The 72089-nt window shown below is 33.4% G+C and overlaps 4 protein-coding genes, 2 long non-coding RNA genes and 2 other non-coding genes across 12 annotated transcripts; 4 read left to right on the forward strand and 4 right to left on the reverse strand.

Moving 5' to 3' along the window:
• Positions 1-12673: 12673 nt before the first annotated feature.
• Positions 12674-14598, forward strand: LOC108474669 (1,4-dihydroxy-2-naphthoyl-CoA thioesterase 1). The gene is made up of 3 exons (XM_017776662.2): positions 12674-13055; positions 13140-13331; positions 14231-14598. Exons 1-3 carry the CDS (start codon positions 12915-12917, stop codon positions 14387-14389), a joined length of 492 nt encoding a protein of 163 aa, XP_017632151.1. The 5' UTR covers positions 12674-12914; the 3' UTR covers positions 14390-14598.
• On the reverse strand, positions 13749-15033 carry LOC128290411 (uncharacterized). The gene is made up of 2 exons (XR_008280242.1): positions 14837-15033; positions 13749-14008 (listed from the first exon to the last, which is right to left on the reverse strand). It is a non-coding gene; the product is annotated as an uncharacterized LOC128290411 (long non-coding RNA).
• Positions 15034-15142: 109 nt separating this feature from the next.
• LOC108474886 (aspartic proteinase-like) lies at positions 15143-18956 on the reverse strand. 4 transcript variants are annotated; one of them, XM_017776925.2, is made up of 14 exons: positions 18572-18956; positions 18146-18387; positions 18003-18063; positions 17800-17894; positions 17615-17727; positions 17298-17466; positions 17161-17200; positions 16927-16991; positions 16689-16802; positions 16541-16605; positions 16286-16442; positions 16031-16150; positions 15697-15785; positions 15143-15575 (listed from the first exon to the last, which is right to left on the reverse strand). In XM_017776925.2, exons 1-14 carry the CDS (start codon positions 18639-18641, stop codon positions 15488-15490), a joined length of 1488 nt encoding a protein of 495 aa, XP_017632414.1. In that variant the 5' UTR covers positions 18642-18956; the 3' UTR covers positions 15143-15487. The 4 variants fall into 4 exon arrangements, with proteins under 4 accessions (XP_017632414.1, XP_017632413.1, XP_052881861.1 ...); XM_017776924.2 differs by having other exon boundaries at positions 18146-18476; XM_053025901.1 differs by having other exon boundaries at positions 18146-18499.
• Positions 18957-20822: 1866 nt separating this feature from the next.
• Positions 20823-25008, reverse strand: LOC108475469 (aspartic proteinase oryzasin-1-like). 2 transcript variants are annotated; one of them, XM_053025903.1, is made up of 14 exons: positions 24917-25008; positions 23493-23869; positions 23339-23399; positions 23168-23262; positions 22960-23072; positions 22695-22863; positions 22546-22585; positions 22400-22461; positions 22199-22312; positions 22042-22106; positions 21780-21933; positions 21561-21680; positions 21330-21424; positions 20823-21181 (listed from the first exon to the last, which is right to left on the reverse strand). In XM_053025903.1, exons 2-14 carry the CDS (start codon positions 23853-23855, stop codon positions 21097-21099), a joined length of 1536 nt encoding a protein of 511 aa, XP_052881863.1. In that variant the 5' UTR covers positions 23856-23869; positions 24917-25008; the 3' UTR covers positions 20823-21096. The 2 variants fall into 2 exon arrangements, with proteins under 2 accessions (XP_052881863.1, XP_017632926.2); XM_017777437.2 differs by having other exon boundaries at positions 24696-24972.
• A 1608-nt stretch (positions 25009-26616) lies between these two features.
• LOC128290644 (uncharacterized) lies at positions 26617-27567 on the forward strand. The gene is made up of 2 exons (XR_008280427.1): positions 26617-26922; positions 27230-27567. It is a non-coding gene; the product is annotated as an uncharacterized LOC128290644 (long non-coding RNA).
• A 26521-nt stretch (positions 27568-54088) lies between these two features.
• LOC108474454 (anthocyanidin 3-O-glucosyltransferase 2-like) lies at positions 54089-56143 on the forward strand. The gene has a single exon (XM_017776384.2). It carries the CDS (start codon positions 54328-54330, stop codon positions 55738-55740), a length of 1413 nt encoding a protein of 470 aa, XP_017631873.1. The 5' UTR covers positions 54089-54327; the 3' UTR covers positions 55741-56143.
• A 3364-nt stretch (positions 56144-59507) lies between these two features.
• TRNAV-UAC (transfer RNA valine (anticodon UAC)) lies at positions 59508-59580 on the reverse strand. Its single transcript has one exon. It is a non-coding gene; the product is annotated as a tRNA-Val (tRNA).
• A 3203-nt stretch (positions 59581-62783) lies between these two features.
• On the forward strand, positions 62784-62857 carry TRNAV-UAC (transfer RNA valine (anticodon UAC)). The gene has a single exon. It is a non-coding gene; the product is annotated as a tRNA-Val (tRNA).
• The last annotated feature ends 9232 nt before the right edge of the window (positions 62858-72089 follow it).

Genomic DNA, 72089 nt, shown 5'->3' on the forward strand with positions numbered 1-72089 from the left:
TATCCAAATAATTAATTTTGTAAGTGGCCAAACCAAGTACGTTTCGAGCCCTAAAACATTGAGGTGTTAGAAAAGATGCTAGTTTGACAGTACGATTACGTGATTGATATTATGATGCATGATTGTGTTATTTGGTATGAGATTGGTTGTATGTATAGCATGATTTGCTGAAATATGAGTTTATGCATGATATAATTGCATGGAAAATTTGCTATGTTATATTGGAAAGGTTGCTATACATGCACATTGGAAATTCGTAAAAGTATGTGAAATTGTGTAATGTTGAATGATACCATTTTAATGGTAATTTGAAAGTTGGAACATTGATTCCATTCACTAAAAGTATTCGATTATTGAGGGAAATTTGAACATGTCAATTAAATGTGAAAAGTATTAAATTATGATCATGTATGATATTATATGACATATTGCATGTGCATTAGGATGAGATATTTTGTGGTTAAAGGAGGAGTTCCATGGAGTACCGGCGACATATTAAGTCCACATTTATTCTAGTCAGTGTACTGTATTTGGAGTACCGAGAGGATTGGCGATTATATTGCATTATTTGTTATTCAATAGTTTTACTGCATTATTGTCATTCGGTGGGTTTACCACATCGAGATATGCTCGTATTCATTGGAGTTTGATAGACGGGTTATGGGGAACTCATGGTGTGTAGCGGATGATATGGGTTGGAAACCTTTTTCATTGCATCATGCTCACGACATACTTGAATGTTATTGATTTATGCTACATATTGTGTTGTGTTGTATTGAATGATATCAAAATTACTGATTGTTACTCGAATGAATGATGATCATGCTCATACACCGTTTGACATCGATTTGATAATGACTATGTAATGATATGAAATTCCAATTATGATTTTGTTTTCTTCTATTAGTGGTAATATGTTTCACTACATTCAATATTTGTGTCTATTTAAACAACTGTTTGACTCACACTGAGCTTTCATAAGCTCACTCCCATAGTGTTTAACTTTTCAAGTAAACCTTGAAACTAGGACCAGACCCAGCATACGAAGAATCACCTTGGACCTCAAACTATTTTTAACAAGCATTAATCAATCTCTATTGGTTTTGGTTTTTAATTTTTAATTATTTCTGGTTTTGGCTTGGTAACTTTTCATTTGGGGATTTTTGCATACATGGATTACTCAAACATAATAACCAAAAAATCCATGATATCAGGCTTAAGTAAAATTTGACATTGTTCCCTAATTTCCCTTGCATTGCAAAGAAACCATTTTTGAAAAGAAAAATCGATAAGGTGACTAGATTTCTAGAATGACATGAATAATAGTTTTTCAGTTGTATTAGTTAGCGCTAAGTTTTTACAAAGTAAAACGATGAACAAATGTTTTTTTCTAAAACAACACTATCAATAATAAGGTGAATCCTAAGTATACACAACCTAATAAATGAATGTTTTAAACTAATTCAAAGTACAACTACGGTTTTCTTTAAACTGAGCTTATTTAAAATCTTCAAAAGTAAGGTAAGGTAGCTTAGCCATTTCGGTGGCTAATGTAGCCTTCTCAATCTAGCCATAATGTCTAAGTCAGGTCTGGAAGGTTACATGCATGTTAAAGTAAACCAGAAGTTCACTGATACAAATGCATTTACTACTTGGCCTGACCAATTAGACCATCCTGGATCATATATGATGCAAAAATTAATTGAGAATTCATATGAATATTCATTAAAGAACTAGAAGATTCTTTAATTTAAAGAATTCTCATTTGTTACTTGTTCTCAATGAAAATTGATTATTAGAAACTCACTAGCTAAAGTTGATATTTAATGTCTTGCATTTCTAAAATGAATATGGGCCCATTCATCCATCATGAGGATGGTTTTGATATTATATGATTTTGGTAGATGCATCTACAAAATAATCACATATGTGTTATCAACTTGCAACCTGTTGTTTGCAAGATTCCTTTTTTAAATAATTAAATTCAAATTATGCAATTAAGACAATTCATCTTGCTAATATTGATAAATTTATATCTCAGTCTTTTATTGATTGAGTTTGAAAACTTTTATAAAAACTTGTTATTTATGAGCATAATGGTTTAGAGAAATTATTGAATGAACGCATTTGATTAATACCTAAACTATTACTTATGAGAACTAAACTTTCTATTTCAACATTGAATTATTTTGATTTACGTGTTGTACACATCAAGCCAATAAGTTATAAATACCCCCCATTACAATTGGTTTTTGGTCAAGAGCTAAATATTTCTCATCTTTGAATTTTTGTATGTGCGTATATGTTCCAATTGTTCCACCACAAAAAAGATGAGTGAATACTCAAAGAAAGTTGAGAATATATATTAATTATGAGTCTCCTTATATTATTATATGTTTTAAATGTATTGGAGATTCAATTATGACCTGATTTGTGATTACTATTTTGATTCAATAGTTTTCGACATTGAAGGGGGAGAACTTGCAATAAGTTAGGGGAAGAGTAATTTGAACCATAAGTTCAATAAGGATAACTCATTACAAGTTCTAAATATAAAAATTCTCGTAAAAGAAAATAATAAATCTAGATAGTCATATAGTGAAAGCGGGTGCTCCAAAAGTGACGCAAGACATAACTAAAACTCCATAAGAGATTTAAGTACCTGAAGTTGAAGATTAAAATAGTGAAAATAAATAAATCTAGATAAGTTATGTCAATACGAGAAAATATCGAACCGATAATAAAAGTGGTCGACAATGGTTTTGCATGTAATATTATTGTTGGAATAATGAAATAAAAGGAGAATCTTGAATAAATCTACTAAGAAATATAGATATGAAATATATTGGTTAAAACAGAAAGACGCAACTCAAATTCGTGGAGTTTTTAGACCAATAGTCCAAATATCTAAAGGTATAAAGCCAATGAGGGTACAAATGAAGTAGTTTTGCAAAAACTGAATAAAATATGAAGTTTTTCGCTAAGTCTTGGTATTGATTATGAAAAGATATAATATTCTTTTGTGGTGGATGTAATCACCTTTAGATATATTATTAAATCGAAAGTTCATAACGGATTTAACTTGCGTCTAATAGTTGTTGTTACAACATTTTATGAATCACTATATAGTAAAGTTTATATTAAAATCCTTGAAGGATTTAGAATGCTAGAAGCATATTTAAATTCTCGAGAAATTATTCATTTATATGAGTTGAAATAATTTGAACATATTTGGTAAACTTGAATTAGTCAGTAGTAGTTGAAAAAGGATTATAAAATGATCCAAAATATCTATTTTGTATTTTTATAGAGGGATCATGATTAAATTTTGTTATGACTATTGTTGAAACTCCTAAAGAGATCAAAATATATTTCCCCTAAATTTTTCCCTCAGTCATGACTTTCAAAAGAATGGTGCTATAAATGCTTAGTAAATACATTCAAATAGTCATTTGAAAAACTAGTATTCAAGATTGAATACATAGAATATGAGAAAGTATATGATGTTTTCATGAGGGGAAGTAAAAACAAGTTGTAATTTTTTCCTTTAACCAAGGTTTTGTCCCATTAGGTTGGGCAACTTGTAATAGAAGATTGTGTACTCTTTTTCCTTCGTTAGGTTTTTATCGCACGGGATTTTTCCTAATAAGATTTTGACGAGACACATTATCTACCAATGGACATCCAAGGGGGAGTGTTATGAATTTCTTATTAAGTGGATGTTCATCAAGATCTAAATAAATTTTTATATATTTTAAATTATAATAGTCATTAGAAGTAGATCTCTACTTCATTTATACTTCTTATGCCTATAAATAGAGACTTTGGAAAAGCTTTGTAAACATCCTGATTGATCAATAAAATATACTCTATTTTGCTCTCCGATTTTCTTTGTTCTTTACTCTCTATCTATTTATTTTATAACAAATTTTAAGTTATTATTATTTTAAAATATATAATATATAAATTTATAAATATATAAATATATAAAATTAAAAAATACAAAATAACTAAAAATTATAAATTTCTAAAAGTTACGTAAATAATAAAAGAACTAAATAGCACTAGACAACCATTTGTCCAGACTCATTTTGATGTAAAAGATTTTAATATTTTTATTAAGTTATATATTTTAATTTTAAATTTTTAATATATTTTAATTTTAAAATAATAATACAAATAACTCGTTGTTTTATAAAAAAGCATATAAACTTACTAAAAGTACTCAGAATTAAGCTAGACAAATGATATCTAGATCTAGACAACAATTTGTCCAAATTCATTTTGATGTGAAAAAAAACTTTTTTATTAATTTATATATTCTTCAAGTTTTTTTTTAAATTTATATCCGCCACATGATATCTTGAGATCTACCATGTGTCATCATAGATTGGCTATCAATACCATATTAGCATAAATTAACGGTGTTAGTGCAGAGATATCAACCTGGGTGATTGAATACAAGTTTAGGTATCAAGTAGATAAAAAAACATTCAAATACCAACTAGGTACCAACTTGATACTTTTAGACAAGTTCTTGAAGCAAACCATGTATTAACCCATTATATTTATAATGCTTTAAATGTTTAAAATAGTTAACTTATATTTCAAATATTTTAATTGAAAAACGTACTTTGTAATTTTTATAAACTTTAAAAAATATATTTCATATTTCATGAATATTCCCCGTAATTTATGTTTTGTGCGAATTTAGTATTTTTACTTTAATTAATTTTAATTCTTTTATATTTCAAAATGCATTTTTAATTCAAATTTAATTGTTTCATTTGATCTTTTATTATTTGAAATATATATATATATATATATATATATATATTTTACATATTACAAAGGGTAAACTACACCCATGGTCACTTTTGTTTACCTTAGATTACATTTTAGTCACTTATGTTTGAAATGTTACGTTTTAGTCACTTACGTTAACATTTTAGTCACTAAGCAATTAATTGTCGTTAATGGTACTGATGTGGCGCGTTAAATCATCATTTCAAATAAAAATTTTAGGTTAAATTATACAATTGGTCCCTATATTTTTTTTATTTTCAACAATTTAATTTTTTCTTTCATTTTATTTTAACTTTCCTTTCTTTTTTCCATTCTCTTCTACTTCTCCCTCTATTTTCCTATCTTCTCCATTTCTTTTAACATATCAGAAAGTTGAATTGACTGTGAAGAAAGAAGCATGGTATGAGTTTTGGTTATAGGCAATGATGGCTTTCGACTTCATGCTTCTTTCTTCACTGTCAATTCAACTTCTTGATATATTAAAAGAAATTGAAAAGGTAGGAAAACAGAGGGAGAAGCAGAAGAGAATGGAAAATAAAGGGAAAAAAAATAAAAGTCTAAAAACATAAAAGAAAAAAATTTAAATTGCTCAAAATAAAAAAAATATGGGGATTGATTGTATAATTTAATTTAAAAATTTTATTTGAAATGATGATTTAACGTGCCACGTCAACTTACCGTTACACTGTTAACAACAATTAACGGCTTAGTAGCTAAAATATTACAACACGATAATGTAAGTAACTAAAACATAATATTTTAAATATAAATAACTAAAATGTAACTTATAGTAAACAAAAGTGACCGTATAGTTTACCCTATTATAAATTAGAGGAATGGATGATAACAAAGTTTGAGTTATGAGATGCGGACAAGCAGCTTACTTTTTGTGGGGTACAGTTCACGTATCACTAGTAAGGGCAATTCATTGTCACACATATAATAAGTAGATAATTCCTGTAATTTTAATCTATGATATAATTATAAGGTAAACACTCTTGGTCAATGAACTAAACTTCAGGCTTCAAAACTTCAATTACACATGAATTATAAAAATGATATAACATATACACTTCAACACATTGTTTTTTCATGTAATTTCAGGAAAAATCCAAAAGCTGTCAAATAAAAATATTAAAATTACAAAATCAACTTCAATATCTAGCCCATATCGCAATTGTTCTGCCCTACATTTTTAAAATTTAGTATTTCAAATGCATCATTTCAAAATGCTAATAAATATTATGATTATTTTGTTTAGTTCAATAAATTTTAATAAAAATTAAGGTTATTAAAATTTTGTGAGTTAGAAAATTATAAAAGAAAAATAAGGATATTAAAAATATGCAATATAAAAACATGCAATTTGTATTCATATCATTAGTTTGTAAAAGGAAAAAAAATAACAATATAAAATATATTTTAGTGTTGAGTATGCTTCATATTTCAGTTAAATTTGAGAGATAATCTTCCAATTAAATTTTGTTTATTTCTTTCAGTCGAACTGTGACTGGTCTAGATTATTTTATTATTATTTGACCTATGAATTTAGCCTATAAATAGGCTCTCTTACAACCTTAAAAAATACACCTATTATAAGATTAGAACTTATAGCACTTTTGGAGAATTTTGTATTTACGTTTTGTGGGTTCTTTGTTTTCGGGTTTTGGGCTTTAGTTTTTATCTCCATTTTTTGTACTCTTTATTCGTTTTCCATTATTGTAAATTATCTTTGCCCATGGTTTTTTATCCTCTTTGGAAGGGTTTTTCTACGTTAAATTTGTGTGTTCAATTTCTCAATTTCTTCCGCTATTTTTTACTTGTTCGTTGCTTAATCGAGTCGATCCCCAACAAGTAGTATCAGTGCTAGTTCAATTTTTGTAGACCAGCCTGTTCAGAGATAGCAACAACAATGTTTGACATTGAGAAGTTCGATGGTGTCACAAATTCATTTTGTGGCAATTTCGGATGATGACAATTCTAGTTCAGACTGGCCTGAAAAAGGTTGTTATTGAGAAAAAGCCTAAGAATCTAGATAAGACAAATGGGAAGAGCTTGATGAAAAGACCATGTCTGCAATCTAGTAGTGCCTCGCAAATAGGGTATTGCAGGAGGTTTTGATGGATAAAACCTCATCCACCTTGTGGAAAAGGTTAGAAAATTTTTATGCGACTAAATCTCTAGCTAACCGTTTAATGTTGAAACAATGTATATTTACATTTTGCATGAACGAATGTGAGGTTCTTAAAGATCGCATTAGTCAATTTATTACTCTTTTGAATGATTTAAAGAATGTTGATGTTAAGATTGACGATGAAGATCAAAATATGCTATTATTGTGCTCTTGACCCTTTTCATACAAGTCTTTCAAGGAGACCCTGATTTATGACAAAGACAAACTTTCATTCGAAGATGTAAAGGGTCATTTGTTGAGTAAAGAAAAACTCGACAATGAGTTTGGTTCAGATATCAAGGTAGATAAGCAAGCTTCTATTTTGGTAGCATCAAAGAAGTGAGACAAAAGGTGTTGCTATTGTAAGAAGTTAGGTCATGTCAAAGCAAATTGTTATAAACTGTGAAATAAAAGGGTTGTTGAGAGTAACGAGGAAGATATATTTGGTGCTAATTTGACTGAAGAAAGTGGTGATGATTTCTTGTTAGTATCAACAAGTGATAGCCAATCCTAGATTCAGGATGTTCTTTCCGTATATATCCCAATAGAGAATGGTTTTCCACATACAATTTGGTTGAAGGTGAGTTGTGTGCATGGGAAACTATTCATCCAGTAAGATAATCGGTATTGGTACTATAATACCCCTAACTCATATTTGTCGCCGGAATAAGGTTACGGAGCATTACCGAACCAACAAAATAGTAAGCCATTCAATTCACACATCAATACTAACATAATCTAATTACAATCAAATACATTCATAATGTCCCTTAATTGAGTCCTCGAGGCCGTAAAAATACTAAAGAAATAGTCTAGGACTAAATCGAAAACATTTGGAAATTTTAAGAAAAATTTGAAAATTTTGGACTGCAGGGTTCACACGGCTGTGTGGCCAGGCTGTGTGACTCACACAGCTTAGACACACACCCGTGTATCAGGCCGTGTGATAGGCCATGTAACTGCCTTACTTGCGTGCTTTGAACATACAGGGGACACACTACTGTGTCGCATGGCCATGTGTCACACACTGATGAGACACACGCTCGTGTCTCAAGCCATGTAGCCCCAAAATGAACCTTAAAACACAAGTTTACCATTTCAAGTTTGTTTGGACCTTTGGAAACTCAAATACCAACCAAAATATCAGTTCAAAACGACATTAATCGAGTCGAAAACACACCAAAACCAACCTAATAAGTGCCTAACCAATGTACCCTCATTGGTAGCACAAGTATATATAACTTTACAACAAAATAAACATCGATTCAATTCATCAATTCACTCACACAATACCTAATCAAAATACCTATCAAAGGTACCACAATCACAACATTTCAATTATAACTATACATTATACATACTAGCATAAAACTAAACCTCATTCTTATGTAATATGTAAGTTGGTTATTTGCACAAAATATCATTCATAATATTTACATAGCCAAACATTAACCAAAACCACACAAGAGTCTATACATGCCATATAATCTGAATTAAACATTCCAAAAACTACCGAGATGAGCTGGATAGTGTGACTTTGAGTGTTGATTCGATCGTCCAACCTTCCAAGAATCTATAATGACATTAAACAACACAAGTAAGTTTAATGAAGCTTAGTAAGTTTGATGTATTAAACGATAAATAAATATCATTCATAATATTTACATAGCCAAACATTAACCAAAACCACACAAGAGTCTATACATGCCATATAATCTGAATTAAACATTCCAAAACTACCGAGATGAAATTTGGATAGTGTGACTTTGAGTGTTGATTCGATCGTCCAACCTTCCAAGAATCTATAATGACATTAAACAACACAAGTAAGTTTAATGAAGCTTAGTAAGTTTGATGTATTAAACGATAAATCTTACCGAACTAATTATAATATTTCTAACAATAATAATCATCCATGATAACTTATTGTCATACACAATTTCAATTGATAAATTCATCGATGTTCAGATCAATATAGAATAAGTAACATATCTTTTAAATTCATTAAATAAATTTCCTTATCGAGATTTCTATTCAAAGAATGACTTATGGGTAAGAGTATGTCAACAGAAGCTTATAAGAGCTGGTCCACCTGAAACACGCCAACAGAAGCACATAAGAGCTTAACAGAAGCTCGAAAGAGTTGATCCACTCGAACCACGCCAAAAAGAAAGTATAATGCAAGAGTTCGCAACAAATGCTGAACCCCGATTTACTTGGGTAATATACCAATATCTCCTCCAATACCATCTCCACTCCAAACCCCCATAATATATCAAAACACAATTGTACTCTATCTTGCATTCAATTTCAAAACGAACATCAAATTCAATATTATGATTCAAACAATGATTCATTACCAACAATGGTACATATGTATATTATCATGTAATATCAATCACCTATTTATATAAAAGTTAATTTATAACCATATGAACTTACCTTGACTGAATTGTAGAAACTGCAGAATTTCAAGGACTATTCCGCTATTTTTCATTTTCCACGAGTATCTACGGGATCTTGACCTAAAATGTAAATTACTCATTTATTAGTATATATTTCATTTCCAATACATTTTACAATTAATATCCTTTTATTTTTTGAATTTACACAATTACCCCAAACATTTACAATTTTTGTAATTTAGTCTTTTAACTCGAAATTCATCAAATTAACCATTTTTCACAAGTCAATATTTTATCCAAATATACTAGGCCCTCAAAAAGTCTCTAATAAACATTAAATTCACTATTAAACCCTAAAATTTTGACATTTGCACAATTTAATCCTAAAATCAAAGTCTAACAAAAATCACTTTACAAATTCATCAAATAGCATAATCAAAACTCCAAATACATAGTATTCATCAAAAAAAATTAATATTCATCAATGAAAACTTCTAAAATTTTTAACAAAATAAAAAACAAAGGTATGGGCAAGTTGGACCTAGTTACAGCGATCTTATAAACATAAAAACTACAAAAAAAAAAAATGATTCAATTTACTTACCATGCAAAGACAAAAGATGAACAAAGCTTCCTAGCTCATCAATTGTGAGGTTAGACCAAGAAGAAGATAAAAAATAAAGCTTTTGTTTCAATTTGTTTCTTTAATTTTGAATAATTTACAAAATTGTCTTTAAACATATTTTCTTTTAATTTTTCTTTAATTATTAATACTCATTACAGTCCACTATCTAAAATAGGGATTAATTCCCCTATTGGTCCTCCCATATTTACTACTTAGGCCATTCAATCACCTAAATGCTATAATTAGCATATTTTGTACTTTTACAATTTAGTCATTTCTCCTTAATAATCTATCTAAACGTTAAAATTTCTCATTCAAATTTTAATACGGATTTAATAACTCTATAAATATTCTAAAAACGGTAATTACGAGTCGACACAATGAAAATTTGTGGTTTCGAAACCATTGTTCCGTCACCACTGAAAACCAAGTTGTTACAAGTACTATTAAAATTAGGATGCATGATGGCATGATTATGACACTCTCAAATATCAGGTATGTACCTGGTTGATGAAAGAATCTCATCTCATTGAGTATTTTAAGCTTGAAAGGTTACAAAATCAACATCAAGTCGAGCGGCATTAAGGTGTCTCGTGAGGCTCTTATTTTGTTGAAAAGTAAAAGGACCGACAATCTTTATATTCTAAAAGGCACTACAGTAACTGATGAAACCAGACGTCCTTTATTTGTTACAGAGTTAAAGTCAAATCGTTTGGAGCGGAGACATAGGAGGGGTAAATGTATGACTTTTCGTTGAAATAAGGTTCTTTTTTGGATGCAGGTTTTGAAAAGTTAGGGCACTGTGTTTGTGAAAATCAGACCAGAGTTAGTTTTGATTTGGTAGTGCACAAGTCGAAGGCTAGAAGTCTTCCAGCTTCTAAGTACAGATTCGACTCAGTTAATTCCCTACATAGTTCAAGATAAGCTCGTAACAGGCTTTGGCAGAGATGGCGTTGTGGAAATACTAGTCAATGTGGAGATTTGTTGAGTATGCCTCATATTTCAGTCAAATTTGAGAGATAATCTCCCAGTTAAACTCTGTCTTTTTTGTTTTAGTCGAACTCTAATTAGTATAGATTATTTTATTATTATTTGACCTACAAATTTAGCCTATAAATAGGCTCTTTTACAACTTTAAAAAATACACCCATTAAAAGATTAGAACTCATAACACTTTTGGAGAATTTTGTATTTACGTTTTGAAGGTTCTTTGATTTTGGGTTTTGGGGTTTAATTTTTCCCTCCATCTTTTGTACTCTTCATTCTTTTGCCATTATAGTAAAATTATCTTTGTCCATTATTTTTTATCCTCTTTGGAGGAGTTTTTCAACGTTAAATTTGTGTATTCAATTTCTCAATTTCTTCCGTTATTTTTTATTTGTTCGTTACTTAATAGAGTCAATCCCCAATAATTAGAATTAAATAAAATTATAATTTGAAGTTTAAAGTTTTTTATATAGTGAGACAGTATGAACTAAATGAAAGAAGATTATGAAGAATTTTGGAAGATTACATCTCTAAATAGAATTTTAACAAGAAATTTAAGGTTGAGTTTGATTTTAGAGAACATATGCTATTTTTGTATTATTTTCTTGGAAAATGAAAAACACTTAAGAAAACATGTTTTAAAACTCCTTATAAAGTATCTTATCAATTATATTTTTCCTTCTAAATCTCTTCTTTGTTTCTTTTATAAAGGTTTAAGGGTTAAATAAGTTTTTGTATTTTCTAAAAAAATTAATTAAGTTTTTAACAAAAAATACATTCAATTTTAAACATTAAAACGAGTTATAAATTTTTTAAATTAAATAATCGCATAAATCTCCATAAAAAATTAATCAATCAGCAATATGTATCAACACCTACTAAAAAAAATATGAATTTAAGAGAAAATAGTTTGGGATGAATGCTCATGTTGTTAAAATATAAAAATAAGTAAAGAAGAAAGTAGGGGTGGTGGTAGGTGGTAGGTGGTGTGTGACAAATTACATATGTTATCCACTGCTGCTACCTAATCTTGGAATTTCACCTACTAAATGATTCGACGTGCTATAAAACATGTTTCATTAAGAGAATTATGGAATGATTATTTTTATGTTTTTAGTTTGACTAATGGGTGCCATTTTACATTTAAATATCCAAACTCTCTTTATATATAAATAAAGTGTTGAAAATTATATTTATAGACAATGATGAATTTAAATTCAGCTATTTTAGAATAAGATAATATAATATATTTCCTCCTAAATTTTGATGCAATTAAAGATATGACTTCAATACCTTATTTATATTTCTACATCATTAGTCTAAATCTATTTTAAGTATGTAATTTTAATATTCATATAATAATATGGGAATGGATTCACTTAAAAGTGATGTAAAATAAAGTATTTTTTATTATTTCGTATATCATTTTATAATTAATAGTTTAATAATTTAACTATTGTAAATTTTCAAATCAATAAATAATAAAGATAAAAAAATAAAAGAAAAAACATAAATTAAAACTTAAAATTTGTTCTACAAATTTAAATGCTAGGTTATTGTGTTAAGTAAGTTAGGTTAATGAGGCCATACAACACACACCAAGCACAAGTGCTACCTGACCTACCTACCACCGGACAGGAACCACATTAGCTTTGATTTTGTTAATATACCAAAATACCCTTTGCTTTGTTGGCTCCGCTCTATTCCAAAATGCAAATGGCTCGGCCGATAAGGTTTCTGTCTGTGCTTCGTAATTACATTATCCTTAAAACTCTTTCACACCAAAAACCAAAACCCAAAAAAGCGAAAGGTTGTTGACGACGAACGACCAATCTCAAACAACACCATTTCTCATGTCTTAAATTCCGATTATAAATTTCAGACAGAAATTATAGAGTTAATTGAAGGTGGTTTCTGAATGGATGAATCATCGTCATCTTCATCTTCGGACAAGACGGCCAATCTGGATTCTGCGCTCCATTTATTGGGGTTTCAATTACAAGATTTGTCCCCTACCAAAGTTAACGGACACCTACATGTTACCCACAAGTGCTGCCAGGTTTCAGTTACAAAGATTTTTTCCCCTTCTTTTCGTTTTTTGTTTTGAAATAATAAAGTTGCAATCTGTATTGGCAAAAAGCAGCCGTTTAAGGTGTTGCACGGTGGAGTATCGGCTCTGATAGCGGAGGCGCTGGCTAGCATCGGGGCTCACATGGCTAGCGGTTTCCAAAGAGTGGCTGGGATCCACCTTAGCATCAATCACTTAAAGCGCGCTGAACTTGGTGACTTTATCTTCGCTGAAGCTACCCCCGTCAGTCCTGGCAAGACCATTCAGGTACGGACTGTTGCTATTTTCCCATTTATCTATTTATTAGGTGTTGAGAATTTAATCCCATTTTACTATACTAAAACAAAAAAAAAGCAGTTTAACAAAAAAAAGTTTATCTGTTGGATACTTTATATGCAATAAAATGATAAAAACAGCAATCCAAGTCTGGGGTTTGATTTCTTTTTACACAAAAGGACTCAATGTGAGAATGATTGTAAAATTCAGACCCAAATAATAATTTAACTTTTTATTGATATATATATTTTTTTTAATCTTAGGCATCAAATTCTGTCTATATTTGTTTATTTGCATGTTCGTTGCCTAATGCTCCGCTGTACATGTAAATAAATAAAATGGCTATACTTGTTATCAAGTTTGAAAAAACTAAGAATGAAGGTGCGGTAAGCAGTGAGACGTGGACGATTTCAAATATTTTAATGTACATAATTTAATCAACTAGTATGTATGTCTCTAAAGGGATAAATCTTAAATAATAAATATTGAGACGTGTATTCAATTCTCACTTGAATAGGCCATTCCATTTCTATCTTTTTCAATACTGCTCGCTGTAAATTTCTTGGAAGAACTTCTGTCATCAGTATCAATGTCTACAATTTACATGCAAAATGAGGTCTTTCTCTTCTCCATAAATGCTTGCTCCATCACTAAAAATCGGGGTTGTCCTGGGATCAAACTCGAAACGGGTGTTAACTAAAGATTTAACCGCAAGTCTTTTACCGCTTGCTTATCTATGGATCAATCGGCAAATTTTCTATCAAAAAGTAAAATAATTTTAAAGGAAATATGCCAATGTCTACCACCCGTGCCCTAAATAATGTTGCTAAAAAAATGCATACAATTGTGTATATGAAGAAGGTTACTTAACTAATGCTGCCAAATGGTAGGTATGGGAGGTTCGACTGTGGAAAACAAAGGATTCAGCTTCAAGCTCGGATAGCAGAACCTTGGTATCATCATCAAGGGTTACTCTTTTGTGCAACTTGCCTGTGCCAGACCATGCTAAAGATGCTGCAGACAATCTTAAGAAGTATGCTAAGCTATGAGTATAAATTGTATTCTACTTGACACTATATTTGCTCTAATAAATTCAACAAACATAACTTGTATTTATATTTTTTTCCTTGGATAAGGGTAGGGTTATCTAGGGATCGAATTCGGAATGAGTGACTGAAGATTTGAACAAAGTCCTTTGTCCACTTGTATTTATATTTGTATTATATATATCCCTTACTTTCCACCGGTTGAACAACAATTTCTGCAATCTCTCTTTTCCCCCAATCCATCATAATATATGTGAAATATATGCTTAAACCCTACTCCTTTACTGCCTAGGAAAGTATAATGGAGAATTAAATGCATACGCATCTGATTGAAGAATCTGATGACCAAAAAGCGGTAATAAAAAACAGAGGATAAATGATAGATAAGTCAAGCAACAATCAGTTCAACTGTAATTATATGGAAACATGGATTCATATAAGGGAGCTCACCATAATCCTAGCTTCATCAGTCTATGATCACTGATAAGCAGCAGGACAATAAACCATAGCTTCCTTTGGATGGATGGTATAGTTGTCTCTGGTGAGGTTAAAAATAACAATGATGATGAGATTAATTACTGTAAAAGTAAAATTAAAATCAATAATAAAATATATATTTAGATTCAAACACAATAGTGACCGTGAAATGAAAGTTATCAAGTGAATTTTTTATTTTTTCCCTTTTATTTATTTATTTATTTTGTATAAGTTGGTTTTCATTGTCCAAAGAGGTAGAGTTCTACTAAATGCACTGTATAGACGGCATCACCCAGCTTTAATTTATTATAAATATTAATTGTATATACAATAAAAAGAAAAAACAGTATACAGTATACTTTTGTCAATAATTTGGATCACTTTTACGTGTTCATAGCATCCACTTTAAAAAGTTGGACCATTGGAACTAAGGTTGGACTGCAGTTTTTTGACGAGGTGAAATATTTAACCATTACACACAAGGCATTTCAAGCAGAATGAGCATTATGTAAATAGAATATCTAAAAAGTGATGCATCCTTTCTCTTCCCTTCCCTTGTTATCCATCTGCCCTCGGATTAATGTCGGTGGATTACAGGGTGTGAGATATCCAGTTTATTAATATTTAATTTGCAGATTTTGCAAATCCCACCCTCATATTTCCGAAGTCAAACACCGTATGGTAAGCGCTTAGAAATCTATCTCCAAGTACCCTACATGCAACATGCACCAGTCAGTTCAGTGTGAGTCACACTTGCATGCATTAACAACTCAGATTGAAAGTTTCAACTATGTCTCAAATGGCAAAAAAACAGATTTTTTATGTCGTCGTACCAGATTGGACCTCGTGGGGGAGGCACGTCCAAAGGGACAAAGCCACTGACACACACTGTAGAATAGCTTGTTTCAACTTTAAGAATATACTGCATGTCAATGGAAAAAAAACATACATATAGGGTAAGATCAGGAATTTGACAAGGAACGCTGCATGTCGAAAAGTTCAATCTGTTTCCCGAAAGTCTAGAGTATATATGAAATTAAGCTATTGTGCTAGAAGACTGTCCATATTGATAAGCAAACTTAGTATATATAATGCTTAAGTTGCATGTGTTGCAGTATCAAAATTAAGACCAGAATAAATGTTCAAATCTTCAAGCATATACTATACCTGTTGTGGAGTAAGAGGGAAAGATTTGTTTCCAATGGTAAATGTAACATCTGGCAGAATTTCGAGGGAACCACAGTTCACAAATGATTTTCCAATGGGATTTGGAAGATCATCGCATAGCTTTGCCATTGAGATGCAAAAGATTTGTTAGTCCATGTCTAACGTATGTATGTATGCATGCATGTATTTATGAATGATTGATGTGATATTATTTGGACAAGACAAATTTACTTAATTGTCCGCAAGAAGAATCACCTGATCCACGTATTGGAAGACTGCGTCCTTTGTTTTCTGTTGTTTGAGCTGAACTTGAATCCAGAAAACAATCATCTCACAGAAAGTACAGACAGCACTCTCACCCATGGCTGACCCTTCCATAGTTTCATCTTCTAACAACGTCTTCAGCCGACCACTGCAGGGGTTCAAGTTGAGGACTCAACATATAACCATACCCCATTTTCCCCCCAGTAATACTAATAGTAATAATAGAAGGAATATGCAAAATTTTACCTCACTTTCTGTGAGCCATTATATAAACACAACCCGACATCGACACACACAATTTCAGGGCGTACCTTCAGTAATAAGTAAATAAATGTCTTTATACCAATCAAGAGTTGGTGTACTGAACATAAATAAATGGAAAAAGATAACTAACCCCAGATATCAAGGTGTTCCATAAGGCATATCCATACTTAGAAACAACATTTCTGCATTCCATGCTTACAATTCCTTCTGCTCCAATTGCACTGTTGATCTGATCCACAATTTGCTGGAAATTGCTGCTAGTGAGACTTAAATGGCGATAACAGTGAAAACAACCAAGAAAAAGAATTATACAAATCCGTAGCACTGAATCTAGAGTTGATTAGAAGGCAAACGGTACAAACACATACAGTTGGCCCAGCAATTAAGGGTGTCCCTGAATCCAGAATAGCTGCACAGCCAAACTTGCATACTCCTGCAAAATAAACAAGATCCCATCTTGAGTGTTAATGTGTTAGGTTCTCAAGGTATTTCTTATTTTCTTTAAATAAAAGTATGTTGTATAAATTTTATTTTATGAAAACCTGTTCAGAAACTTAGCTAAAGATGTTTAATTTTCTAACACAAAGTAGATTAAAGGACACCTGTCGAAATGCTCTCTACTAAAATGTCCCCCACCACAATCTGGAATGATGAATGAAACCATAGTTATATATCAACCTTTATCATCAGAAGAAAGCACAGAGGAGAGTGTGAAGAAAACAACAAATTAAGAGCTCACCTCCCAATAACCACTTCTTGTAACCGGGACATAAGTGTGACCACCTCTGAAGTGCCTCCAGTCAAGACCTCCAAACACAATTTCACCTCCCAACTCTGATGTTAAATCTCCACTTAGCCACAGAGAGAAAAGTTTGTGGTTAATGTGACCTTGTTGCATCATACTGAACCTGTATATAGAGTATGAGAAATCTATTGCTAACAGCTGACCAAGATATGAGTTTATACATAGGAAAAACAAACTAGGATTAAATTCAACAAAATGATCCTGCAAAAGGTTACTTATAATAAGATAATTTTGAAAAAAAAAAATTATACCACAGAGGAGTAGCTTGTTCCACTGAAATTTCCGGAAACCCGAGTCCAAGAATCCCATCATATTTTGCTACTAGGAATGGTAGAAAAGCTTCCCTTGTAATCTCTATGAACTCCTGAATGATACATAAGTTTTGTGAAACACAATTATGTAAAGCATAATATTTTATATATAGATATAAACTCACTTGATCTTTGACAATAATCTCTCCAACTTTAACATGATCCACGCTAAAGAAGCCAGAAACATCTCCATAGTCATAGCTGATTGTGCAAGGTATCCCTGTAAGAATTTGAAGAATGTTGGAAAATATGTTTTAAGAAGGCATTAATTCAACAACTGCCGAAAAAACAAACAAATTATCAAACACATTGAAGGCAACGAAATTACCAATCTTGGTATAAGTACTGGACCACCTTGCTCGAAACTTGGAATGCAAATGACAAGGAATCTGCATACAGCCACACTGACTTCACTATGTAGTTCCTATGGCTTCACACCTCTGAATTAATATTCAAGTACTTGAGACTTACAGAAAAAAGGCATTTTGAAGATGGAACCCAAAGATTAGAGCTAGCAGTGTCAAAGACAACAGAGAAGCTCTGAGAAGGTGAACCTATGCCAATTTCTCCATAATATTGAGTATCAAGATAATTCTTTAGGTATACTACACCTGCTCCTTGATCATTCACATTGCTTTCAAGCCCTACTCGGGTTATCCTGGCAGCATTTAACCTTTTAAGATCTAATGGCTGTTTTTTCAGACTGACCCGCACTAGCCCATCGTCAGTTGATGCAGTGAGAACCCAGCAGGTTGTGCAAGTCCATACACAGATTGCATGAAGAAGAAACTTAATGCCCATGCTTTGTATTAACAAGGAGAAAAACTTTAACAGCTTTAGTAGAAAGATGAGTATAACTTACATCTTGTGAGAAGTATTGAGGAAGTTCATACATACCTGATGTTGATCTTGGGGTAAAGAGATGAGCGACCCAAGGTTTGTAATGGGGTAGATGTTGTTGCTTCATGTTTAAGTAGCTAAAGAGAGATGAGGTTTGGGCACCGTAAGTACCTCAAAGGTATTGCACATTGATGGGTGGGTTTTCATACAGTTTTCTGCTTTAGTGGCTCATCCACCACCTCTCTTGCAGCTGTGCGCCGCGAAACTACCACGTAGCTTCCAGCAACCATATATGATAATTGATAACCACCCACAGGGTGAAGCAACATGGCAAAGCAAAGGAGTCTTTTTTCACATTGAAGATTGATAGCGTTGTTAATCAGTTTACAACGTGACCGGATTTGATTGTCCTCTACCGAGAAAATTTTTCCTTGTTTTAATTTGGGGTAATGGTAAATTTTTAGCAATTAAAATATAATATTAGGGTAAATTATAAAGTAAGGGGCGAAGCAAAAATAATTTTTTAAGGGGTGAATAAAATTTTAATTTTTTATAGTTTACGTTTTTATAATTTATAAAAGGTTAAATTAAATTTTTATAATTTTAAGGGATCAAAGTTTAATTTTAACTTTATTAATTTAAAATTTTATAAAATTATAAGGGCTTAATAGCAATTTTATAGTTTAGGGGGGCCGGGCCCCTGCCAGCCCCCTGTTTCGCCTCTACTCAAGTCACTAAATTATTAGTAGGTTTACATTTTAGTCACTCATATTTAAAAAGTTACAAAATAGTCATTGAACTATTCAAAAGTTTTTATTTAAGTCACTGGATTATTAAATTTTTTTTAAAAAGTCCGACTAACAAGCTTCAAGCGACAATGCGGTGACCGGGGCATTGGATCAATACCCATTAACAAGTAGAAGAGTATAGCTTGGATCCAAATTGATTTGACAATCAGTGTCAGAGATCATAGAAAAAAGTCATTTGGATTTTGATTCGCAGATTCGTGACATTCAAAGTTTTTCGTAAAAAGAATGAACTGTAAAAAAAAAAAAGTAGAGCTTTCGATTGGTACAGACAGTGCAAACAGAGAATGCCATACATTAGCGATTTTAACAGCCTACTGATTTAAATGAAAACTTTCAAATAGTTCAATTCAATGATATTTTTAACTTTTTGAAGTTGAGTGGCTAAAACGTAAACTTATGAATAATTTAATGACCTTAGGTGTAGTTTATCCATAATATTATTATTGCATTAACTTATAATTTATAGGAACTTAAATCAGGGTTTATACAAATCCAAATAAGAGTCAATTTGACTGACCACCAACACAACAACATAGAGCAACTTCTAGGTCTGTTGCAACTTTTTAGTGATTTTTTCTAATAAAGCTAAAATTCCAAAAAGTTTGGAGTGGCATGCAGTCTATATTGAACAATCACTTAGTTGATGGAGCTCTTGGGAGTTTGTTCTGTGGGACATGTTCTGATACTTAAGTCAGCAATGCCATGGGGTCATCGGAGTTTGTACTCATGATGAGTACGGTCTGCCTGCCTGACAAGCCAACTGTGGTAGCTATCTTCACGGTGGTGCTGCGTGACAAGTAGTGGAGAACCTCCTTGTCAGGCCAGGAGTTTTCTTTATAGTGTGACAACTGGCTTTCTTGATTATTCAGGCTCTCTTGGACCTGATCTTGCTCTGAGCCTTAGCCTACTTAGTTATGGGTATAATAATTGTCCCCCGGTCTAGGGCTAGTTAGATCATTGCTTGGATGGCTATTAAGTTGCCTGCTAAGGACTAGCGTACCAACCAGGGAATATCTGTTGAACAGAATTGTTGCCTGTGCAAGCAGGAGATGGAAACAAGGAACCATCTCTTCTTTCGTTGCAGATATTCATAAGAAGAGTGGCAGCAAATATTACATCTCTGTGGACTGCAGAGAAAGGTAGCTGAATGATAAAAAAGGGCTGAATTCAAGCTCAAAGGCAATAACATGGGCAGCCTCCATATATCACATCTAGCAAGAAAGGATTAGGAGAATCTGTTGTACTGGAAGATCCAGTACCATGCAGGTCCTGCAACTAATCAAGGAACTGAACAAGAGAAACTGTGAGGAATGGTGGCTTCATAATTCCATTTCTTGCAATGTGTTGTCTTGATTAGCCTCGAGAGCTTGACACTGGTTGTTTGTTACTTCTGGCTAATTACTTTGTTATGTTTAACTATGGACACTGTATAAATGCAATAGCCATTCTGGTCATGGTGTCATTTTTGGATCACATTAGATCAAATGAGATGTAAAATGTTTTGGTTTACTGAAAATTGCCTCCATGATAGAAATGGACTGCATGTGATTGGAACTTGAATGCAAAGCTAGTCCTGGTACCTATATGGAAATAAAGTTGACAAAATAGGTCTTTGAAATCCTTTCCCTTCAGTTGGGATATGTGGGATAAAATACTATAGCCTAACAACTTGAGTACAAGTATAACAAAACATCATCCAGCCATACAATGCCGCCAAGCAAAGCAATCATCCCTCTTTGCAAATAGCATTTGCTTTATTTCCTTGAACAGACCCTAAGCAGCTTCTGCAAATCCAACTCGTAGATTACCAAAATCGAACACCGTATGATATGCTTCCATGAAGATCCCCCCAAGAATCCTACACATGCAAAAAAGATGCAATTGCATGAATGAAGGGAAAAAAGGTTAAACACTAAAACAAATATGTCAAAGCATTTATGACTTGAATAATATAATGTTGATGGCCAGAGAGCTACTATATATAGAAACAAGGCATGAGAAGTTACCAGAGAGGACCCTGGGGAGGAGAAACAGGAACATCCAATGGAATAAAACCACTGATACAGAAGGTAGCCATATCTTGTTCCACTTTGAGGATGTACTGATTCGTTGATAAAAATTAAGACAATAAGAAGCAGACGATGTTCCATTTCACATCAACTTCACAAAATTATGAAAATAGGCATTGTTCATTCATATCGGTCATGCTGATAAATAAAAAACATATGGTACCATACCTGGTCCGGGGTGAGGTGGAAGGATTTATTCCCAATGACAAATGAAACAGTAGGCATGCTTGGTATTTTGGTACAATCTACAGCTAGTTGTGTTGTTGGATTTGGTAGGGTATCACACAACTTCAGTAGAGAATCAATTAATATTTTGTTAGTCTGAAGCAGAAATTTCTGTAAGTACTAATTGGGGGAGGGGGGGAGCATAGGGATTAGGGAAAGGACCTTGTTAACATATTCAATTACTTTTCCTCGTGTTTTCTTTTGCATCATTTCAGTCCTCATCCACGCTACAGTCAACTCGCAAGCGGCACATACAAGGTCCTGCCCAACATTGTGTGTCTCTCCCTTTTGTTCTACCACCATTTTGATACTATCACTGTGCAGATTAGTTGTATATCTTAGTGTTGAGTTTAGTAATAGGAGACTGATATGATATATATTAATCTCGAAAGCATGTATAGATCAATGAAAGAAATAAGCTGACCTTAGATGCTGAGTCCCATTGAAGGAGCATAAACCAATACTGGAACATAGTTTGTCAGGCTGTAGCTGTAAAGCAAGACATCAAAGGCACATTGACATCCTATAGTCATGAATGAATATTATATATACATTAATAAGAAAATTAGAGACAAACAAACCCCAGATAACAGGAGCTGCCATATAAGATCTCCATACTGAGAAACTGCTTTTTTGCATTCCATGCTCACAAATCCTTTTGCTTCGATAGCATCGTTGATTTTTTTCACAGCATCCTAAAAGTATGGTGATCTTGTTAAGAAAACTTGTAAAACAAGAAACCATGCTTATTAGAATTTTCCGATAAAGATAGCTGCACGTACAAAGGGACCAGCAATGAAAGCTGTGCCTGAATCCACTATTGCAGTGCAGTTGATGCAACATCCTGTAAAATTAATTTGGATTCCAATATTATTAATTACTAGACAGTCACAGGGAAGGTCCTAGACAAAAGTATACAGTAGATTACCTGTGGATTGGTCTGCCACTAAAAAATCTTCCAAGTCAATCTAGATGAGGAAAACATAAATAAAAAAGGAAAAAAAAAATATTTCAGAAAATTTTCTAGAGAGATGACATAGAAATACATTTATAAATAAATAAAGAGAGGAAGTGTACCTGCCAATAACCTTTCTGAGTGACTGGAACATAAGTATGCTGTCCCTTGAAGTGCTTTGGATCAACACCACCGAAGACAAGCTCACCGCCCTCACTGGCCATTGGATCTTTGTTGAACCAGAAAGAGAAGACCTTTTGAGCAACAAGGCTTTGTTGCATCATACTGTGCCTGCATCAAAAGCATTCAAAACATTTATTTATGGTGAATGGAGATGAATAAAAGAATGTTATACTGGATTATGTTGTCAAGCCAATAGGCATATACCAAAGTGGTGCTACATTCCCCACAGAAACGTCCTGGAAACCAAGTCCAAGTATCCCATCGAAACTTGCCAAAGAGAGAACAACACTTCCTTCTCTTGTGGCTTCTGTAAATACCTGAAAGATGATAGGACTAACAAGCAGAATGAGATAAAAGTAAATAAAACCATATTAGTGCATGATAAAACTAGAGAAAAAACAAGGCACCCCACTTGATTTTTGACAACAAGGTCTCCAACTTTTATATTATCTTCACTGAAAAACCCCAAAATCATTCCAGAACCATAATTAATTTTGCAAGGTTTCCCTGGACCAAAACCAATAAGAAATCAGCTCTTGGTTTAAAACTAAAAATGGGCTTTCAATATTCTCCACAAAATTACCAATCTCTGTATATGTACTGGAGTTGCTAGAGTTGTATCTGGAGTGGAAAAAGCAAGCAACCTGCATGGAGAAAAGAACTTGATTTGCTTAGAAATGGAAAATTGCCTTTTCAAGTTGTATTTATTTATCATTTAACAAAGAGAATTGACTGACAGAGAAATGACAATGTGAAGATGGAATCCACAGGTTGGAGCTGCCAGTATCAAAGATGACAGTGAAATTCTGTGGTGGTGAACCAATTCCAATTTCTCCAAAATACTGAACATCCAGATAATTCTTCAAGGAAATTATATTCATTTCTGAATCATCTGAGTCTTGAGTAGTAGTTACTGCTCCCTTAGCATATGTACTGTACCTCCCTTTAATTCTAGTAGCAGCATATATACTGTTAAAGCCTAAGCTTTGTTTCTTCAGACCAAGTCTCACCACACCATTTGAGGAGGAAGTAATAGCCACACTCATGGAGAATGTAGAAGTCAATAGGCACATTACCAATAAAACAAATTTATCCCCCATTTTTCCAAGGTATACTGTGTCCAATGAGTAAGAAAAATGACTTTACTATCACTAATAAATAGCATATTCATCACATATTTCATAAAAGCTATTACAGTTCACATCCCCAGGAAGAAGATTGAAAAGTCATGGACAAGGATGCCATGACTGGTGTGAGGAATGCTAACGTCTAATTTTGATTTTTAGTCCCTCTACTATACTAAAATTTGAGATCTAATCCTTCTACTTTGGCATAATTTGAATCTCTACTTTTTGTAATCTTAATAGTAGTTCCAAATTGACATATAACACTATTAACTCTTGCCATTAACATCATCTGATCTCTTTACCTTTATAATGTTGGTAGTAGGTAGCCCAAAAACAAACAAACAAAAAAAAACTCCACGTCGTCACCTTTAATGATATCAATTAACAGTTACTAAAATTATAAAAGTAGAGTACCTAATTATGTCAAATTAAACTAAAAAGATAAAATCTCAAATTTCAGCACAGTAGAGGGACTAAAACTATAATTAGACCGGTTTTGGGGGTTATAAAAGCATGTAAATTGTTTGATAAGCAATTTGATGAAGCGATGAATGAGCCAAAATCAATCATTTGTTACAATAAGGTTTCCCCGAGGTTACAAGTTGTCACTTTAAACATGAACATGCCCCAGAAACCAAACTAAAGAATACATAGTTATTAAGAGAAGAATGTTATGATTGGTGTGACTCTTACTTTGTTTATTGGAAAAGCATACAAAGGAAGGGATTCTCATTTCTATTGAATATAGAGTACCAATTAGCCTATAAATAAATATACTGATAGCAAGGTTTGTAGTGAATGGAGAGATGATACCTGAGACTAAGAAAAGCTTCAGGAGGAAGAAGGGATCAGCAAAGAAGGAAAAAGAGCTCCAATCAAGTGTGTAACAAAAGCAAAGAAAAAGACTGACAGTAGATAAATAAAGAGCTTCTTCTGTAAGTGTAATGACTAAAGAACAAACCAACTCTCTTTCATCACCAATGATGAATGTGCAGTGCAGGGAACGAATAGGAACAAAGAGAGAAGTTTCTAACCTAGATAATTCCGTCTTGGAATTTTGGAACTCTCCACGAAATTTCTTGTGGTGCATGCATGTACGTATGTATGTCCCAGTGCTGCTTTTTGATTCAATACTTGGTGGAAACTCAGAAGATACTTATTCTAACCTGTATAGAGACTAGGCTAAATAAGCCAATAGGAAACAGATAAGGATTTATTCTTAGAGTGAGCCAAATCTGAATCCAAATTTAATACTATATGTCGAAACCATTTTTTTGAAGACGAAAAATCGACTTTTGAAAACGAAAAGTTAGGAGTCGCCACCAATCTTTTTTAATAGGGTGTGATTGGATCACCTCAAAACACGGTCGTTTTTAATAAATAAATAAAATTTTCAAAACGACGATTTTGGTCTGCGAAAATAGAAAACCGGTTCGGGAGTCAGTTACGTACGAGGAAGGATTAGCACACTCGACACGCCCAAAATTGGTACTTGATTGATTATTTAGTGTCTTAATGTCAAAAATTAAAGATTTGGACAGAGTTCAAAACGTGATCCTCCTTTTATTGGCTTTTAAGACATTTAGGTAAGTCAAATGTGTATTAAAGACCATCTCACCTCAAGGTAAAACATTACATCCAGTACGTTAGGACGCAACATTTTTGACCCTCAATTGTGCGCTTGCCTTTAAAACGTACGTTTTAGCCTTAAGAGGATATTCGAATATTCAAAATAAACAAAGAAAGCGGAGCCCAGTACGTTAGGGCACGATTCTTCGAATTCTTTAAATACCGAACATTGCCTTTATTTTGAAATCTTTTGAGAGTGCACTGGGAAGAGGTTATTCGAATATTCAAGACCAACAAAGAAAGCGAAACCCAGTACGTTAGGGCACGATCCTTTGAGTTCCATAAATACCGAAAATTGCCATTATTTTAAAAATGATTGAAAATAAATCATTGAATGAACGGATTTGGGTAATTTAAAAGTTTAAGAAACATGATAGTATGCAACATAAGAAATCACAATATAATAATAGACTTGATAGTGCATGTAGTAACACCTAAAACATAATAACCGTAAGGAGAATTAATAATAATAATCAAGACCATAGTAAAAAAGATAACATAATAAACATAGCAATAATGATATTAATGATATAAAAATACATAATGGGAATAAAAATAACATGTTAATGATGATATTAAACACAATGATAAAAGTAAAATTAAAAACCATCTTAAATTAAGACAAATAACAATAATAATATAGTAAAAAAATGGTAAAAATAACGGTGGTAATTTTAACAAATAATAGAAATAATATTATAACATGATAAGACTATTAATAATTACACTTAAAGGGAGAACGAATATATATATATATATATATATATATATATATATATAATAGTATAAATAATAATAGGAAAAAGTAATAGTAAACAGTAGGAATAATAAAAAAGGGTATAACGAACTATATTTAAAATAGTTAACTTTTAATAAAATATATAAAAGATTAATAATAATAATATAATGATTTAAAATAAATAGTAAAAAAATAGTAAAACAAACTTAATGTAATAAAAATAATAAATAGTGGTATAATAAAAATAGTATAACAAATAATAGGATAAAAAGGGAAAAAAATAATACTACAATTAATAGTAGAATATAATAAAATAGTAATAATAAAATAAAAACTAAAATAATTAATTTTATGATAGAAGTGGCTAAAATAATAGAAATAGGGCGTAATTGAAAATAAAACGGGATTTTTGGGCCAAGACAAGAGGAGTGGGAAATCAAACGCAGAATTTACCAATGAGGGCAAAAAAGTCATGGGTCAACCCACCTTAAACGGTTCCGTTCCCATGGGATCAAATATCCCAAAACCTTATTATTTTGTTTGTGGCTCATTTGAGCCAAAATCATAGGGAGAAAATAGGGGTTTTCCCCTTTTCCCTCCGCAGGGGCATAGATCGCCCATCGTCGCGGGTCCACCTTCCCCAAATGCACACCGCGGTGGCCGACAGGCCAGGTAAGGCCCTCTTACAATCCTTTTTTATTGTTATTTTTAAAAACTTTGTTTTACTATAAGAAAAAAAGAGAAAAAAAGAAGCAAATTCGTAACAAAGGGTTGAGGATTAAAACTCGAAAAAGAATAAAAAATCATAATCACGTTTGTTTCTATTGGGTCGTACTAAAATATTACTCAAAAAATCTGCTATATCTCTCCGTAATTTCTCTTTATTTCCAAAAAAAAATCCCCCAATTACAGTGTTTTCAATGGCTTTTTATAGCCTAGAAATAAAATGAAAATCTTCTACTGTTGTTTGCCTTTGCAGATACCTCAGAGGCGTGGGAGCGTGGCATGGAGTAGCGCACGATTCGGAAGCTTGGCACGCATCGTACGCTGCTTGGACTCGAAGCTTGCGGCGCCGATTTCCTTCTGCTGCTGGGGTTTTAGGTTGGCTTTATATTTTGTGTATTGGGTTGAGAGATTTGGGATAGGTTTTGGGTAATCTGTTGGGCTTTAGGTCTGTTTTGTATTGGGTTTTAATAGGTGTTTTTATATTTGGGTTTAGTTTTTTATATTTAATTTTGTATATGTGTGGGCTTGGGCATAAATTGGGCTCAACACTATAAATAAATAATTACATGATAATTAGATTATTTTATAAAACATTTTATCAGTAATTCAATTCAAATTAATTAAAAATAAATTTTTAGTATTTTTTTATACGATCCAATTTTGTCCAAACCATTTTAGTATGAAATTCCGCAATTATTAAACATAAAATTAAACGAATATTCCTAAAATTTGAAACTCGCTTTGTTTTAATTAACTCATTTTGTATTTTAAATTTGTTTGGGTCAAATTTAATTCGTTTTCTCAAGAACCAATTAAAGGTCAAAACCCACAAACCCAAGAGTTCAAACACAAAATTTTAAATCAAGGCAGGCCTACGCGAAGGCCCTAATATTATTAAAACTTGCCTAGTTCAGAAAGTCAATTTCCATTTTAATCCAACCCTAACTTCTGTTTTAGGCCCAATTTACTAATATATATCAAATTTAAACTTCTTTTCAAGACATATAAATTTATTAGAAAATTACAACATTTATTTTACTTCCACAACTGATGGCCATAGAAACCATCAAATATAATTTTTTACAACAAATATAACAATAAATTAAATATAGAGTAGTAGGACCGAATCCACAGAAACTGGTTATCTAATTTTGTCTTTTTCTGTGACCAGATTCGTTGTTGCAGCCACAGTTGTGCCCACGACTTGTGTATAGTAGTACTAAAAAAAATAGAGTTTAAATTAATTAAGATAATAAAATAAAGAGATATGAATAAAAATTTTGAACCTATTTTTTTAATAATTTTGTATTTTATAAAAATTATTGTACAAATATTAAAATATGTAAAACCAAATATTAATAAATCAATATTTTATAAAACCTCAAGGAATTTAAAAATCATGACAAAATAATATATATAAATAGTAACAAGTAAAAATTATAAAATTATTTAAAACCCATCCGAATTAACGTGAGTAAAATAAAGTCCTTACACTTTCATTTCTCCATCTTCATTTTAAACTATTAAAGTAGTCACTTTTATTTATCATATATCACATTTTAGTTATTTATATTTGAAATATTACGTTTTAGTTACTTTTATTAACGTGTTGTAATATTTTAGTCATTGAGTCGTTAACTACCATTAATAGTGTAACGAAGAATCGACATGACACGTTAAATCATCATTTCAAATAAAATTTTATGTTAAATTATACAATTAGTCCCCATACTTTTTCATTTTGATCAATTTAATTTTTTCTTTTATTTTCTTTTAAATTGTTTTCTTTATTTTCTATTCTTTTTGTTTCTCCTCTGTTTTGTCCCTTTTCCATATCTAATATGTTAAATTATAGTTTCTTCACCACCAATTTGACTTCTTGATATGTTAAAAGAAATGGAGAAAGTAGGAAAACAGAGGGAGAAGCAAAAGAGAATGAAAAAAAAGGAAAGTTAAAAAGAATATAAAAGAAAAAATTAAATTGCTCAAAACAAAAAAATATGGGCGACCAATTGTATAATTTAACCTAAAATTTTTATTTGAAATGATGATTTAACATGTCACATCAGCTTACCGTTACACCATTAACGACAATTAACAGCTTTGTGACTAAAATGTTACAACATGATAACGTAAGTGACTAAAATCGTGATATTTCAAACATAAGTGACTAAAATGTAACCCTAGGTAAACAAAAGTGACCATGGGTATAGTTTACCCTACTTTTATTTTTTTTGAATAATTTAATTTTTTTCTTTTTTTTTTTATTTTCTTTTTCTTCTTCCCTTCTAGTTTTAACAAATGGAAAACATAGAAAAACTATGTTAAAAGTGATGGAGAATGGAGAAAACAATGAAGAAGTAGAAGAGAATGAAAATAAAGAAAAATAAAAAGAAAATTAAAATAACATAAAAGAAAAAATTAAATTACTCAAAATGAGAAAATATGGGGACCACTTGTATAATTTAACCTAAAATTTTTGTTTGAAATGATAATTTAACGTCTTATGTCAACTTCTTTATTACACGTTAATGACAATTAATGGCTCAGTGACCAAAATGTTACAACATGTTAACGTAAATGACTAAAATGTAACTTGAGGTAAATAAAAGTGACTATTTTAATAATTTACCCTAATTTTCATATATATTTATAATTTTTTATATTTTAAAAAATAGATTTTTATATTTTATATTTTAATTTCAAAATAATAATATAAAAACTGTTATTTTATAAATATATATATATATAATTACTAGAAAAATAATTCTAATTTTTTTATAATTAATCGCTAAGTTTGACATATGTCCATAAAGGGCTACTATATGCATATTAGCACGACGGGACAGGATAGTAACACTAAAAAAATAGATAGTTATCATCTACAAAGAAAAAACGCGAGATAGTTACACTTTGTTTTGCAATTCTCACACCTTGCAATATTTGATCATGAGAGCACATTTTGGCATATTAGGAAGAAGTCATCTTGTCCTATTCCGCTTTAGAGGAGTTGTTGGACTACCATTAGCGATCAATTGTCTCCATTTGTTTCCATCTTTACTTTGCACATTATCAATTTTAAAGCCCCCCTAAAATACTTTTTGGCGGATAATATGTTAATGTCAGCACCCAGAAGAATATTATCCATTATATTACAACCTTGGATAAAAGCATTCTAACGTGGAGAAATTAAAGTAGACATCATTGTTATTGTGTACGCAGCATTGGTCTGAAGCATTTTGAATGCTTTAAAGCAAGACAAATCTCAATTTCCGCATCCTAATTGTGATCCATAGCTGACAAGTGTTGTTTCCCCCCTTCCTAGGAATTCATATGATAGAAATTCTTCATCGATAAGCATGTTAATAAGTAAACTCGGTACTCTTGTCGCGGGCCAAAGTGTAAAGCCTGTGACCGTGGCATAAAATACACTATATGGAGGTCTATCGATTAGATGGAGATTATTTAGTTCATAAGAATTGGCCCGATTCAAAGAATTGTTAGAGAAACCTGTCAAATTGAAACTTGGATGGTCCAATGATGAAGATATGGCAATATAGACTACTTTGTTAAATATAGGAACTAATCTTAGAAGATTGATAGAAATCATATCTTGTAAAGATTAGATTAAATTTGATATTATGTATCTTGTAAATAGAGAGCCTTTCCATCACTTGTAAATCATCTATTGTATATTGAATTCTTAAGAGTAATAGAATTCTTAGAGAGCATTTACTCAAACACCTCTCGTGCTTTCTTTCTGTGGCTTTCTGTTGTTTTTTTTATAGCTTCTTTTGGCACAATTACTTTCACTATACAAATTGGTACCTTGAAGGAATTATAAAGGAATCATCATTTGTGGTGATTAGGCTGACTTAGGCGAGTTTAGAACGAACGATTCGCCTAAAATTGCACGGATCGCGAGACAAAAAATTTCGGTCCGTTACACTACGGTATGATTGTTGTGGGTAATAATACAAATGGAATGCAGTCCCAAACTCCACTATACATTATTGTTCCTCAAACTGCTACTCTTAAGGATACAAGATCACAACTGTAATACCTACCATTTTCTTAAATCGGTATTATTTTAAACTGTTCTAATAGTTTTTATAAAAGAATAGAATAGAAGAAAAAAAAATCACTTACGGTATTTTATGTTAGACGATGGTTTTGACAATTTAGGAGAAGCTAATCCTAGAGAAGAGGAAGAAATGCAAAGGAAGGGGAAATCGATAGAGTTTCAGCAATTAAGGTGAGTTTTGGTTTAGATTTTTCCAACATTTGTGTTTTTAATCTATTTTTCGTAAAATCCATATATTTATTTGGGTCAAATTTTGGTGACTTTTTCGTGAGGTTCAGCGAAATTTTTGGTACCCAATAAAAATTATTTTCAAGATTTTTCAAATAATACGTGTGGCATCCATTTCGATGACGTAACTTAGGAGAAAATAATTTTTAAAGTGTCTGTAATATTATTTTGACAGTTTCAAATAGTTAACTTTAACACACTAAAAATATAATAATATAAAATTTATACTTTCATTTGGCATTAGTCATATGACTCCCGTTCATTTGGCATTAATAGCTGCTAGGTATATGATACTTCACTCTTGGCCTTGTAATCCGTTACTATGTTTTCTTATTTGCACTAGTATAGCAATTCGATTTTAAAATTTATTATAAATAGATTTCATAAATAACAAATTAATGGGTTTCATAAAAATTTCATCTATATTTAATCTAAAAATTTGTACATATCATGCATTTATATTAATTTAATACATTATTTTTATCAAATAAAATATTAAATTACAAAATATATAAAAAATTTAATTATATTTATTTAAATATTAATCATAAAATTAAATTTAAGCAAAATTATAAAATAATTTAAATACATTTTAACTGATACGCGCAAGCAAACTTGTACATTGCTAAATAAGAGAACTAGTATAATTTAATATAACAAATTACATACACTACATTTGCGACAAGTGACGATTTCTCCAATTTTGCATTTAATTTTTATTTTTAATTATCCATTGAATTTATTTATTTTAATAAAATCATATTATTACAACATATATTTATAATAATACTATATATTTATTAGCATATTATAATAAAATTACATATATTCTATCTTTGATTCCAATAGATAAGACTCGATAAATATGCAAAGATTTAATCATTTTACTATTTTAATAAATAATTAAATACACAGAATTTATTCACAATATATTTTCAAGTATTATTTTATATTAATACATATATGTGTATAAATATGTGCATAATATATTTTAGTTAGATATTATTATTATTATATATATATATATATATATATATATATTTTCAGGTACTCTTTGTATTGAATAATATACCAAAATATATAGAATAAATTACATTCAATTACCATTTTAAAAAAATTATATATTATTATATTTTAATTTCGTAAACATATATTTAGTGAAACAATACAAAATTTTAAAATAAAAAATAATTAAATTACATATAACTTAATTAATATATATTAAATACATGCATCGCCATAAAAAATAATTTTAATATATAATATTGGTCAATTAAAAAAGTACGTAACAAATATTTATGTATGAACAAAATGATTTGTTTACATATTGAAGAAGATGGACAAAGATGCAACGTAAAGGATTCGTTTTATGATTTAATTAGTGTCAAAAATTGTAAGAATGCATGTCTGTTTTAGATTCCATTAAGTGTAGTAAAAGGCGATAAACACATTGTTAAATACTGATTTGGGATAAACAAAATATTTGGCATAAAATTAGCATATTGATTTTAAATTTAATTTATATGCTCACATGTAGGAAAATGACTCAACGTTTAAAATTTTTTAAAAAAAATTGAGATGTATTAATTTACTTTTTGATTTAATGTATATGGGTTAATATGTTATTTTTTAGTAAAGAAGCAAAATGCAATTCAATATAATTGTCTCCATAATATTTTTACTTTGTTTAATTTTATTTTTACCTTGCTTTTGGTAGACAGAGACGAAATTGTTTTAGCGGATGTCCTTTTAGAAGGATAGAATCAAAGTATATTGTCAAACAAATAGGTTTAACTATTAAGTTCTATGGAGGCAAACTCAATGAAGTGAGTTACAGTGGTCTTACTACTATGAAAAAATATACTAGGTGTGCTCAATTACGTGAAATTTTTGAATTAGTTCATGCTACTTTGAAATCCAATGGTGTTTTTCATACCAGTCCAAGGGGTTGGTTTATTTTTAGGCATGCTTTGTTTGCCTTGCTTTTCTTCTTCGGGCACATTTGGTATTGTGCTAGAACTCCATTCAGAAAAGAGTTTATAAGTTAGTTTTTAGGATTAAAACCTATAGCATCAGACGTGGGTAAGAAGAGTATTAGTATTAGTAGTTTTCTATTTTCGAAAAGAGGAGGAAAAGGCAAAAAATATAATAGAGAAAACGAGAGTAGAGTCGGAGAAGAGGAACGAGACAAAGAAAGAAAAACTTACCAATTAAACTATTAACTAGGAAAGGAATACTAACATTCAACTTTTCTTCTATGGTATTTTGGATTGTAAGTTGTCATCCTTTTTTTTTTTTACTTGATTTTGTTTAGATGAGCATGATAAACATAATAGAGAAAACAAAAGTAGAGTCAGAGAAGAGGAACGGAACAAACAATAGTAGAGTTGAAGAAGAGGAACTAAACAAAGAAAGAAAAACTTACCAATTAGACTATTGACAAGGAAAGGAATACTAACATTCAACTTTCCTTTCACAGTATTTTGGATTGAAAGTTCTCGCTCTCTTTTTTTTACTTGATTTTGTTTTGATGAGCATGATAAACATAATAGAGAAAACAAGAGTAGAGTCAAAGAAGAGGAACGAGACAAAGAAATAAAAAGGTACTAGTTAGACTATTTAGTAGGAAGGGAATACTAACATTCAACTTTCTTTTATGGTATTTTGGATTGCAAGTTGTTGCCCTCTTTCTTTCTTTTTTTCTACTTGATTTTGTTTTGATGAGCGTGATAACATAATAGAGAAAACGAGAGAAGATTCAGAGAAGAGTAATGGAACAAAGAAAGGAAAACTTTAAAATACGAATTGATTAGTTAGTGTCTTGATGTCGAAAGTTGAAAATCGGGAACGGATTTAAAATACGATCCTTTTTATTAACGTCGATTTTAAAAAAACGCTTGAATTAGGCCGAAAAAAGTGTTAAAGACTCTCTCGTCTCGAAGTAATAAAACGTCACATCCGGTGAGTTAGGACACGACACTTTGTACTCTCGAGAAAGAGTTTGCCTTTAATTTTTATTGGAATTTCGTGTATTTTAAAACTCAAAAGGATATTTGGCTATTTAGAATCAACGAGAAAACTGAAACCCCATAAGTTAGGCCACAATTCCTTGATGTTGCAAAACGACTTTGTTTGAAAGAAAAGATTAAAATTGGAGTCGCCATCGATCTTTATTAGGTGTGATCAGATCACCTTTGCTTTAATAAAACATTTTAGTTTACTAAAACGACGTTTTTGGTCTACGAAACTCGAGAGAACGGGTTCGGGAGTCGGTTACGTGAGATGAATGATTAGCACCCTCGTCAAGCCCAAAAATTGGTACCGAATTGATTAGTTAGTGTCTTGATGTCAAAAGTTGAAAATCGGGAACGGATTTAAAATACGATCCTTTTTATTAACGTCGATTTTAAAAAATGCTTGAATTAGGCTGAAAAAAAAGTGTTAAAGACTCTCTTTTCTCGAAGTAATAAAACGTCACATCCCGTGAGTTAGGACACGACACTTTGTACTCTCAAGAAAGAGTTTGCCTTTAATTTTTATTGGAATTCCATGTATTGTACATAGAAACAAGTTTAGAAATATATACAAAGCAATTTAAAGTATATAGTGTATGAAATAATTTAGAATAATACATCTAAAACAATCTAAAACAGTTTAATATATGAAATTTAAGATAAATAAAATAGTTTAAAATAAATAGTAATAATAAAGGATCAAAGAATCAAAATTTACATGAAAGAGGGTTAGATTGCAAATAAAATAAAATTTTAAGGTCCAAATTCAAATAAAATAAATACAAGTATTTAAAAAGGACTAAATCAAAATCTAAATAAAATTAAAGGGGAAATTCAGACAAAAAATGAAGCAGCGGACCGATTTGAAACACGCCGAAACATTGAGGGATTGAATGGAAAAATAATCCCAACCCCCTTATGCGCAACGTTTTAAGGGTCTGCTTCTTCAAATGACCCGAGGACCAAATTGAAACAGAGGCAAAATTCTGAGGCAAAAATCAAAATAAAAAGGTAACACGAGACCACATTGAAATGCACTATAAAAGCGAAATGATCCAACGCGCAAATAGACTATTAGGTCCAAATGCGCGGATCCTCCGTTGGTGCAGGTCAGGTCGCGTGGTTTTCCCCCCTAAACGACGTCGTTTTGAGGCATAGGGGGTTGTAACATGGTGACATTTTGCTGGGCTATTAAAGCCAATTTTTTTAAAAAAAATGCTCATTTCTCTCCTTCTATTTTTTAAAAAACAGAAAGTAGGCCCCCTCCTATTTTCCTCTTCTCTGCTATGGTTTTATACCCATCATCGCCGCCGTCTAACTGCATCTCTGCCATGAGCAGTGGCCGAATTTGCATAATATCGGGCTCTTTCAGCCCTTTTTTAGACGGGATTGAGGACAAAGCATTTTTAGCCCAGAAAATGCGAAAGAAAAGGGGGTCTCTCGCTCCCTCTTAGACCCGATCTCAACAATAGGGAAGGGGTCTCCAATGACGTGACCACAGGTGAATCCGGAGAGATCTCCTCCTCTCTTTCCTTTTATTTATTTTATGCCCACCTTTATTTAAAATAGATTTGTAATAAAAAAATAAAAAGAAGCTAAAAACGAACAGAAAACAAAGAAAAGAAAATTAAGATCAACCTTTTTCAATATCTGTTTTGCATTTTTAATTACTCGTTGTGTGTAAAAAAACTATAAAGGGGATCCTCTGGCTTTTAAAGCCAAATTACAACCTTTTACATCCATTTTTTTTTGTCGTTTTGCCATTACTTCTTCTGCGCTCTGCAGGTGTCAGAGGGGTGGGAGGCTGGTGATGGCATAAGGGGAAGGTTCTGCGCGATGTGGCCAATGGTTGGCCTAGCATGCGGCGGCTGAAGGCTTGGTGGCTAGGGTTTTTTTTTGTTTTTTGAAAATGTTGATAGCTAGTGGGCTAGGGTTGGTTTGGGCTTGTTGGGTTTTACTTGTTTGGGTTATTTGGGTTTGGGGTTTGGTTTAGTGAATTGGGCCTTGATATTTGTAAAAATGGACTGCAAATTTAGACTTTTATTATTTATTTAGTGGGTTTATTTTTTGTTTTATTGGTTTGGAATTTTAGGCCAAAATTGGCTATTACAGCTGCCCCTCTTTTCTCATTATCGTGTAACGAGAATGGAGCAAAGACCTTAAAAGAGCCAATTTTGTCTAGTCTTGCCTAATCTTGACTTCTTCAGTTCTTCAAATAGCCTCATTTCATCCTTCTGCATATTCAGGGGTATAGGAATTGTTGCTTTGATCTACTCCACTGCAACTTCGTAAGACTTGTAACTTTAACCTATTCCACTGCAACTTCAAGGAGACAAGGTTTGTGCCTTCAATCTACTCTACTACAACTTTAGAGAGATAAGATTTGCCAAGGTAACTTTAATCTGTCCCACTACAATTTCACGGGTATAGGATTAGTGGCTTCAATCTGCTCTACCGCAACGTCAGGGAGATAAGATTCGCCATGATAGATTTGATCCGACCTACTGCAACTTCAGAGGTATAGGATTTGTAGCTTTAATATGCTCTACTGCAACTTCAGAAAGATAAGATTTGCTATCTTTAGCCAGCTCCACTGTAACTTTAGGGAGATAAGACTTGGCATGGTGGATTTGATCCGACCTGCTGCAACTTCAAAGGTATAGGACTTGTAACTCATAGCTTTAATCTGTTCCACTGCAACTTCAGGGAAATGAGATTTTCTATCTTCGATCTATTCCACTACAACTTTAGGGAGATAAGATCTGTAACTTCAATCTATTCCACTGCAACTTCAGGGAGATAAGATTCGCGGCTTCAATCTGTTCCACTACAACTTTAGGGAGACAAGATTCGCCATGGTGATTTCAATCCGTCCCACTGCATCTTCAGGGGTGTAGGATTTTGATTTCTCTGGTCTGTTACACCATTCTTTGGAGAACATGACCTGTTGAATTTATTTCATGGGCCAATTTATGCCGAATGATTAGAATGTTATGATCAAAATGAATCAAATGCTACTGGCTAGATGTGTATGAATGATGTTTGCATGAATGTAAAAAATGTCATTTTTTAATGCTTAATTTGATATTACTCGTTATTCATCGAGGTTTTATCATTGACGTATTACTCTGTCCTTTTTCTTCAGCTGGTATCTTTGGCAGAAAACCCAAAGAATAATCACAATTTGGGCTATTTTTTCCAATGTTTCCAACCCTTGAATTTGGGTAATTCAAACTAATTAGTCTCATTTCAAGTCCTTGTATCATTTAGAAGCATTTCAGAGCAATATGCAAAACTCCTTTTTTGAATATTATTAGTCCATTAATCATTATTTCAATGAAAAATGCTTGAAAAAGATTATCGCAATAGACAAGATGGAATTTTATTGAAATCAAAGCTCAAAATGAATAAGGTAATCAAGATATCAAATTTTTCCAAGATACAAAATGAATAAAATGAGAATAGGTGCCTCAGATATCGTAGCATGAGCTTCTCTGCACAAAACTTCTTGAGGACCCTTTGAACTTGATATGCGTTTAGAAGACCAATAGTACTTTGTTGATGCCCCAAGATGTAGTATCTCTTTTCTCATTCATTTAGAGAAGACAAGACTACCACATGCCCCATCTTCGATCAAAATTTGAATTGCCCATTCCTGAGTTTTCAACTCAAAACCCCTTTGGTCTCAAAGCACCCTTTTGCTAGTTTTCGCCTTGGCCTCTCCTTTTTTTTTATTTAGGTAAAGTACCTCTTGACCGAATCCGAATTCACGAGATTAGGAAAGCTTTTACCATCCATCTCAGTCAAAATCAGAGCTTGTAACACCCCTTACCCGTATTCGTCGTTAGAATAGGGTAGGAGGCATTACCGGAGTTTACCGAATTAATTTTCCATTAATACGAGTTAAATACAATTCATTTACTAAAACATGTCATGGCGTCCTTTAGATGGGCCTCCAGAGCCCAAAACATACTTCGAGACCAAACCAGAATTAAATCGAAACCATAGCAAATTTTTTGCAAAATCCCAAAGTTTTTTTTTTCTGCTCAATATAACCCCTTTATAAATATCTAACCTTCCCTGCAAATTTTAAAACCGAGACCAATCCAACCAACAAATTCATTTCAATCAATTTGATACCAAATTATACAACTATTATAATTATACTATTTAACATATTCATCATTCTTTACTTTAATGTATATTTCTTAAACAAGTCTTAGTATTTATATAATCATCAAACCTTATACATGCCATATAAATCAAAAAGAAATTTACAAAAGCTACAGGAGATAATCTGGATAGTGTGATCCTCTGTGTTGATTCGATCCTCCGTATACTTCCACGTCAATCTACAAGAGACATTGATTACACTCATGTAAGCTTATAGAAGCTTAGTAAGTTCATAGGCATAAAACATAAATCTTACCAAATATTTATACACTTATACAATATACACAATTATTAAGTTCACCTGTCAACCACAGCCATTGGTGAGTTCCCGTGTATAAACTTACTACCACTTATCCATTTCCTTTAATTCTTTTGGGCCCATTTGTCACATATCATTCTTTAACCAAATTAGGGAATGGTTACAGAAAATTGAGTACTTCACTTTCACTTTGCCATAGTATAACTATGGTCTTGCGTATGATCATTTATCACCTTTTGAAGTCATAGTCCTGCCACAGTCTTACACTTATCACATTTATCACTTGTCACTGATCAGATAAGTGTAGCTAAAACTACCACTTATCACTTATCACTTGTCACTGATCAGATAAGTGTAGCTAAAGCTACCACTTATCACTTGTCGCTTGTCGCTTGTCACTTATCACTAATCAGATAAGTGTAGCTGAGGCTACCCTTGTCACTGATCAGAAGTACTCAAATCCGACATTCCGCTCAATTTAATCATTTATTCGATTTTCATGTTGTTATTTTATTCTCTATTTATCAATAAATACATTTCATCATACATATTACATTGTATAATTCATAAAATTAACATATAATCATTAAACTTCAACCATATGAACTTACCTGGGTCGATTTGCAAAATTTGTGAAAGTTCAGGGACTAATCAGCTACTTTTTCTTTTCCTCGACTTGCTTCGAGTTCTCAATTTGCAGTAAAAATATGAAAAACCAGCTTAAGAAAACCCTTCTATGGTGTTTTTGCTGATGAGAATGCAGAAAAATAATGAGAATTCTAGATAATTCCACTTTGGTCCTAGTTTATTAAGTAAATTTTGCAATATTCCAATTTTGCCCTTAATTCATCAATTTTCCTGCTGATTTCATGCACCTTACCGTCCAGCTCAAATAGACCTTGGGTCTATTTTCCTTTTAAACCCTCTTTCTTTTATCATTTAAGCTATTTAATCATTTCTCATAATTTTATATTTGTTACAATTTAATCCTTTTTATTCAATTAACTATCGAAACTTTAAAATTTTTTAACGAAACTTTAATACTAACTTATTAACACTTCATAAATATTTATAAAAATATTTATGGCTCGTTTTAAAATTTTCAAACTCTCGATATCTCATTTCCGATTCTAATTTTTAAAATTTTTATTTCTAGTACACTATTCTCTATTTCAAAAATTTTCCTAACTTCACACTTAACTTATATTCACTAAATTATTAATATTTTATACTCATTTGTCAGATTTAGTGATCTCGAATCACTGTTCCGACACCACTGAAAATTTAGGCTATTATAATTCTCCCCCTCTTAAGAAATTTTGTCCTCGAAATTTGTTACCTGAAAATAGGTTCGGATATTGTGATCTCATTGATTCCTCTGTTTCCCAGGTTGCCTCCTCCACACCATGTCGATGCCACAACACTTTTACTAACGGTACCCATTTGTTCATTAACTCTTTAATTTCCCAAGCTAAAATTTTCACCGGTTCTTCTGAATAAGTCATGTCGGGTTGGAGCTCTATTTCTGTATAAGGGATTACATGTGATGGATCTGATCTGTACCGTCTCAACATAGACACATGAAACACGTTATGAATCTTTTCAAGCTCCGAGGGCAAAGCCAATCTATAAGCTACCGGATCGATTCTTTCAATGATTTCATACGGCCCGATAAATCGTGGGCTGAGTTTTCCCTTTCTACAGAACCGCAAAACTTTCTTCCACGGTGACACTTTCAAGAATACACGATCACCCACATTAAACTCTATATCTCTTCTCTTTAAATTTGCATATGATTTTTTCCGATCGGAGGTAGCTTTTAAACAATCTCGAATAATACGAACTTTTTCTTCGGTTTCCCGAATCAAGTCCACTCCCATTAGTTTCCGTTCACTTAATTCAAACTAATATAATGGAGTTTTACACTTTCTTCCATACGAGCTTTAAATGGTGCCATTTTAATACTAGTTTGATAACTATTATTATAAGCAAATTCGACTAAAGGTAAATACCTTTCCCAGCTACCGCCAAACTCAAGTACACAACACCTTAACATATCTTCTAAAATCTGAATCACTCGCTCTGACTGCCCGTCTGTCTGAGGATGAAAAGCTGTGCTGAAATTTAATTTAGTGCCCAAAGCCTCCTGTAATTTACTCTAAAATCTCGAAGTAAATCTCGGATCTCGATCCGAAATAATAGATATTGGAACTCCATGTAATCTCACAATCTCAGAAATATACAATTCCGCTAACTTCTCCAATGAAAAATTTGATCTGACTGGAATAAAATGTGTCGACTTTGTCAATCTATCAACGATAACTCAGATTGAATCTTTCTTTTTTGGAGTCACAGGCAATCCTGATACAAAATCCATCGCAATGTGTTCCCACTTCCATTCAGGAATCATAATAGGTTGTAATAAACCCGTTGGTACTTGATGCTCTGCTTTCACCTGCTGACAGATTAAACATTTTGCAAAAAAATTCACAATTCTCTCCCTTCATACCAGGCCACCAGTACATTCTTTTTAAATTGCAATACATTTTTGTACTACCCAGATGAATAGAATACTTACTATTATGAGCTTCAGCAAGAATATCATTTTTCAATTCTGGATTATTCGGAACACAAATTCTATTATGATAACGCAACATACCACCATCATCAACGCTATATTCTGAACTCAAATTATCCTGAACCGTTTGTCGTTTCAGCACTAGTTTCGGATCATCACTCTGTAATTCACGGATCCGTTGAAGGAATGTAGATTTTGCTTTCAATTCTACTAATACTGAGCCATCTTCATTAACAGACAAATGAACATTCATTGCTCGAATTGCAAACAATGATGATTTTCGGCTAAGTGCATCAGCGACCACATTAGCTTTCCCCGGGTGATAATCAATAACAAGATCATAATCTTTCAATAGTTTGAGTCACCGTCTCTGTCTCAAGTTCAGCTCTTTCTGTGTTATCAAATATTTCAAACTTTTGTGATCGGTATACACATAACATTTTTCCCCATATAAATAATGTCTCCAGATTTTTAAAGCAAACACAATTGCGGCCAACTCCAAATCATGGGTAGGGTAATTTTTCTCGTGCGGTTTTAATTGTCGAGAAGCATAAGCCACTACTTTCCCTGATTGCATTAAAACACAACCCAAACCATTTAAAGATGCATCACTGTACACAACATATGGTATACCTGATTCTGGCTGAGTTAACACTGGAGCTTCTGTCAACATCTTCTTCAGCTGGTCAAAACTTTGTTGGCACTCTTCAGACCATACAAATTCAACATTCTTCTGAAGTAGTCGAGTCATCGGCAGGGCAATCATTGAAAAAATTTTAACAAATCGGCGGTAGTATCCCGCTAATCCCAGGAAACTTCTCACTTCTGTTACGTTCTTTGGAGTTTTCCAATTCACCACAACTGACACTTTACTTGGATCTACTCGAATTCCTTCAGCTAAAACAATATGACCTAGAAATCCAACCTCATGTAACCAAAATTCACACTTGTTGAACTTTGCATACAACTGTTTCTCTCTCAAAGTCTGTAACACACTTCTCAAGTGTTATGCATGATCAGGCTCGGTCTTCGAATAGATCAATATATCATCAATAAATACAACCATGAATCTATCCAAATAAGGTTGAAAAATCCGATTCATCAAGTCCATAAATGCAGCAGGAGCATTAGTTAAACCAAATGGCATTACCAGAAACTCATAATGACCATACCGAGTTCTGAAGGCAATTTTTGGCACGTCAGATTCTTTAACTTTCAGCTGATAATACCCAGATCGAAGATCTATTTTTGAAAACACAGCAGCACCTTTCAATTGATTGAACAAATCATCAATGCGGCGCAAAGGATATTTGTTCTTGATTGTAACCTTATTTAATTATCTGTAATCTATACACAATCTCAACGAACCATCTTTCTTTTTCACAAACAAAACAGGTGCACCCCAAGGAGATGTACTCGGTCTAATAAACCCCTTATCTAAAAATTCTTGCAACTGAGTCTTTAACTCTTTTAATTCAGTTGGTGCCATTCTGTATGGTGCTACGGATATTGGAGCTGTTCCCGGGATCACATCAATCACAAACTCAACTTCACGATCTGGTGGTAAACCTGGAAATTCCTCAGGAAACACATCAGCAAATTCATTAACAACTGGCAACTGTTTCAACTTTGATTCAGAATCCCAAGTATCAATAATATAAGCTAAATATGCTTCATTACCCTTCCGTATTAGCTTCTGAGCTGAAAAGGCTGAAATAATTCAGACATTATCTTTCATATTTCCAAACTCAGCCGAAATCATTTCTCCTGTCTGATTTTTCAAATCAATCCATTTCTCTCGACAGTTTACTACAGCGTCATGTTTTGTTAACCAATCTATCCCCAGAATAATATCAAATTCCTGAAAGGGTAACAACATCAAATCAGCAGGGAATTCACAGCCTTTCACTTTCAGTGGACAATTACGACATATTAAATTAACCATCACACTTTGACCTAATGGATTAGTGACTTGTATTACATAATTAGTGGACTCAACAGATAATTTCTTTTCAGATGCTAGCATATTGCAAATATATGAACGAGTAGACCCAGGGTCTATTAATGCATAAATAGTAACATCATAAAGGTAGAAAATACCAACAATTACATCAGGAGCCGCAGCCTCTTCCCTTGTTCGAATGGCATAGGTACGTGCTGGTGCTCTATTTTCTGATTGACTAACTGGTTCTCTCATACCCGAACGGGTAGCCCCTGTAGCATTACTCTGGCCCGAACGTCTACTTATTTGGGGAGTAGTTCTCTGTATCTTTTTCTGATCTACTTCATCTTTTTTGCAGCTGGGGACAATCTCGAATAAGATGATCAGTAGCCCCACATTTATAACAAGCCCCCATCTTAGTCCTGCATTCACCGAAATGATGTCTTCCACAATATTGACACTTAGGCCGGGGAGTATTCTGAACACTGCTTACACTTGCTGCAGGTCTATCAAATACCCCGAAATCAAATTGTCTTGATCTACCTCTACCCAATCTTCCTGGCACGGATGTAGTTCGACTAATTTCTTCTCTAGATTTCTTCACCGGTAAATCTAAAAATAACTTAGAAGCACCTCTTTTAAAAGATTCTTTATTTTTTCGATCTCGTTGCATTTTTCTGTTATATACTTCTTCGAGCTTTTGAGCACGGTCTGACAGAACAACGAACTCCCATATTTCATTACCCCCAATCATCATTCTAATCTTATCATTTAACCCTTCTTCAAATCTGATACACATTTCTTCTTCAGTAGGTACAATGTCTCGAGCATATTTGCTGAGGTAGACAAATTCTCTTTCGTATTCAGCCACTGAATTATTTTCCTGCCGTAGATCAAGAAATTCTCTCTTTTTCTTATCTAGATATCTTTTCGCCACATATTTCTTTTTAAACTCGTTCTGGAAAAATTCCCAAGTAAGTTTCTCTACAGGTACTATAGTTTCCACAATTTCCCACCAGTTATATGCTTCTTCTTTTAACAATGAGACAGCACATCATAGATAATCCTCCGGAGAATAAGTCATCTGTTTAAAAATTCTTACCAAACTCTGTAGCCAATACTCAGCTTTTACAGGGTCATCATCTGATCTCCCTCGAAATTCCTCAGCTCCAAACTTCCTAAGCTTTTCAATCGGAGAATGTTTACTCGTTTCAATTATTAAAGGAGGTGGAGGAGCAACCGGATGTGCCACAAGTGGTGCAGTAGGGGGAGAAGGTGGTTGAGCCTGACTTCTTTCTTGTATCATCACCTTATACCACTGATTCATAACTCCATAAATCATATTTTTAAGTTCTCGCTCTCGCATCATAGAAATTGGAATATCACTACTTGTTTCTTGTTCAAAAGTCTGCACTCTACTGTTAGCTTCCTCTTGTTCAGTACGTTCAGGTCTATCTGACATCTTTATAATCAAAGAATATCTATAAAAATGACAAAGATTAGATCAGATCATACACATCACACTATCACAAATTTATATGGCATGTATTTCTAAACACTTTACACGTAACACATGTTCTGAGAACTGGCTAAACCGGGCTCTGATACCACTAAATGTAACACCCCTTACCCGTATTCATCGCTAGAATAGGGTAAGAGGCATTACCAGAGTTTACCGAATTATTTTCCATTAATGCGAGTTAAATACTATTTATTTACTAGAACATGTCATGGCGTCCTTTAGATGGGCCTCCAGAGCCCAAAACATACTTCGAAACCAAACCAGAATTAAATCAAAACCATAGGGAATTTTTCGCAAAATCTCAATTTTTTTCTACTCAATATAACCCCTTTATAAATATCTAACCTTCCTTGCAAATTTTAAAACCGAGACCAATCCAACCAACCAATTCATTTCAATCAATTTGATACCAAATTATACTACTATTATAATTATATTATTTAAATATTCATCATTCTTTACTTTAATGTATATTTCTTAAACAAGTCTTAGTATTTATATAATCATCAAACCTTATACATGCCATATAAATCAAAAAGAAATTTACAAAAGCTACCGGAGATAATCTGGATAGTGTGATCATCTGTGTTGATCCGATCCTCCGTATACTTCCACGTCAATCTACAAGAGACATTGATTACACTCATGTAAGCTTATAGAAGCTTAGTAAGTTCATAGGCATAAAACATAAATCTTACCAAATATTTATACACTTATACAATATACACAATTATTAAGTTCACCTGTCAACCACAGCCATTGGTGAGTTCTCTTGTATAAACTTACTACCACTTATCCATTTCCTTTAATTCTTTTGGGCCCATTTGTCACATATCATTCTTTAACCAGATAATTTCCTTTCTTCAGTTCTTTCTTCAGATATGGCGTTAATGCTCAAACTTCTCAACATTTCTTTTGTGGTTTTCTTTCTCGCCATTTTCTGTTCGGGGTAGATAGTTTCTCCCTAAACAAATGTTCTGGATAAATGAGGAAAGGTCATTGGTTTCCATTTGAACTTATCACCGTGCAGACGCGCTCTTCTACTCTCTTGCTTTTTCTCCAACTCTTTCTTCTTTTGCTTCGTATCTGACTTAAATCTTAAGCCAAAGTGGTCTTATTTTTCCTTTAGCATCGGTACTTCGATTCTTCCTTGGAGGCATCTTCCAAGTCCTCTCCCTGGCAATACTCCTTTTTTGACCATCAATCGCAAGCCTATCCTCATAGTTTTGGATCTTGTTCCCTTCGACAATAAATGTAGCATTGACAAATTCTAGCGATCGAAAGGAACACTCTATCGCCTTATCGTCCGCACCTATGTACGGTGGGTTACTGGTAATGGATGCAATGATGTCTTCTTCCGCGTTTATCGTTACCAATCTACCCTCAGTTACGAACTTTAATTTTTGGTGTAATGACGACGGTACTTTCCCATCGAGTGAATCCACGGCCTCCCCAACAGGCAATTGTAAGAAGGCTTGATGTCCATTACCAAGAACTCCACCTCATATGTGTTTGGGCCAATCAAAAGAGATATCTCGATTCTTCCCATCACTTTTCTTTTAGTACCATCAAATGCTCTCATTATGTTTTGACATGTATTCATGTGAGAGCTATCCACTGGCAACCTATTTAACGTGGACAAGGGTAGGATATTCAACGCTGATCTATTAGCAATCAATACCCCCAGCAATGTGTATCCCTTGCAGCGAGTGGTGATGTGTAGAGCCTTTGTAGATCCCATACCTCGTGGTGGTATTTCGTCATCATTAAAGAAAATAAAATTATTGGCACTGATATTATTGACCAGACGATCGAGCTTGTTGGCAGAGATATCATCCGCAACATATGTTTCATTTAACACTTTCATCAATGCACTGCAGTGAGTCTCTGAGCTCAAGAGTAAGGCTAGTACCGATATACAAGCTGGTTGTTTGTGCAATTGTTTTACAATGTTGTACTAGCTATGCTTCAAGAATTTTAAGAATTTTTTAGCTTCATTTTCTGTCACAGACTCATTGACAAGTGATTCAGGTTTGGTCATCTTCTCCCTTTTTGGTTCAACAACCACAGATTTTTCTTTAACTGGTTCTACTTTTTTGTTCGGGGTATAACGCCTTCCACTACGTGTATAGAAACCCTCATCTTGACCTTCCTCTAAAGCGCTAACCGGGTTTTCCTCTCCCCCGATCGTCACGTTGCAGTCGTAATTCCAAGGAACCCTTTTGCTATCTTTGTAAGGAAAGGATACAAGTTTCTAGATTATGACTCTTGGCACTATCTGTATTCCTGCTTCATCATTCCTTGGTTACGAAATGATCACCACAGAGTAATTAACTTTTTGGACCCTTTCTGTTGATCATTCCTCTGAGGCGTAAACCTCTCATTCTTCTGATCTTTTGATTTCCTCGTAAAATTTCATCTCTTTATTGTCCATCAGGTTTTGTACTATGGTTCTAAATTCAGTGTATTCTTGGATGTCATGACCCTCATCAGTATGAAACTCACAGTATTTTCCAGCTCCTCCAGGCCTTTCTTCCGAATCTTGTGTAATTAAGCCTTCATCGACCATTTGCTTCCAAACCCAACTCAGTGGGGTTTTCACTTCTGCTATGTCAGCTTTGATTCTTTTGCCCATACTCTTGACTATTGTATTTATCCCTTTATTAGCATGATCGGATAACAAATTTCCTGCTACGTTAGGTCCTGATGGGTCGTCGAACTTTACGATACCCATCTTAATGAATCTTTCAATCAATTTCTTAAACGCAGTGCAGTTCTCGATTGAGTGCCCCCGTTATCCCCGCATGGTACTCATATTGGGTGTTTGCGTCATACCATTTTGGGAATGAGGGTTGCATGGGTTTCAAGCAGAATGGTGATACCACATGTGCGTCGAATAGACTCTGGTAAAGCTCCTTATACGTCATTAGGATCAGCGTAAACTAGAATATTTTAGTATTTGGCCTTGCATTGGATTCTTGCCTCGGGGGCCCTGACGGCTAGCAGTCACCGTCCTTGGCTGGCTTACAGTAATTGGCTTTCAATAGCCCTTGTTATAAATGCTCGCATTATTTATCTCATTTTTTTTCTTCCTCGGGGCTAATCACTTGGCGCTCTCCCTTGCGTCTATGCTCCCACATCTTACCGCATTTTTTATCATCTCTCCAGACATCACTATGTCTGAAAAGCTCTTAGTAGTGCTTCCCAACATGTGGTTGATGAATGGAGCCTTTAGAGTATTGATAAAAAGCATGGTCGTTTCTTTCTCTAGAAGAGTTGGTTAGACTTGCGCTGTCACCTCTCTCCATCTTTGGGCGTACTACCTAAAGCTCTCACTTGGTTTCTTCTCCATGTTTTGTAACGTGATCCGGTCGGGTGCTATGTCTATCACGTGGCCATATTGCTTCATGAAAGCTTGTGCCAAGTCCTTCCATGAATGAATTTGGGCACGGATTAGCTGGTTGTACCATTTGGCCGTAGACCCGACTAGACTGTCCTGGAAACAGTGAATTAATAATTGATCATTATTAACATATCCTGCCATCCTTCGATAGAACATTGTGATGTGAGCTTCGAGACAGCTAGTCCTGTTGTACTTTTCAAACTCCGGAGTTTTAAATTTTGATGGGAGAATCAAATCTGGGACCAAGCTTAAATCTATGACGTTAATCCCGCAATGGTAGTCAGCGGTCTCCATTGCTTTGAATTTTTCTTCAAGCCATTTGCACCAATTGTCGAGTTGTTTTTCCAGATCTACTCTTGCCTTTTCTATTTCTACCACGTCATCAAGGTCAGAGACAACTGGATTAGTTGGACTATCCCCAGGATTAGAGCCCGAGCCTGTAAGAAAGTTCATCGGTGCCGAGGCACCAGCCTGATATTGCTAGGGCCTGATAGTGAAGGGTACCACTCGTGGGTACACCTCTGGATGTGTCTGGTCATTGACAGGAGTAAAACCCGAGAGATAAACAGGGTCTTCATTATCGATCCCTGAGTTGACACAGTGCTCTTCCCTTTTTCACGTTCTCTAGCTAACAACTGCACCAACTGACCTATCATATTATTTTGGGATTCTTCCATTTGTTCCCTCATGTCCTGTTGGATTCTAGCTAACTACTCTTGCATCTGTGTTTGTAATTGCTCTTACATGTCCCTTTGCATCTATTCCAATCTTTCTAGTCTCCGATCCATTACTTTGGTTTTGCGACGGGTATTGTAGCGGTATTTGGTTGGTTGATTCTTGTTGGTTTCCAGATTAATTGAAATAATTTTGTTTAATTAGGGTCTTTTTGTGAAATTTAATGCATATGATGAAATGTAATGCAAATGGATGAAATGAATGCAAAAAGAGGCAATGATTCTGATTCAATTTCATTAGAACAACTTTACTAGAAGAAAAATTTCTTTACATAGAGCGGATAATTACATATATGACTTTGCCCTAATGCCTAAAGCCTTAACCTTCATAAGAAGCCAAGCTGAGTTTCAACCTCGATCTGATTCTGACTCGTATTTTAAGCTTAATACATCAACCTGAACTGCCAAGGTTTGCAAATGATCGGCTACCTCTCTAACTTAGGCCACAGCTTCGCCAATGACATAATCTCTATCTCTGATCTGATCTTGAGAGCGGTGAAGCTGTTCTTTGCAATGTTCATTGTTTGTCTTAATGAGTTCCACTCGAATTTTTCTATCTCGTAATGCAGTCTCGAGTTCCTCTATTTTCCCTCTCAACTCCTCGATCTTGCTTAGACTGGCCTTCAACTCAATTACGGAGTTACAACTACGATGCTAATGCAGTAATTTTTCCAATTCGGTCACCCGATCTCGTAACCTCTCTCTTTCGCTTTGGCTTTCCAAAAAACTCTATTTCAGAGTGTCATCCTGTACTCGGACGTCTTTAAACTTCTTCTCCCAATGATCGGCTCTAGTCCTTTCTTCTTTAATTTCTTGACGCCACTGTTCTGATGTTTTACCTAAATCGGCAGTTCTTATCGACATAAGCAGCTTCTTGTAATCAATTTTTAGACTATCTAAATCTTCCTCAGCCTTGTTCTTTCCCTTCCTCGATTTCTCAGCCTCTAGCTTGTGGATATCAACGTCTAATCCTAACTTCATCTTCTCCTCTTCTAACTGCTCTATTTTCCTTCCCAATTCCAAACTTCTTTTCTCAACGTCTTTCTTGATGATCTCTAACTCGGACGGGTTGACTCGTAAATGCTCTTCTATCGGTCGAGTGTTCCTTTGATTCAACCTAGGGATATTATCGTTGACTCTCTTACCCCACCACCATTCATACTCAAGGGTCGTCATCGGGCCTGTGGTGAATCCTTTTATTCTTCGAGTTTGGTTCCAAGTATCTGATATCTCACAAACCTTTTTCTTATAATTGTCATCTTTATAAGAGAACTCACATTGAGCAAACCCTTGTGTCGCCGGTATAAATTGCCTTGATCGATACTGCCTTAACATAAGTAGTGGAGCGTATCCAACGGCTCCCCATATTTCAGGTAGATGAACCCAGTCAAAATCACTGCACCGATATAAGATTGCGTTGGGGATCATCCATGGAGCCCTCTATTCAACATCTTCGACTTGCAAATTCTGGAGAATAGCTATCCATTTCTCTTCTGAGATTTTGTCTCTCCTCGGTGTAGCCACTAATTCTCTTAATGGGGAATAGTTCTCTGAAAAAACTCGATAGGAGAGCTTTTCTACTTTCCAAAAGTGACTGTGGAACCAAGTCAACAATAACTACGTAAATCTTATGAATCTTCCTTCGTCCGTCCTTCAGCATATATTCAAGGATCTGAAAGTTTCTGCTAGGATTGCCAAGACAGGTGTGACCCCTTTATCAAGTCGGTCGAATAGGTCTAAGACTGATTCATCTACATGTCCTAATGCCTTGGGAAAGACAACCAAACCATAGATGCTCAAGGCGAAAATGTCAACCCTCTTCTTCATATCCAGGTGTGCTAAGATCAAGTCCTTCAAATTCTTCCAAGGAATACATTTACTGTCTCATTTCTGCTTAATTCAGCTTACAACCCACTGTTCGCTCATCCCCGTGATATTCATCAACTTCTTCAAGAAGGTCGGGACGTTAACAGCTCTTGAATAGGCCTTGTTAGGCTGAATCTTCGGGTAACGAAGTAAAGCCATGTACTCTTCCACAATAGGTGCCAAATTGACTCTTCTGAAGGTGAAGCAACTGTAGGCTGGATTCCAAAACTGCGCGAGGGCTCGAAACAAGTACTTGTCCACCTTTACATCGAGCAAATAGGGTAAGTCGTCATAATTATAGTAGAAGAGTTGCTTGATCTCATCGTTCCAACTATTCCATATCTCCTTTAATTTTTGTAGGTCATTTTGAGTCACAAAGATGCGAGTGAAATCCCACAATTTCGACTCATATCCCTCGGTCAAACTATCATCTTTCTCTTGCTGTGTCCTCTCGGACCATACTCGGACTGCCGCATTATCCTCCACTCTATCAAGAAGCCCGTTTTCCATGCTAAGCTTTTCTATCTAGTAACCGAACGTGAATCAACACCTTTTTATGATAAGATGCCATGCAATAACAGTAAAACACTACCATTCAGTATTATATACAATGACTAGAACTCAAAGCAAACAGGAAATAATCAAGCACCTATTCGGGTAACCACTAGGGTTTGGCGTGGTTCTACCTAGGGTAGACTCTTAGGGCTCATAACATGTGGTTTGGTTCTAGAGTAAAGGTACCTGAACCGGAAGATTCCTCGATCCTCATCCATTATAGGCTCATACAGACCGAGTTTAGTTCAGGGGAATACATTTTCCTACGGCTATACGGAGATGAAAATCTCACGAAGACGCAGGTACGGATGTGTCCCGAAAGCGATCCACTATCCTATACGAAGGTGAAGACCTCATGAAGGAATAATTTCTCACTCCCACTTAAAAGGGTAAAATTGACCAATAATGCAATATGATGCGCAAAAGTATACTAAGAGACTCGAACCAAAAGCCAATCATATATAAAGACAAAAACCACAAAGATGAAATGCAATGACGGGATCATAAATTTAAAACGAATTTTCAATTTTCGACAAAGGACAAAAATTAATTAATTTATGGCTCAACTCTCAAAGTCTCAGTGGAGTCGCCAAGCTGTCGAAACCATTTTTTGAAAGACGGGAATCGACTTTGTTTGAAAGCGAAGATTAAAACGGGAGTCGACATCGATCTTTATTAGGTGTGATTGGATCACCTTTGCTTTAATAAAACATTTTAGTTTACTAAAACGACATTTTTGGTCTACGAAACTCGAGAGAACGAGTTCGGGAGTCAGTTACGTGAGAGGAATGATTAGCACCTTCGTCACGCCCAAAAATTGGTACCGAATTGATTAGTTAGTGTCTTGTTAAAAGTTGAAAATCGGGAACGGATTTAAAATACGATCCTTTTTATTAACGTCGATTTTAAAAAACGCTTGACTGAGGCTGAGAAAAAAGTGTTAAAGACTCTCTCGTCTCGAAGTAATAAAACGTCACATCGCGTGAGTTAGGACACGACACTTTGTGCTCTCAAGAAAAAGTTTGCCTTTAATTTTTATTGGAATTCCGTGTATTGTACATAAAAATAAGTTTAGAAATATATACAAAACAATTTAAAGTATATAGTGTATGAAATAATTTAGAATAATACATCTAAAACAATCTAAAACAGTTTAATATATGAAATTTATGATAAATAAAATAGTTTAAAATAACTAGTAATAATAAAAGATCAAAGAATCAAAATTTACATGAAAGAGGGTTAGATTGCAAATAAAATAAAATTTTAAGGTCCAAATTCAAATAAAATAAATACAAGTATTTAAAAAGGACTAAATCAAAATCTAAATAAAATTAAAGGGGAAATTCAGACAAAAAATGAAGCAGCGGACCGATTTGAAATGTGCTAAAACATTGAGGGATTGAATGGGAAAATAATCCCAACCCCCTTATGCGCAGCGTTTCAAGGGTCTACTTCATCAAATGGCCGGAGGACCAAATTGAAACAGAGGCAAAATTCTGGGGCAAAAATCAAAATAAAAAGGTAACACGGGACCACATTGAGACGTACTATAAAAGCGGAGGGATCCAACGCGTAAATAGACCAGTAGGTCAAAATGCGCGGATCCTCCGTGGGTGCGGGTTGGGTCACGCGGTTTTCCCCTCTAAACAACGCTGTTTTGAGGCATAGGGGTGGTTGCAAAATGGTGACGTTTTGCTGGGCTATTAAATATTTTTTTTAAATACTCATTTCTCTTCTTTTATTTTTTAAAAAAAGAGATTAGCCCCCTCTCTTATTTTCCTCTTTTCTGCTTGGGTTTTATACCCATCATCGCCAACGTCTGGCCACGTCTCTGCAGTGAGCGATGGCCGGAATTGCACAATATCGAGCTTTTTCAGCCCTTTTTTAGACTGGATCAAGGACAAATCATTTCTAGCCCGAAAAATGTGAAAGAAAAGGGGGTCTCTCCCTCCCTCTTAGACTCGATCCCGACGACGAAGAAGGGGTCTTCGACAACGTGACCGTAAGCTAATCGGTGAGATCTTCTCCTCTCTTTCCCTTTATTTATTTTATGCCCACCTTTATTTAAAATAGATTTGTAGTAAAAAAAAAAAAAAGAAGAAGCTAAAAACGAACAGAAAACAAAGAAAAGAAAACCAAGATCAACCTTTTTAAATTTCTGTTCTGCGTTTTTAATTACTCATTGTGTGTAAAAAAGCAACAAAAGGGATCCTTTGGCTTTTAAGGCCAAATTACAACCTTTTACATCCATTCTTTTTGTCGTTTTGCCATTATTTCTTCTGCTACTTTGTATCAATTTCTCTCTGCAGGTGTTAGAGGCGTAGGAGGCCGGTGGTGGCGTGCGGGGAAGGTTCTGCGCGAGGTGGCCAATGGTTGGCCTAGCATGCGGCGGCTAAAGGCTTGGTGGCTAAGGTTTTTTTTGTTTCCTGAAAATGTTGATAGCTACTGGGCTAGGGTTGGTTTGGGCTTGTTGTTATTTGAGTTTGGGGTTTGATTTAATGAATTTAGCCATGATATTTGTAAAAATGGACTGAAAATTTAGACTTTTATTATTGATTTGGTGAGTTTATTTTTTATTTTATTGGTTTGGATTTTTAGGCCAAAATTAGCTATTACAAGGTCATAATCACCCAAATCTAGTATATATTATATTTTTTTTTCTTCCCAAATTTCATAATCTAATATAGGCTAACCCTTCAAGAAATGTTTCTAAGTTTATTACAACTTGGACCACTTGATGTTCTACGTCAAGTCAGTAATTTAATGGATTTTTATTTGAACTTAATTATTTTTAAAACAGAAATTTTAAAATTTAAAATAAAAATTTTGATGCAATATTAAATTATTAAGAAAAATACGGATAACGTGTATGACCTATTTATGTCCTTTCCCTTGATGGCCTCCGCTTTATCTATGATATCTACCGACCTCATTGTCTTCTGTAGAGTTCCATCGCTTCACTGTTTTCCGTTTCTGTTTCAGTGGTGGTGATGGCGGAGCTAGTGTTCATCCCAATGCCTCGAATGGGCCATTTCGCATCTATGGTCGAACTGGCTCAGCTTTTGGTGGATCTCCATTCCGAACTCTCCATTACCGTCCTCATCTTGAAGTTAAACCCCGATGCACAAGTCACCGCCTACATCCACTCTCTCACTGCCACTCGCATCAAATTCATTCAACTCCCTCAACCTGAAACCCAAAAAGATATCTCTTTCTCCAATCATATCAGTAATTTGCAAGCCCATGCACCCTTAGTGAAAGACGCTACCAACAACATACTTCACTACTCCAGCTCTCGATTCATCGGGTTTGTTATCGACTTGTTTCTAACTCCTTTCATCGATGTGGGAAACCAGTTGGGTGTTCCTAGTTATGTTTTCTACGCATCGAGTGCAGCTTTTCTCGGCTTTCAATCTCATGCACTAGCCCTTCAGGATGAGCAAAATGTTAACATCGTTGAGTTAAAGGACTCGGACACTGAGTTCACCATACCCTCCTATCTCAACCCTGTTTCATCTAAACTCTTCCCCACTATTTTGCTCAATCCTGAATCTAATTCTGTGGCGACTACCTTGGTAAGATGGCTGAGAAAAGCCAAGGGTATAATGATAAACACTTTTTGGGAGCTAGAATCTCATGCAATCAGTTCTCTTTTTAATGGTAGTGTTCCACCCGTTTATCCAGTGGGACCTATATTGGATCTCGAGCGTAAAAGTGAGGTCCATCAAAGTTCTGATATCATGAAATGGTTGGATGAACAACCTCTTTCATCGGTGGTATTTCTCTGCTTCGGGAGCGGGGGGAACTTCAACGAGGATCAAGTGAAAGAAATCGCCTCTGCACTGGAGCAGAGTGGGCACCGGTTCTTGTGGTCTTTACGCCAACCCCCAGACCCATTCAAGGGCCCGATGGCAAGCCAAACTGACTACGATGACGCGTCGGAGATTTTGCCAGAAGGGTTTTTAGATGGGACGCATGGCATTGGTAAGATCATTGGTTGGGCACCGCAAGTGGCGATTCTAGGCCACCCGGCGATTGGAGGGTTCGTATCGCATTGTGGGTGGAACTCGATTCTGGAGAGTATATGGTTCGGAGTTCCGATTGTGACGTGGCCGCTTTACGCGGAGCAACAGCTGAATGCATTTAAACTAGTGATGGAGTTGGGAATAGCGGTGGAGATTAAAATGGATTATAGGATAGAAGTTATAGGTAGCGGTGAAGTGGAAATTTTGAGGGCCGAAACGATAGAGAAAGGAATTAGGTGCATGATGGACAAAGGTAGTGATGCTAGAAAAAGAGTAAAAGAGATGAATGAAAAGAGTAGGAGAGCCTTGATGGACGGAGGATCTTCGCACTCTACGATCCGACATTTCATCAATGATGTTATGGGCAGTATGCCGTAAGAAAAATTAGTAGCATTCACATAGATTGATAATATATGCTTAAGAAAGTTGCGTCGGTTTCCGAGTTGGCTATGATGCACCATTTTTTACTTCACTCCCACCAATCCTTCTTGTTTTTTTCTTATTCATTTCTCGTGGTTTTTTAGTAATTTTCTTTTGTTGTTTTCGTTAAGTTATGATAGATGAATGATAGTGTCTCCTGTTGCTAAACATCTACTAATCATCAACAATTTCGAGACTCTTGCAAGGTGGTTTAGCAAATGGTGACTTTTTGTAGGCTTTTTAATCTGTATTTGTTTTAAGTGTATATCAAAAAATTTCACAAGTCCGGTCAGACTTGTGTTTAAATTTATGTGTTTTATTTTTATTTTTCTCATTATTTAATAAGTATTTCTTTTTGAAATTTTTGTCTTATAAGTTTTTAGTTTTGCCCATGCATATACTCTTGCTTTTGCAAGTGTTTTTAGAGACGGAATTGTCGTTGTCCTCTCCAATTTAGGGCTTCTCAATTTTTTTGTTGATTTTCCTTACTGCTTTAGACAATTTGAGGCTAGTTCTCTTATTGTGATAAATATTTACAATTATCTCAAATATGTCGTGTTTACATTGTAATAAAGTCAATTGTCAATATCCTATAATATTTCATTGTTGTTAAGATTGAAACCTTTATATTATTAATGGAGTTTATTCCTCGCTATTGATAACAAATATTTAATGATTCTTTCTTTTTGGAATTAAATGCTCAGATGAAATTTGAGATTTATTGGATGGGATTATATGTTTATATTTTAAAAATTAAATAAATTGGATACATGCCATCATTTTAACTCTTTTCTCTTCCCTGTACAACTTACATTGTAATAATTCAAAACATATTAGATTTTTTAGATTTTCTTTTATATATTAAAAAGGTGATAACATTTTAGGTAAATATGTATTTTGGTATCTATGTTCGGTTTCAATCATGGTGGTCGGTTTTGTATCGGTTCTGGTCATACCAATCGATCCATACTATTTCAGTACTAAAACGAAACAAGCAACACCCCTTTCCACACAGATGAAAATTTTGATCTGTACTGATTGTACCGACTCATTTCGATCAATTCCGATTGCACTGGTCTGTGCATAAATAATATTAAAAATATAAAATTTTAACTATTTGTTATTGTGTTAAAGACTTAATTGGAGTATATTAGCCAATAAAAATATTACACTGAAAATTAAAATTTAATATTTTAATTTTTTGAGATATATTTCACATTTAAAATATAATGAAAAAGCTCACTCACCTAACTATGAAAGAAAAAATTTCTCACTCATCCTTCATCTTCTCTTTTATTGAAAAAATCCGCTTGCCCTTTTGTTTTTTTTTTGGTTAATTTTGACTTTATTAAATGATAAATTTTTATTTGTGGAATTTATTAATGAATTTTTATATAATTTACGGATACTTCATATTTAAAATTTATTCAATATCATTTATTTGATATTTGTAAATATTTTTATATATAAATATTAAATATTTTTTTAAAATTAATACATTTGAAACGGTATACCAAAACAGATTGGTATAGATATGTACAAGTTCCAGTAAAAAAACAGTGTGTTTACCAATGCGATACTGACTACCTTAGTTTCAATGTTCATTTTCGTATTTATGTTTTTTGTCCAAAATGATACCTATGTTTGGTTTCCGTTACACAAAATGGTATTTGAAACTAATGTTGTTAACTTTTACTATGTGGTCCAATGAATATTCAAAATGTGACGATGATGGCGTATCTGAAAATTAAAAATTATTAAAAATATAAAATATTATTTATATGTAAAATTTATAATTTTTATCTTTAGAAAAATATATTTTGTAAAGATAATATTTATATTTACAAAAAATATCACATTATTTAAAAGAATTAGAGTCTATTTTGTATACAAATTTTTAAATTTGATTAAAATAGATTTCATTAAAAAGTCAAATTATTTCTAAAAATTAATTTACTTTAAAAAGAAGTGTGCATCATTTTTTTATAAGAATATCTATTTAGGTATCAAAATTATATTTATTTCACATTCAAATGTCAGTCCAATTTCATGTTTGATAATAAAGAAAATACTTTCTATTTTTAAATTTTCAGTAACTATTTTTTCAAAAAGTTATAACTTTGGTGTGAGAAAATTTTCAACTTAAATCTTGTTTTGAAGATAAATAAACTGAAGTGGAAAATCTTTTTCTTTTTTGTTTCAACTATGAAATTAAAGGTAACTAAGTAATTTTAAACAAAAAAAAACCTTTAAATTTAATAATTTAAATTCTAACCACTAGGTTATTTTCTTTTTTAATAAAATTATTATTTTTATTTTTATAAAAAGACATTTGTTTCTTATAATTATTTTTATTTTTATAAAATTATAAAATATTTTACACGGTTATTATTTAATTTTTAATAATTTTCGAATGATACCGTTATTATGATACTATAATCACTATGTGTCAAATATTTATTGAATAATATTAAAAATTAACACCATTAATATTATATAACAGAAATCAAACATAAATACCAATTCAAAGAAAAAATATATTTATGTAACATTTTATTAGAAGTTTTGCCTCTCTAGGGCAAGTTTTGTTATGGCCAAGTGCATATTCTTGTATTGCTAGGCAATACATGTTTTCTTTTTTTGTGGGTTAACATCATGAAATGGCTGGATATCAATTATGATGTTCCTTTGCTTCGGGAACTTCAATATGGATAATGTGAAAGAGATGTTCTGGCCTCTGGGTGGACCAAAGTGGGAATCGAATTTTGGTCACTACCCATCCAAGGTCTGACGGCAACGCCAACTGGAACGCATGACATAGGTAAAATTATTTGTTGGGCCCCGCAAGTGGGCCATTTAGCAATTGCAGAGTTTTTATTGCACCGGTGTGGCTGCTTTACGTCGAGTAACAGCTAAGTGGTGACAGGGTTGGGATCAGCAGTGGAGATTAAAAGGGGTCTATACGAAAAATGTTGTAAATTAAATGTGTGATGGAGGAAAAACGTAGTGATGCCACGAAGAACGCTTTGATCGACAGTGGATATTCATCACCAAAATTTGATTTGATTTGATTTAATTTTAATAATAATTTAATTTTTAAATTTAATTTAAGTTAAATTTTTCGATTTAAATAATTTAAATAATTTAAATTATTCAAATAATAAATTAGTTTAAATAGATCTTATTAATTTTAAAAATGAATATAATAGTCTTTCTCAATAAAATTTTAAATTCAAAGTATTTTTAAAATTCTCAACTTTTATAAAATATCCAAATTTTCATAAATATTTTTAAAAATTCATAAAAATTAAATAAATAAAAATTTTAAATTATACATAAAAAGTTTTAAAATTTTTGAAAATAATACTTTTGAGGATTTAAATAATTAATTTATCAATTCAAATTATCTAGGTTTAGTACCAATAAAGGCTATTTTTTAAATTATTTATAGAAATGGACCGTTTCTAAAAATAATGATGGGTATGGACCGAAAACTCAAAAATGCGCTAACATGGACGCGTTTTCAGGGGATATCCCAGAAAAACGCTTTCACGTCAACGTGCTTTTGCCTATGTAATCCTTAGTGGGTTAATCGCAAATTAGGGCCTAGGTTTAAAGTTTTGGGGTTTGATTAGGGTTTAAGAAATTTTAAATTAGGATATTATGTTATTAATTGTTTAGGATTTTAGGGTTTAATTTCTTGAAAAGGAACTAAAAAAAATATATGTTGCTGCCCAGGATCGAACTGGGGACCTTTAGTGTGTAAGACTAATGTGATAACCACTACACCACAACAACCTATTAATTTTAAGATTGGAATTTATTTGTAATTATGCTCAGATTATTTAAGAAGTCACATGATAATGAATGAAAGAGGGTTAATACACTAATTGGTATTTAATTAAACTTCAGTATTTAATTTAGTATTTGAAGTCAACAAAAAATTAAACATTGCAAATCATTTATCACTATACCAATAGCTATTTGATGAGATTGAGTTAGATTGATTTAGGATTTTTGTAAACATATGGCACTATTTTTGTAAACATATGGCACTATCTAATCTAAGTGAGAGTATATATTAATATGTTGCAGCTTTTTAATTTCGTTTATGGAGTTAAAAAATTTTACCACCAATTTATTAAATAATTATCATAACATAACTATTTTATAAAACCTTTTCTTCACTTGAATAACCAAATTATTAAACCTCAAACCTGGTGGAATGCATCAATTTTGTTTTAAAAGAAACGCGTCATTTTCCAATAAACTCGGTTGTGAAGGAGACATACTTCCGTTTGGTGGCACTATTCCCAAAGCGAGCAGCGAGTTATAAAGGTCAAATACAGGGAAGCCATGTATGGTGCCAAAAGGTACTGTAAGAAATTAATAAGGCTAAGGCATGCACCAACTCCATGCACGTAGTGTGTCACGAATGCGACAACCTATAGTTTCGGGTGACGGAGTTTGACAGACCAAACCAAGGTATTGCCGGCAGACAATATCGTGTAAACATCAGAAATAAGACTTAAGACTATAGGGGGGATTGATGCACTTCGTTATCCATGCGCTTATGTAATTGTAACTTGTCAAAATCTTCGTTTGGATCCCATGAGCTATGTCGACGAAGTGTACAAATTAGAATACATGTACAACGTAAGGAGACACGTATTCCCACCAATCCCAGATGAACATAAGTGGCTATCTGTATCGCTTACTCCGTTTAAGTTGTTACTGAATAGAGAATTGTGTCGCAAACCAAAATGTCCCCCGTTCTCGACGAGAATACGTGATAATATGGATATCCGAGAAAGAATTAACCAACAGAAGTTATGCGAGTGGTGTAGGAACCCAGGTCATACAATGGCAACATATCTACATTGAAAGAACTTCTAATTTATTAAATGAAATAATATAAAAATTTATAAAAAAATATTCAAAAATCGATGACGTAAAAATATTTTATTAAATCTATTTAACAATTGTAAAATCTAATATAAGTTTTACCTTTTTACGAGTGGGAATGTATACGAGTGGTCTACTCAAGGACGTAAAAATAGAAAGTGAAACCAAGCCCATGATTATAGCAATGAGAGGCAACCTCCGATTTTGATTTTATTTGGTTGCGTCATTTGACACATCTCCCGGTACAATGTTGGCAACACGGTAGACCCCTAACTGAGTTTGTCAACTGCCCTAAAATCGATAAGTTTGAGTAGCCACCTCAGATGTACAAGGTTTTGTGACTTGTCCAGCATCAGATAACCTCCGATGATTTGAAGGATGTATGCTCGAGCATATCATACTCTTTATACTTCAGTCGAATCATCCCCCAGCACTAGGAATGTCTCTCGTAACCAACCCATATCGATCCGACCTCTATAAATAATATCCGAAATCGCACCCAAAAGATCGTAACATATGGCTCCCCAATCAGCAGATTGAGAGGACCCGATAAGTACGGAGCCATCCACCAGTAACCCCAACTGTAACCGCACGTCCTCTAAAGAAATGATACACTCCCCACATGGAAAATGGAACGTGTGTGTCTCGGGTCTCCACCTCTCCACAAATGCGCTAATGAGTTTTGGGTCCAACTTGCACCCCAGCCTATATTAGCCACATGTCAAAAACCCGCTTCACTTAAGTAATTTTCAATCAACGATGATGGAGGACCATGTAGATTACGAATAAAATATTGCAACACTCGATCTACCGACTATTATAAAAAATTATAAATTAAATTATAAAAATTAAATAAAAATTTAAATAATATTAAGAAAAATGAAATTAACCCTTACCATTTTCATTTGGTCAACGGAGATATGTTTATCACCGAGACGAATTAATTGTCGGACCATTACTAACACGATCAAATTTTTTAGAAATTATAAAAAGAATAATACTAATTCAGACTAAAATGAAATATTCAGATAGCTTTAAGAGATTTTTTTGAGAAATTTAGAGAGAAATTTGGAATTTGGTGTGAAAAAAATAGGTTGTAGGGAGCTTTTATACTTTTTTTTCCCGAACGTTGGAAGTCCAAAGGTCAGATTTTTAAACGGTTATTGGAGGTGACCGTTGGGGGATTACAAGGTCAAAAGGGCGTCCTCGTCAACGTGCTTTTCCTAACACAAGGAAAAAACGTTGACGTGGAAGCGTGTTTCTAGTATATCCCCTGAAAATGTGTCCACGTGTTTTTGAATTTTCAATCCATACTCGTCATTATTTTTAGAAACGATCGATTTTCGTAAATGATTTCGGAAATGCATGAAACGACCAACAATCGTAAGTCTTATTTTTAAGGTGTACACAATATTGTCCGTTGACAATACCTTGGTTCGGTTTGTCGAACTCTGTTACCCAAAACCATAGGTTATCGCGATCGTGACACACTACATGCATGGAGTTGGCTCGCGCCTTAGCCTTATTAATTTCTTGTAATACCTTCCAGCACCATACATGGCCTCGCTATCTTTGACCTTTATAACTCGCTGCTTGCTTTGGGAATAATGCTACCAAACGGAAGTATGTCTCCTTCACAACCTAAGTTATTGGCAAATGACATGTTCCTTTTAAAACAAAATTAATGCATTCCGCATCTTTGAGGTTTAATAATTTGGTTATTCAAGTGAAGAAAAGGTTTTATAAAATAGTTATGTTATGATAATTATTTAATAAATTGGTGGTAAAATTTTTTAACTCCATAAACGAGATTAAAAAGCTGCCACATATTAATTTACACTTTCATTTAGATTAGATCATGCCATATGTTTACAAAAATCCTAAACCAATCTAACTCAATCTCATCAAATAGCTATTGATATAGTGATAAATGACATATAATGTTTAATTTTTTGTTGACTTCAAATACTAAAATAAATATTGAAGTTAAAATTAAATACCAAATAGTATATTAACCCTCTTTCATTCATTATCATGTGACTTCTTAAATAAATCTGAACATAATTATAATTAAATTCCAATTTTAAAATCAATAGGTTGTTGTGGTGTAATGGTTATCACGTTAGTCTTACACACTAAAGGTCCCCCATTTTGATCCTGGGCAACAACATGTATTTTTTCCAGTGTCTTTTCAAGAAATTAAACCCTAAAACCTTAAATAATTAAAAACCTAATACCCTAATTTAAATTTTCCTAAACCTTAATCAAACCCAAAACTCTAAACCTAGGCCCTAATTTGCAAATAACCCACTGGAGATTACATGGCCAAAAGCACTTTTTACTAAAGCGGGTCCACGTCAGCGTGCTTTTGCCTGACATAAGAAAATAAGCGTTGATGTGAAAATGCGTCCACTTAATGCGTTTTTGGGTTTTCAATCCATACCCATCATTACTTTTAGAAACAACTCATTTTCGTAAATTATTTCGAAAATGAGCTTTTATTGGTACTAAACCCATTTTCTATAGCTTGTATTTGAAAAAATGTGTATCTTTGTGTTGTTGAAAAAAAAAAAGTTAAAATTTTCACCTCCTTAGAAACCAAAAAAGATATTTAACTTTCATCTTTTCAAATAGTAAATTCTATACAAATTTTACCACCATTTCATCCTTTGATTTTCATTAGTAGTAATGGTCTTCTCTAACCTGAGGGTACTTCAATCCATTGAAGCATCTAAATTATGAAAGACCATAACTTTAATCAATTTATATAAATGTTTTGAAAGTTTTCGAAAAAATAGATGTGTATTTTTTCAATAAACTCAAATAATCTATATATGAAAAAAATCAAACATAAACCATTTTTATTCTATATGTAATTGGGAAAATAATGAAATTCTCGATGTTGTTTTTATAAAAGTATGTAAAGATGGATTTTAAAAATTAAAAAGCCGTGATTTTTTCTGTAAGAGATTTAAATCTCAATGAAATACGTCAAAAGCTTGTCCTGAATTTTTTCATTGTTATGAGATTTAAAAACATGTTGAAGTATGTATATTTCTTTGAAAAAATAATCAGGTTTGATGTACTTATATTAATTTTTAATTATTGTACATATTTAGTAAATGATTATTTGTAGAAGCATTTATGGTATAAACTATTAATTAATTTATTAAGTATAAGAACAATTTTTTTAAAAATTATAATCATTTTCATCTTTTAATTAAAATATTTAATCAATATAGAAAACCATATATGCATTATTGTAAAGTACTATATAATTAATTTTTTATATTAATTGTGTCTTTTTATAAAATAATGATAATAATGGTATCTATAAAGGATTTTTTTTTTGAATAATAAGAGTAGGGCAAAACCCTAACAACAATATAGCTAATGCAATTCGAACAGGTGTCATACTTAGGGTAGTAAATATTCTGACCGTCAAATTAAGTTTATTAAATTTTTTATAATTATTTCATGAAAATGAGTAAATTAAATATATATTAAAAAGATGTGTGCCTAAAATTCAATATTAATATTTAAAAAATATATTGGGCCAGTTATTTAAAGAAATGCCCTTATCTTCGGTTTGATCCACCTGCCTACATTAGGCCCAGCATTAATCGAGAGCCGCTTTTACTCCCATTACCAGTTGATCGTCTTTATCATCAATGAGAAATCATCTAGGGACCAAAATTTTCATTTTCCACCTGATGATTAACTATCAAAAATGATGATTGTTGCAAGCTAAATCTGCTCAACTTCTACAGCTACTTTCACATTCTTGTGAGCAGTCGAGCAAACATCATCAAAACAAACGACTATCAATCATAATCTTTTGACATTAAAGTTGTATGTTGGTCAACACTAACAGTTTGAACGTTAGTGTTATAATCAATCTTGACTGCAAGAACAATGGCATTGCCCATTGCTCTCAAAAGACAACTTTTATAAAGACCATCAAATAGACCATACAATCTAATCTACACTGTCAATTGATGAGGATACTCTTGAAAAGAGGAGAAAAAATGATGACCATGGTTGAATTGTTACGGAGTGACCAAAAATCACCCACAGTCAGGGCCAACTTCAAGGGTTGTTTTGAAATGCAGCTGCCCAAAGTTAAAAGGAGCCCAAGAAAATTTATTTTTTCAGTTTTTAATGTGGAAAAATATCTTCAAACTAAAATAAATAAATTAAATGTCTGGGGCTTTCAATTCTTAGTCATAAATACTTTATCTTCAACTCATTGGCTTCTCCAAACCTCTTCTAATTCTCAAACTCCAACTTCTACAATTTAAGTTAAAAAAGAATTTCAATTTTTCCCAAAAAAATCAATGTTACTAGTATTCAACCTTCTTTATTTTCCCATAACCATGGCAATGGGAGAAAATTTCCACAAATTAAATAAGACCAAATGTGATTTAAGTAATACTTTATATTTGAGAGATTGAGAGCCTCCCAACCGCGGTTTGCTGGATTTACCATTGTTGTCGTTAAGATTCTCCCTCCTTCCTATTCTTTCTTGTAATCTTTTCATTCTTAATTTGATGACATTTTTGGGTTTTAACTAATAAAGTCATCTTTATATTTAGCTTCTCCCTCTAATTCCTTCTTTGATGAACCCTAGTACAATGTACTACTATATACCCTTTCTTTATGACTTTATGCGATTGAAATTTTAATTGTTTTTGTTACTCATTTAATTTTTTAGTTGCATTTTCCTCACAAAAAATTAGATATTGTTAATTACAATGTCTTTTTGTAATTGATTATTATAATTATATTTACAGAATTCCAGAGACTCGATTTGACTTTTGGAATTAGCAAATATGAAAGCAAATATTCAACTTGGAATTCTTCTATCAAGTGCTATTGTTTTATTTTCTTGTGTTACTTGAGTATCTGATTTATCTTTCATATATAATGTTGCCTAAAAAACACTTATCTAGAAGTGAAAAAAGGAAAAAGAGAAACCATGTTGAAGAGTTAAAAAAATCACAGCAATGTGCTATTAGTAAATTTTTTTTAAAGTAGTTTTTAACGAAAATTTAGATAAATCAAATGAAAGTTTGCATACAAATTTTAATGAGAATGATGAAATTAATTATTCAAATGAGCCTAATGATTTGCCAAATATATCCAATATTGAAAATCTTAGTCTTAATGAAGAACAAACAATTCCTCTTGATATTGACATTGGTGAAGAACAAATAGTTCCTTCTTTAGATATTTATGATCTTAGAAATTGGGTTAATCTTGATAACAAAACAAGAGATGTTTTAGTTGACAATGGGCCTATAAGGAAATGAATCTTGAAGTCGTCAATGTCACAAGAATGGTTGAACGGTCTGATAATTTTATCAATTGAGAAGGATTTTTTGGAAAACATTGATATTGATGTTATCATTAATGATTTTGCATCTCAGAATGCTCGTAGAACCCATTTTTTATAATTTTTTTTGTGTTTTTGTAGTTGATGACATATTAGTAAATTGAATGAAACATGGTTTTTTTTTTAGAAAAATATATTATTCATTTAAAGTCATAAAACATGTTATTTTAATGAAATTACTAGTATATGATTTTATTTTATTGTATTACATTATATATATTTTAAAAATGTCCGATTTATTGTTTCAACTAGGGCCCAAAAATATCAAGAAGGAACCTGCCCATAGTCCCTCCGTTAAGACCTTAGTATAATCTTCTGTATCTTGAAATTTAGCAAGATAATAATCATTCTCAATGTCCTTTAGATGTACAATATTAAGGATTAAGTAAACAAATAGTTGTTAAGTTGATTAAATAAAATAGTTATTCTGTTGAGAAGTAGTTCAAGCAGTTTAAGTCTTGTATAAAAACTGCATGATCAGTCTCTATGAATCATCTTTGGAAGAGGAATGAAATTCATATATTTGGTTTATCCTTATGCTGCGTTTCTTTACATGGTATCAAGCTAAGGTTTCTTTTTTTTTTTTCCGTTTCTTCTTTCTCCGAGAATTATGGCACCAGAAGTTGTTGCAGATAGTCATCATAATCTTCAAATGGCGTTGGAGAGTAAGTCAATTTTCCTTGCTCAGATCCTGTTTCGGTAACTTCTGTTGTTGGAAAGAAGGTTCAACATTTTCCTAAACATGACACCGTTAAACTTTGTGAAAACAATTTTCTTCTATGGAAGCACCAAATCATGTTGATTCTTGAAGGTTATGGTGTGCAAGATTTTGTTTTAGGAACTACCGGTGTTCCTGCTCAGTTCGTTGTTGATACTGATGGGAAGTTAGTCAAGAATTCTGATTATGTGTTGCATGTTCAACAAGACAAACTACTAGCTTCTTGGCTACTTTCGACTGTTGCTGATGAGATCTTGATCCATCTTACTAGTGCTCGTACTAGTTTTGATGTATGGGCTATAATTGAAAAGAAGTTCGCCACCAAGTCTACTTGTCAAGATATCAAGTCTACGACATGCGTTGTATTCCCAGAAGAAAGGTCATTTGTCCATTAAAGATTATTTGGAAAAGATTAAGTTAATGAGTGATACGTTGGTTGCTGTAGGAAGCATAATATTAGAACAAGAATAGGCCAGCATCATTCTTGCAGGGTTATCAGTTGAATATGAGTCCCTACGATTGGTAGCCTCAGCAACTTGTCTTTCCCTTGATCTGTTAACTGAAATGCTGCTAGACTGTGAAGCACGGCAAGTTGTGTTCTTGGTTAACATTCCAGTCTAAGCTAATTTGGCTAGTAAATAAGCCCGTGAGGATGCAGGATAATCAAAGAATTCTGGTTATCATGATTATAAACAACAATACCGTGGTGGTGGTTTTTAGCGATAAAGAGGCTTCCATCATGGTAGGAGTCGTGAGGGTCGATTTTCTCATACTCGCCCCCAATGTTAACTATGTAGTAAAATTGGCCATACTGTCCAAAAGTGTTAATATAGGTTTGATGAGAGTTTTGCAGGTGTTTCTGATAAATGACAGTTCATGCTTGTGAATCATTATCAACTTCTTGATTCAAGACAGGTAGAAAGGTCTGCTTCAAGTTATGCAATGCATCAATGTCATAATCGAACTCCTCTTTCTCAAGACCGTGGTAGTTAACCAGGCTATCATTTTTCAGCAACTTTCATAGATAATGCTGGTCAACTTTGATACCCAGATTCAGGTGCCTCAAACAACATTACCAATGATGTTTCGACACTTACTCATCCTATTGAGTATACAAGTACGAGTCAACTTCTGATGGACAATGGTGCTCCTATTCATATCGCTCATGTAGGGACTTCCTCGATCATTACTAGTAGTAGTTTATTACATCTTAAACATGTTTTACATGTTCCAAATGTCTACAAAAACTTAATTTCTGTAGCTCAGTTTGCAAGAGATAATCAAGTGTTTTTTGAGTTTCCTCCCTATCATTGTTTTGTGAAGGACATCAAGATAGGGACAGTTTTGCTGATGAGTCACATCCATAAAGGGTTGTACCGGTTTGATACATCACCACCGCAATGAGTTTTTGCTGGTTTTGGTGCTAGTTTTCAATGTGCACATACTGCTGAGGTTCATCCTCGAGGTAGCTCCTATTCGGAGTTCGAGTTGTGGCACAAAAAGTTTGGCTACCCATGCACAAAAGTTCTTCATCAAGTACTTCAAAGTTGTAATATTTCTCTAAATAAATCCACACTGCCTAGGGTGTGTGCTCCTTGTTAGCTAAGAAAGTCACATAAATTGGTTTTCAATAGCTCTCAGATTGCATATTTTCACCCTTTGAACTTGTTGTGACAGATTTGTGGGGACTAACTCCTTTTTCTTCTGAAGGTTGTCTTTATTATTTGTCCTTTATAGATGCATATAGTAGATATACTTGGATGTATCTTTTAAAGTCAAAAGTGAAGTTCTTGCCAAGTTTATTCAGTTCTATAAGTTTATAGAAGTTCAATTTGGGTGCAAAATTAAAATGCTACAAAGTGAGTGGGGTGGTGAGTACAGACCACTGTCTACTGTCCTTTCTCAGCTTGGTGTCAGACATAGGCTGACTTGCCCTCACACTTCTGAATAGAATGGAATCGTTGAAAGGAAACATAAACATTTGGTCGAGACAGGTCTCACATTGCTTGCTCAAGTTTCCTTGCCCATGCATCTTTGGAGTCATGCATTTTTGCATGCTGTCTACTTGATCAATAGACTATCCACATCTATTCTCAAAGGGCAATCCCCTCATGAACGATTGTATAATACCCCACCTAATTATATGTTGCTTAAGGTCTTCGGTTGTCGTTGTTTTCCATATCTTCGACCTTATAATAAGCATAAACTTCAGTATCGATCTCGAGCTTGCACCTATCTTGGTTATAGTCCTAATCATAAAGGTTATAAATGTCTGGATGACGGTGGCAAGATTTTTGTGTTCAGGCACGTGGTTTTTGATGAAACCTTCTATCTATTTGCCAAAACAGATGCTCCGACTACAAAGTCTGGCTTATCAATGCTATATCAATAGCCAAGTGTTCCTTTGCTACAAAAAATTTCGAGAGAATGGTATTCTAGTGTAACTGCTCTTCATTCTACTTCTAATACTGCTGGTATTTTAGCTGTTCAGTTATCTGGTCCTAGAGCTTTTAGCCCGTTGTGTGGTGCTAATGATGCACCTCATGCTCGGGTCTCTTCACCTATTGATCAAACTGATTTTTTAGCTGATCCATCTCCTGATAGTCAATTTGGTGGTTCTCTCGAGGTGTCACAAGAGGCATCTCTCTCTAGTTCTAATCCGAGTTCAGCTTGTGGTTCTATGGATCAGCTTGGGGTTACTTTTACATCTTCTATTGCACCTGGTGGGTCCAATGCACATCCCATGCAAACACAATCAAAATATGGTATTTTTTAAACCAAAGTTGTATGCTGCTAACTTGGATGAACATGAGCCTTTGACGATTGACGAGGCATTTTTGAGTCTTGAGTGGACTAAAGCTGCTTAACAAAATATGATGCACTCATGCATAATCAAACATGGGAGCTTGTGTCTTTGCCTCCTAACAGAAGGGTAGTTGGTTGGAAATAGGTGTTCAAAATTAAAAGACATACAGATGGCTTAGTGGCTCGTTATAAAGGCAGGCTGGTTGTCAAAGGATAGCTTCAAGAAATAGGTATTAACTTCTATGAAACTTTTAGTTCGATTGTTAAGCCTACAACAATCTGAGTAGTTCTTTCTCTTGCAGTTAAGTTTGGCTGAAATTTGAGGCAAGTGGATATAAATAATGTTTTTCTTAACGAGGATCTAAATGAAAAGATTTATATGCTTCAGCCTCCAGGTTTTGAACAACATAATGGTGGTCAACCATTGGTGTGCAAGCTTAAGAAGGAGTTGTATAGCCTCAAACAGGCACCTCGGGCCCGGTTTCAAAAGTTAAGGGATTATCTTGTTGATTATGGCTTTGTGTTATCAAAGTCTAATGCCTCCTTTTTATTAAACAAACTGGTGAAGTTCTTCTATATATGCTAGTCTATGTCGATGACATCATAATCACAGGCAATCATCAGTCAAGTATTGATGCTTTTTTGGAATCCATAGATTTCGAGGTTTTCTCTTAAAGACCTGGGAAAATTGAGCTATTTTTTGGGCATCGAGGTCACACACAGAGCTTCGGGGCTCTTTCTTAGTCAACGTAAGTACATTCAAGACTTGTTGCAACGAAGTCACATGGAACAGTCAACAGGCACTCCTACTCCCATGATATCTCCCTGTCTGTTGTCTGCTTATACAGGGAGTCCTGTTGAAAATCAGTCAGAATATAGAAGCATCGTAGGGGCTCTTCAATACATCGTGATTACCAGGCCTGATATTGCTTTTTCTGTCAATAAGGTCTGTCAATTCATGCATAAACCCCTTGATCTTTACTTTAAAGCTGTTAAGCGTATTTTGAGGTATCTCCAAGCAACAATTGATCATGGAGTTCATTTTATTGCTGCCTCTCATCTGTCTCTTGTTGGTTACTTCAATGCTAGTTGGGCAAATGATCCTGATGACAGACGTTCAACATCGGGCTTTTATATTTTCCTAGGTGGTAATCCTATATCTTGGGGTTCAAAAAAGCAACATGTAGTCTCCCGTTCTTCAGCAGAAGCAGAATATAGAAGCCTCGCTCGTGCTGCAGCAAAGGTCACTTGGCTAGAGTCTCTGTTGGGAGAATTATGAGTTCAGCTTTCAGGAAAGACGGTTCTTTGGTGTGACAACTCAAATACAGTAGTTGTGTCTGCTAACCCAATTCAAAATTCAAAATTCAAGCATGTGGAGCTAGACTTATTTTTTGTTCGTGAAAAGGTGATCACTAGGAAGCTAATTGTTGGTCTTGTTCCAGCTCAAGATTAGGTGGCTGATGTGCTTACCAAACCGCTTTCAGTTGGATGTTTTACAAAGTTCAGAACACACCTTAAAGTTGCCAGCAAACTTGAGACCTTACACAGCAGGAGATGATAGATGTAGATCAGTTGGGTGAATATTAAGGACTAAGTAAACAAATAGTTGTTAAGGTGATTAGTTAAAATAGTTATTCTGTTGAGAAGTAGTTAAAGCAGTTCAAGTCCTATATAAATACTACATGGTCAATCTATATGAATCATCTTTGGAAGAGGAATGAAATTCATATATTTGGTTTATGCTTGTGCTGCATTTCTCTATATACAAGCGTATTTTTTGCTTCAAAGTGCGTTGAATCTAATCTGTAAAACAAGAAGTTTAAAAACAACCATCTTCCCCATAATTTTTTTGATCAAGTTATAGACTCTATCAGAAAACTTAATGGAGGGTATACTATCGACAACCTCCTTAAGCATATCACACTTAAACAATTTAAAGTCACCATCTTTCTCCATGTTTGAGTCATCCCACGGTCTCAAGTAGTATCCTTGAACGATTTCATCAATTTCATCGAATGAGTGCCTCTATAGGGAGAATCTTCTTCTTTCCGCCGAACCTTCTTAGTTACACGACCAACCCTTACATTAGACATCATTTGCAGTGGTTGTTCACTTTCATGTCCTCTTAAAGCCTCCATATTGCTAAAATCATTCATGTAAAAAAAATGCCTTCCAACCCTTTCTTAGTAACCACCATTTCAAATTAAACAGTTGAAATATAAAAAAGGGTTTCGAAAACCCTCTAATTACCTACAAATGAACCATGTTTCAATTCAAGGTTTTCACTTTTTATAATTGAAGTTCTTTATTGACTGTTAAGGTTAGGTGAAAATGGGTTTTGATTTAATGGTTAGGTTGAAGGTTAATACCCTTTTGATTATTATTTAAGGTTTATTTAAGGGGGGTTTGATTTTGATTTAGGGTTTATTTGAATTGGGTATTAAATAATCACAAATAATGGGCATTGAAATCACCAAATATAAA

This window comes from Gossypium arboreum, chromosome 3 (genome assembly GCF_025698485.1).
Source record: "Gossypium arboreum isolate Shixiya-1 chromosome 3, ASM2569848v2, whole genome shotgun sequence".
NCBI classification, from domain to species: Eukaryota; Viridiplantae; Streptophyta; class Magnoliopsida; order Malvales; family Malvaceae; genus Gossypium; species Gossypium arboreum.

Excerpts from the sequence above, each read along its gene's own strand:
- LOC108475469 (XM_017777437.2), bottom strand. The coding sequence starts at position 24,972 with ATGCACCACAAGAAATTTCGTGGAGAGTTCCAAAATTCCAAGACGGAA. Across the intron at positions 23,400-23,492 it reads CTTCACATTGTCATTTCTCT|GTTGCTTGCTTTTTCCACTC; the intron begins GTCAGTCAATTC and ends TTCTCCATGCAG. Across the intron at positions 22,107-22,198 it reads GGCAGCTCCTGTTATCTGGG|CTACAGCCTGACAAACTATG; the intron begins GTTTGTTTGTCT and ends CTTGCTTTACAG.
- LOC108474669 (XM_017776662.2), top strand. The coding sequence starts at position 12,915 with ATGGATGAATCATCGTCATCTTCATCTTCGGACAAGACGGCCAATCTG. Across the intron at positions 13,056-13,139 it reads TTACCCACAAGTGCTGCCAG|CCGTTTAAGGTGTTGCACGG; the intron begins GTTTCAGTTACA and ends GGCAAAAAGCAG. Across the intron at positions 13,332-14,230 it reads GTCCTGGCAAGACCATTCAG|GTATGGGAGGTTCGACTGTG; the intron begins GTACGGACTGTT and ends GCCAAATGGTAG.
- LOC108474454 (XM_017776384.2), top strand. The coding sequence starts at position 54,328 with ATGGCGGAGCTAGTGTTCATCCCAATGCCTCGAATGGGCCATTTCGCA.
- LOC108474886 (XM_017776924.2), bottom strand. The coding sequence starts at position 18,475 with ATGGGCATTAAGTTTCTTCTTCATGCAATCTGTGTATGGACTTGCACA. Across the intron at positions 17,467-17,614 it reads GAACAAGCTACTCCTCTGTG|GTTCAGTATGATGCAACAAG; the intron begins GTATAATTTTTT and ends CTCTATATACAG. Across the intron at positions 16,606-16,688 it reads GGAACACCTTGATATCTGGG|GTACGCCCTGAAATTGTGTG; the intron begins GTTAGTTATCTT and ends TTATTACTGAAG.